The 72,089-nt window shown below is 44.1% G+C and overlaps 1 protein-coding gene across 1 annotated transcript; it reads right to left on the reverse strand.

Moving 5' to 3' along the window:
* Positions 1-1,176: 1,176 nt before the first annotated feature.
* On the reverse strand, positions 1,177-56,122 carry LOC121585173 (protein FAM189A2-like). The gene is made up of 10 exons (XM_041901564.2): positions 55,610-56,122; positions 50,264-50,320; positions 33,729-33,839; positions 18,673-18,792; positions 18,026-18,133; positions 16,092-16,364; positions 11,474-11,561; positions 8,130-8,318; positions 4,855-5,177; positions 1,177-1,842 (listed from the first exon to the last, which is right to left on the reverse strand). The coding sequence occupies exons 1-10, from the start codon at positions 55,772-55,774 to the stop codon at positions 1,468-1,470; spliced, it is 1,809 nt and encodes a 602-aa protein (XP_041757498.2). The 5' UTR covers positions 55,775-56,122; the 3' UTR covers positions 1,177-1,467.
* Positions 56,123-72,089: the final 15,967 nt, after the last annotated feature.

Genomic DNA, 72,089 nt, shown 5'->3' on the forward strand with positions numbered 1-72,089 from the left:
TGTATAAAAAACACCTGGGAGCCAGAAATCTTTCTGATCCCTCCTGAGATGTGTGCAAACCTGGTGGCCAACTACAAGAAACGTCTGACCTCTGTGATTGCCAACAAGGGTTTTGCCACCAAGTACTAAGACATGTTTTGCAGAGGGGTCAAATACTTATTTCCCTCATTAAAATGCAAATCAATTTATAACATTTTTGACATGCGTTTTTCCAGATTTGTTTGTTGTTATTCTGTCTCTCACTGTTCAAATAAACCTACCATTAAAATTATAGAATGATCATGTCTTTGTCAGTGGGCAAACGTATAAAATCAGCAGGGGATCAAATACTTTTTTCCCTCACTGTATATGGCTGGCAAGTGGCTTGTGTGGATATTTTAGTATATGGTGGTTAGCTACAGACTACAGTGTTGCTGCTGCACATATCAGCCAACCAGACCGAATATTGATGATGATGTAAATCAAGTGACAGGGCAGACTGGGAAACAGGCACAACCCGGGCGCTCGCAAGTACCGTACAAGGCAGACCAACAGACCTTTTTTGAAACCTTTCATTCTATGGCTCAGTATAAGGTGGCCCAGATCATCTCTCACAATGCAAACAACATCTGTATGGCCCCGTGTAGCTCAGTTGGTAGAGCATGGCGTTTGCAACGCCAGGGTTGTGGGTTCGTTTCCCACGGGGGGCCAGTATGAAAAATGAATGCACTCACTAACTGTAAGTCGCTCTGGATAAGAGCGTCTGCTAAATGACTAAAATGTAAAATGTACTGTACATATATCGGTAAACTTCAACAGTATTAGCACAGCACAAATAAAAAAACACACATAAATCAAATTTTACGAATACAATTGCTTACTTATAAGCCCTTAACCAACAATGCAGTTCAAGAAATAGAGTTAAGAAAATATTTACTAAATAAACTAAAGTACAAAATAAAAGGTTACACAATAAAATTACATAACAATAACGAGGCTATATACATGGGGTACCGGTACTGAGTCAATGTACGGGGGTTAGTCGAGGTAGTTTGTACATGTAGGTTAGGGTAAAGTGACTATGCATAGATAATAAACAGTGAGTAGCAGCAGTGTAAATAGTCCGGGTGGCCATTTGATTTACACTGATTCCCCCTCTTTGTTTTTACACTGCTGCTACTCGCTGTTTATTATCTATGCATAGCCACTTTACCCCAACCTACATGTACAAACATACAGACTCACTCTCATACACAACTTAGGCACACACTCACACGCAGCCTTTCCAAAGGCTAGTACTTGCAGTCTGTGGGACTCTGTTTCAGAGTTCTTTAGAATGGCTTTTCTCCACTAGCTTTAGCAGTGGCAGTCCCAAACCTCACCACTAGTAGGCGCACTTCCCTTGGAGTCAATGGGCTGATTTCCCCCAGTGGACCATACCATTTTGTCTCTGCTAGGGAGGTTTTGAGGTGGGATAACAGGGTTCCATCAGAGCACAGTTTCCCTGAACACCCCTATGAGACTGTGGGGGCGCTCGTGATGATCCAGGTGTGAGCCCGCCCGTGCCGTCGACATAGAACCCACTCTAGAACACGCTCTAGACCCAGCTTTAGACCAGGACCTGGAGCCAGAGCCACCACCCTGCCTGGCCTCTAGTTGCTGCTGTTCCACCCAGGTGAAGGTGCTGAGGTCCCCACAGCTCCTGAGGTGCAGCAGTCCGGGTCTCTTCCGGAGGGGCTGGGGCAGGGTCTGGGAGGAACAGTCCAACAGGGGGGCACATGGTCTGGAGCGGGGCCTGGGGAGGGACAGGGGCTGGGGGAGGGCTGGAGCTGGGGCTGCTGCTCTCTCTGATACTGTGATCACCTGGAGAGGAGAGGAGGATATAATGACCCAGTTTAAAGGGATAGTTCACACAAAAATTCACTCAAATGTACAGTTGAAGTCGAAAGTTTACATACACATTAGCCAAATACATTTAAAATCAGTTTTTCACAATTCCTGACATTTAATCCTAGTACAAATTCCCTGTCTTACATCAGTTAGGATCACCACTTTATTTTAAGAATGTGAAATGTCAGAATAATAGTAGAGAGAAGGATTTATTTAAGCTTTTATTTATTTCATCACATTCCCAGTGGGTCAGAAGTTTACATACACTCAATTAGAATTTGGTAGCACTGCCTTTAAATTGTTTAACTTGGGTCAAACATTTCGGGTAGCCTTCCACAAGCTTCCCACAATAAGTTGGGTGAATTTTGGCCCGTTCCTCCTGACAGAGCTGGTGTAACTGAGTCAGGTTTGTAGGCCTCCTTGCTCGCACACACCGTTTCTGTTCTGCCCACATATTTTCTATAGGATTGAGGTCAGGGCTTTGTGATGGCCACTCCAATACCTTGACTTTGTTGTCCTTAAGCCATTTTGGCTAACTTTGGAAGTATGCTTGGGGTCATTGTCCATTTGGAAGACCCATTTGCGACCAAGCTTTTACTTCCTGACTGATGTCTTGAGATGTTGCTTCAATATATCCACATAATTTTCCTTCCTCATGATGCCATTTATTTTGTGAAGTGCACCAGTCCCTCCTGCAGCAAAGTACTCCCACAACATGATGCTGCCACCCCCGTGCTTCACGGTTGGGATGGTGTTCTTTGGCTTGCAAGTTCCCCCTTTTTCCTCCAAACATAACGATGGTCACTATGGCCAAGCACTTATATTTTTGTTTCATCAGACAGAGGACATTTCTCCAAGAATCTTTGTCCCCATGTGCAGTTGCAAACTGTAGTCTGGCTTTTTTATGGCGGTTTTGGAGCAGTGGCTTCTTCCTTGCTGAGCGGCCTTTCAGGTAATGTCGATATAGGACTTGTTTTACTGTTGATATAGATACTTTTGTACCTGTTTCCTCCAGCATCTTCACAAGTTCCTTTGCTGTTGTTCTGGGATTGATTTGCACTTTTCGCACCAAAGTATGTTAATCTCTAGGAGACAGAACGCGTCTCCTTCCTGAGAGGTATGACGGCTGCGTGGTCCCATGGTGTTTATACTTGTATACTATTGTTTGTACAGATGAACGTGGTACCTTCAGGCATTTGGAAATTACTCCCAAGGATGAACCAGACTTGTGGAGGTCTACCATTTTTTTTTCTGTGGTCTTGGCTGATTTATTTTGATTTCCCATGATGTCAAGCAAAGAGGCACTGAGTTTGAAGGTAGGCCTTGAAATAGATCCACAGGTACATCTCCAATTGACTCAAATTATGTCAATTAACCTATCAGAAGCTTCTAAAGCCATGACATAATTTTCTGGAATTTTCCAAGCTGTTTAAAGGCACAGTCAACTTAGTGTATGTAAACTTCTGACCCACTTGAATTGTGATACAGTGAATTATAAGTGAAATAATCTGTCTGTAAACAATTGTTGGAAAAATTACTTGTGTCATGCAGAAAGTAGATGTCCTAACCAACTTGCCAAAACGATAGTTTGTTAACAAGAAATTTGTGGAGTGGTTGAAAAACGAGTTTTAATGACTCCAACCTAAGTGTATGTAAACTTCCGACTTCAACTGTATCTCTTCTTATCTCCTCTTTCTCACCTACTCATCCTTCTCACCCCCTCTCCCTCCATCCTCCACTCCTCTACCTGTTCTAACTGTTCTATGTACCTTCTACCTCTTCTATGTACCTTCTACCTGTTCTATGTAGCATCTACTTGTTCAATGTAGCATCTACCTGTTCTATGCAGACCTGTGCAGAAAATAGTTGTATTTTGTAGTTTATTTGAAAATACCAACTTTTCAAATACTTGAAGTAGACGAATATAGTTTATATAGAGTTTAAACTAAAAGGCAACTATTTTCTTTGATATTCATACAGGTCTCAGAAAACCAAATCATCTTTGAAAGTATTTTGAAAACCAAAAGCTACAACAGTTAGTTGAATTTGTCTAAATATATTATCATTAGCACATGGTTTGGAGGGCTCTCAGATATGAATCTTAATATAGCGTATAGCCTACAATTAAATACATGAGGGACATGGAATCACCTCACCATTAAAGTAGACCACTTTTGCAGCTTCCTTTTAAAGGTGGTATAGTGTGTGTTTGAAATAAGAACACTTGCCCTCAGATGGACAGAGGTTAGAAGTTGATTTAGCTAATAATCCAACTTGCTATTTGCAATGTTTTAAAATAGCTTTTGTATAACATATTTATACTTATCTTAGCAAAATATCATTGGTTAATTCAGAGTTTCCCAAACTCTGTCCTAGGGACCCCAAGGAATGCATGGTTTGGTTTTTGCCCTAACACTACACAGCTGATTCAAATGATCAAAGCTTGATGAATAGTTAATTATTTGAATCAGCTGTGTAGTTCTAGGGCAAAAACCAAAATGTGCACTCCTTGGGGTCCCGAGGACAGAGTTTGGGAAACTGAGTGTGGGTTGAGTGTCACAACTTATTTATACTTATCTGTACAAAATATAATTGGTTCATTGGTTTGACTTGATTATGTACACCTGGGGCAATAGACATTCAGGAGACTAGATATTTACAGAATGTTCAGATAGAAAAGTATTGTGTAGATCAAATATGACTAAGAAAGATTGGAGATTTTGTTAGCTATTCATTCTATTTATATCTTCAACATGCAGTTCCAGATACAGCCCTGTCATTAGTTGAAGGCAGCAAACCCAATAGCTTCGAAAAAGTAGTAACTTTCTGAGATCTGTATTCAATAGTTTAAAAAAGTAAAAAAGTCATTTGTAGTCTATTTGTTCCCCCATTATTTAATTTTTTTTCCACGAAGCATAGGTAAAACTATAGTTGTCCCAGGTCTGGTTCTATGTATCCTCTACCTGTTTTATTTAGCCTCTATACCTGTTCTATGTAGCTGGCACAGCGTACGGCCTCCTCCATGTGTTCCTGGTCAGAGCGCAGCACACTGCGGATGCTGTCCACCAGTTCCTGGACCTCAGGGGTCAGGCTGCAGTGGGCCGGCTGCTCCAGGAACCTACTGACCAGCTCCTGGGTGTGTATGTAGCTCTGGTAGTCCACCATGGAGGAGGGCCGGGGCCGCTGAGGGCCTTTACCTCTCCGCCGGAGGGTCACTGTCTGGGTCCGAGAGGACTGGGCGGCCAGGGCGGACTGGGAAGTCTGGGTGGAAGTCTCGGTGGTCTGCGTGGCCGCCTCACAACTTAATACTGAGGAGGAGAGGGTGATAGGGGGTTAGTGTGTCTGTACACTGGCATGCAGTTGGACATCTGTTGGAAGCGTTAGCTATGAGGGAGGTCACACGCACGCACACACACACATACATACACACACACACACACAATCACACACACAAACACGTCTTTATTGCAGTCATGCTGAGTAGATGATCAGATCTCACTTCTAAGGAATCAAACACGACATTAGCCTATGACAAAGCATTCTTCTAAGATATCACAAGTGACTAGTGAATGGTCAGTGATGACTTCACTAGTCTAGGTGTGCGTCCTCAATGACACCCTATTCCCTAGGATCCATGAGGCTGAAACAAACCTTTGAGGATCCAGCAACGTATGTCAATACGAAGACCGACACAGTAGTAAACCTACAAGTGGACCACAAATCTGGTAAGAGAGAAGATTGTATTGTACATATGTGTCTATGTTAGGTTACAATATCCTGTACATGTTGTGCTTTTAGTGAAGGACTTAATCTGTGTCTGGAATTATGAGTTTTTGATGTCAGTAACTCCACTCCAACCATGTTCAGTGATGCAGGGGCTGATCAAAAGTAGTGCACTCTATAGGGAATAGAGTGCCATTTGGGCACAGCTAGGCATCTATTTCACTAAAAAGAGAAGACATTTTTCAAATCTGAATTCTTTGTATCTCTTGTTACAAAGACATTCTGAAGAATTCAAATTAGTCAAACGTCTTTGGAGTTATGATTCCTAGTTAGGGTGCTTCCATGGTAATGTATGCGTTGTTCCTCAGGCCCTAGAGTCAGGTCCCTGGCTCTCAGCTATGGACTGCTGTGTGTTCTCTCAACATCTCCCTGCGTCTGGCCCACTGTGAGTCTAATGACTTCTATGTATAGTGTGTGCTTTTTTAACTATAGGTCTACATACTGTATAGAAAAGTAGCAAAATGAAGACAAAGAGAAATCTCTCGCACAATGAAGATAAATAACACAGGACCAGATAGCAGTTGCAACAACCTGACATAAGAGTGATCAGCTACAACTAATTCTTGGCAGGCTAGGTGAGTAGTAGAGTGTCAAGTTTGTCTGTTTATGTGTCAGGGGTGAAAGTAGACTTCATTTCTTCCCGGTACGGTAGCTCCTATGTGTGCACGCGCTTGCATGTGCAAAACAGTTTTTGGGGGGCCTAAACAAAGTTGGATGCACAGAATCATCTAGAATGTCATTGTATGCTGTAGCGTTAAGATTTCCCTTCACTGGAACTAAGGGACCTAGCACGATCCATGAAAAACAGCCCCAGACCATTATTCCTCCTATAACAGCACTTACAGTTGACCGGGGCAGCTCTAGCAGGGCAGAAATTTGACGAACTGACTTGTTGGAAAGGTGTCATCCTATGACAGTGCCAAGTTGAAAGTCACAGAGCTCTTCAGTAAGGTCATTCTACTGCCAAAGTTTGTCTATGGAGATTGCATGGCTGTGTGCTTGATTTTAAACACCTGTCGGCAACGGGTGTGGCTGAAATAGCCAAATCCACTTGAAGGGGTGTCCACATAATTTTGTATATATAGTGTAAATAGTTTAATAGCCTACATTTTCTTGGCATCTTTGTTTTAATTATTGTCATAGGCTCTTGTTCTACTGGTACGGCGTACCCCCAAAGTAAGCCGGACAGTACCGGCTTACTTTCACCTCTGGTGTGTGTGTGTGTTTGTACAGTGTACATGCGTGTGTGTGGAGGATCAGCTAACTGTGCACTCCAATGAAGGGAAAGCAATTCACTTTTTTTCTCATCTCTGTCTGAAAGGACGGAAGAAGTTTAACCCCAGCTTGTACTTCTCCAAAGAGTCTAAAACCTGGGAGGAGAGCAGAGAGGACGGTCTGAAGAGGGGAGCAGACCTGGTGATCATAAACAGCAGAGGGGAACAGGTGTGTGTATGTGTGTGTGTGTGTGTGTGTGTGAGATTGAGAGAGAGCGAGAGACTTCAGATTTTCAAGATCTTTAAAATCAGAAGTGAAACTGCAAAAAAGTCTGAATTAATTGCCTTCAGTGCAGTTGTATCATAATGCAACTTTTGCTCTTCTTTCACCCTCTGTTATCAGTCAGTTCTTCAACACATATTGATTGGTCTGACTGACAAGGATTCTGAGGGAAACCTAGAAATGGGTGAATGGAACCCTACTGATCACAGTGTAAGAAATGTTCATCTTTTTTCATTACAATGTATCTCAAAATATAAACGTAAAAAGAGAATGGACACTGTCATTCGATTGTCGGCAGAAGGTAAGTCTCTGCCAAATGGTATCATATTAAGAGAAATTAAATGTGAATATGTGCAAGGGAAACGTTTGTAAATGTAATCACAATCTTAAGAGAGTGAGGAGATTCTACAGTGCCTTGCAAATGTATTCATCCCCTTGGAGTTTTTTCTATTTTGTTGTATTACAACCTGTAATTTAAATGGATTTTTATTTGCATTTCAGGTAATAGACATACACAAAATAGTCCAAATTGGTGAAGTGGAATAAAGAAAATAACTTGTTTCAAGAAATTCCCCCCAAATAAATAACGGAGAAGTGGTGCGTGCATATGAATTCACCCCCTTTGCTATGAAGCCCCTAAATAAGATCTGGTGCAACCAATTACCTTCAGAAGTCACATAATTAGTTAAATAAAGTCCACCTGTGTGCACTCTAAGTGTCACATGATCTGTCACATCATCTCATACACTGTTGTAAGGCAACAAAATAGGAAAAATGCCAAGGGGGGTGAATACTTTCGCAAGCCACTGTAAACTCCAATTCTAAACACACACACAACGCACGCACACTGAGACTGTAGATTTACTGAGGACGGACTGTTCCAGAACTATAAAGTTGATGTAATCCTCTCTTTGACTGTCGGAGCCGCTGTGTGTGTGTGTGTGTGTGTGTGCGTGCGTGTATGTGCGACCCTGCCTTACCTTTGGCAGCCAGGTCCAATAGTACGGGGTCACTGCAGGAGCGCCTGATCCTCTGGCGCTGAGACCTCCTGACGGGGGGTACCGGGGCACCCTGGGGGGGTCTGGCCTGGCAAAGGGGGGGTGATGGGGGAGAGGGGTAAGACGGCGGAGACGTGGGCACTGGAACAACCGTCGTCTGGGGACCAACGTCTGAAACACAGGAACAATAAACACAATTAGGAGGAGAGGGGTAGGGGGGCACTAAAACAGACAGACATAATAAGCACAGAGTCAGTCAGTTAGGAGAGGGGTGGGTAGGGGGTAGGGGGAAGGGGGAAGGAGGTGGGTTGAGGGGAAAGGGGGACATGAGACGTAATAAACACAGTCAGAAGGAGAGGGAGGGGTTACAGATTCATATCTAGTGTAAATAGGGGTCATAAACTAGCCGCCGATACACCTGCAGTTTATCTATCTTTAGGAAACTCCCCCAGCTAATGTTGTTACTCTATCTTTAGGAAACTGCCTAGAGACACTATTTAATTAGAACCATGCATAAACAGCTATACCTTCTCTATGCGTCGCTCTCGCTCCTCTCTTGCCCCTCTTTAACTCTCTCTTTCTCTTTCTGTCAGTTTTTTTTTTCTCCTCTCTTTTCCTCTCCCTTAAGTGTGTGGTGTGACAAATTATACCAGGGTCACACCCAAAGCTCCATCTCTATCACAACAAACCCTGTGACCTTAGGAAGTTACAATGTGTACCTTCAAGGTGTGTTTGGTCATAATGTCTCTGTCTTGTCTGACTTTTTTCGCCACATCTTAATCATCTCAGTTGGACAAACGTGTCTCTCTACTCTAAAACAGTTCCAGACTCTCTTTTCACAGAGATGAAAGAAAGGGAAGAACCTTTCCTATACTAAGCAGTATGTATGTAGCAGACTGAGTTTGTGAGAGCTAGATGGAGGGTGGGTGGGGGGTGGTGAATGGAACATCTGAGACTGAAATAAATGTTCTTATAATACATTGATGGCATAACTGTCAGTTGGCGAATCTGTGACCTCAGGGCAAGGTTATGTCCCATTCATCTGACTGGGACAACTATAGCAGTACACTGGGATACAGTAACTATATCAGTATTTTCATTGGATAACTATAGCAGTACTTTCACTAGGATAACTATATCAGTACTTTCACTGTAAATTAGCAGTAACTATAGCTGTACTAGGATAGCTATAGACAGACATCCTACTAGCAACAGGACTCTCTCAGCAAGGATACAAGTCCGAGGATACTTTGTCAGGTCACACACGTTTGGCTTTTCCCAAGGCTCATGTATTAATGTGAATTATGATGGTGGAAAGAAGATATGAGAGATTCATACCGAGGTTTGAATATGCCCATTCACAGGATGTCATTTATAGGTAGGGACATGTTTTTTCTTCAGTTTTTAAACTGGTATTTCTAGCATTATCCACTAGGTTTGCTGCAGGTAAAACAATTCCTAGGAAATGTTATTTAATTGACAAGCTGTCTCCAATCAATAAATCAATGTCTGGTTGTGTGTGAGTGTTTGGTGAGTGTTTTGGTGGGGGCTTTAACCCGGGTCCAGCAACTGTCAAGCCAACACCTAAACCATTATGCCAAGAGGTCCGAACCTCTTGATGAGCTCGCTAGGTGTTGGCTTAAGGTCGCTACGCTACCTACCCCTTTTCTAATGGGGATAGCGTGTCTTCACAATTCACTATACTAAGTCCCTCACATGTACAAGCCTCTCCAATGGCCTCACGAGTGCCATCCCACTTCTGCTATTCAAGCTATTCTGACCTCTTGGCGTAACAGTTAACGCGTTGGCTTGACACTCGCTGAACCCGGGTTTGAGTCCCGGTCGCGGCTCTACAAACAGTATTCTCTGACAAATAATAGGCTTTGTGCAATTAAGATTCATAGAGCTACGCCTCCCTGGCTTAGGCGATCCCCCTACAAAACACTCACACACAACCAAACATTGATTGATTGGCGACAGCTTGTGTCAATTTAACAACATTTCCTAGGATTTTCTACCTGCAGCAAACCTAGTGGATAATGCTGGAAATACCGGTCAAAGAAAACCCCCACAAAACCGAACCAGAACAACTGGGCCTACTTAAAGGCCAAGCATGCAAGCGCATGTTCTTGTGTATGTTCTGTGTGAAATTCTATGGCATTGTGGTGAAGATGTGGGACAACTTGTAAAGAAAGACGACACCAAATCATGAAATAATTGCTCGCACCTGTGCCTGCTTGCAAAACTCTGCCCGGGACTCTGAGAAACTGATATAAGGTAGAGCCGATAGCGCAGGCAGCTCGTGGCGGGGGAGCTGGTGCTTTGATTAATGTTGGGCTCCGTAGCCCTTGCAAGTATTCGTGATGCACTCACTTTTACAGGAGGAGGTTGTTGTCGTTTGCTGCTGTGTAGGGCAGCCGGCGACGAAGACAGCTAGTGATAGTGGAGTGCTAGCCCTCTCCCCTACGTTTGTAAATAGAGCGTGCTGCAAGTTGAAGTGTGTTCTTTTGTATGCTAAATAATGATACATTAGAGTGTCTAGTTTGAGAAACACGCGCCTCACAGGTCCTCAACTGGCAGCTTCATTAAATAGTACCCGCAAAACACCAGTCTCAACGTCAACAGTGAAGAGGCGACTCCGGGATGCTGACCTTCTAGGCAGAGTTGCAAAGAAAAAGCCATATCTCAGACTGCCCATCTTAATCTTTGGCCATTTTTATTGGCCAGTCTGAGATATGGCTTTTTCTTTGCAACTCTGCCTAGAAGGTCAGCATCCTGGAGTCGCCTCTTCATTGGAGCACAGGCTGATGGCTGCTGATAATGGACCTCTGTACGCCTATGTAGATATTCCATAAAAAAATCAGCAGTTTCAAGCTACGATAGCCATTTACAACATTAACAATGTCTACACTGTATTTCTGATCAATTTGATGTTATTTTAATGGACCAAAAAAATGATTTTCTTTCGAAAACATGGACATTTCTAAGTGACCCCAAACTTTTGAACGGTAGTGTATGTTCATATAAGGCTGAAACACATATTTAGATATCTGTAATTTACATATAATGAAATACATGTACATACATGTTAAAATATCTGTCAATATTATTTTTCCATATGGGCCACGTTGTCCTATGAATGTTAATGTCTAATAACTTATCTTACATTGTTTTGGTGTGTTCAGACCTCTGACGCCAGACCATACCTGTTTATGCACTATACTACACTACTCTGCCCAACCCAGTACTTGTCCCACCTAATATAATAATATTCTCTCAAGCTTTATTACAGTATGTCCGTCCGTCCATCCATCCTTGTGTCCTACCTCTAATTGAAGTACCCGCCTCTGAGCTGTTATTCAACTCTTCTGTCAACTCTGTCAGGTCCGTCATGGGAATCTGAATCTCTGTCTCCTGAACAGAACATAGTCATTAGAGATTATACTGTCACTGGAGATTGGGAGACATTAATAAACCACACAGTTATGAAACAAATGATATAAGCCATTATCCAGGGTTGGGGTCAATTCTGAATTGAGTTGTGAATTGCTATTTAATTTCAATTCTTGAATTTGCCACACCCCACAGGATGCAGAATTTTAATAGAATTTGAATTAAAGGAAGTAGAATTTAATTCAATGAATTAATTCAGACTCAAATGCCTTATTTATTCTACACATCACCATAGAAATGTTTATTTTGACATCATGTATGATTACCAATACCATGTAACATAAGGTTGTAACATTTTTGGGAATGCATTCTGGGAAACATTTCTAATGCATTCTGGGAAATGTATTCTGATATTTGACAAATATTAAGGGAACTATGAATTATAATAGACAACCCACAACATGTTAGAATAATTATTTAAAATTGTTTTAGGAGAATGAGTTTTAGAAATATAAAACTCATTGTCCTAAAACAATTTGTATAGTTACAGTGGCTTGGAAATATTCTAACATGTTGTGGGTTGTCTATAATCATTCATAGTTCCCTTAATGTTTTTAAATATCAGAATATATTTCCCAGAATGCATTATATCAAACACTGCAGTATGGAAGGGAACAATCTAACATCATGACAAAGGAAAATACTGTTTGACATCAGTTATAGTGCCTTCAGAAACTATTCACACCCCTTGACATTTTCCACATTTTATTGTTACAGCCTGAATTTAAAATTGATTAAATTGATATTCAAAATACCCCAAAGTGGAATTATGTTTTTTTTTTTAAACATTTTTACAAAACAAAAAAATGAAAAGCTGAAGTGTCTTGAGTCAATAAGTATTCAACCATTTTGTTATGGCAAGCATTTCATTTACACAACATGCCTACCACTTTGAAGATGCAAAATATTTTTTCTTGTGAAACAAACAAGAATTAAAACAAAAAAACTGAAATCTTGAGCGTGCATAACTATTCTGGACTTTGACTAGGCCATTCCAAGACATTTAAAATGTTTCCCCTTAAACCACTCAAGTGTTGCTTTAGCACTATACTTAGGATCATTGTCCTGCTGGAAGGTGAACCTCCGTCCCAGTCTCAAATCTCTGGAAGACTGAAACAGGTTTGCCTCAAGAATTTCCCTGTATTTAGCAGCATCCATCGTTCCTTCAATTCTGACCAGTTTCCCAGTCCCTGCCGATGGAAAAACATCCCCACAGCATGATGCTGCCACCACCATGCTTCACTGTAGGGATGGTGTTTTCGGGGTGAAGATGGGTATTGGGTTTGTGTTTTCCTTGATGGCCAAAAAGCTCAATTTTAGTCTCATCTGACCAGAGTACCTTCTTCCATATGTTTGGGGAGTCTCCCACATGCCTTTTGGCGAACAGCAAACGTGTTTGCTTGTTGTTTTCTTTAAGCAATGGCTTTTTTCTGGCCACTCTTCCGTAAAGCCCAGCTCTGTCGAGTGTACGGCTTAAAGTGGTCCTGTGGACAGATACTCCAATCTCCGCTGTGGAGCTTTGTAGCTCCTTCAGGGTTATCTTTGGTCTCTTTGTTGCCTCTCTGATTAATGCCCTCCTTGCCTGGTCTGTGAGTTTTGGTGGGCGGCCCTCTCTTGGCAGGTTTGTTGTGGTGCCATATTCTTTCCATTTTTTAATAATGGATTTAATGGTTCTCTGTGGGATGTTCAAAGTTTCTGATATTTTTTTATAACCCAACCCTGATCTGTACTTCTCCACAACTTTGTCCCTGACCTGTTTGGAGAGATCCTTGGTCTTTATGGTGCTGCTTGCTTGGTGGTGCCGCTTGCTTAGTGGTGTTGCAGACTCTGGGGCCATTCAAAACAGGTGTATATATACTGAGATCATGTGACAGATCATGTGACACTTAGATTGCACACAGGTGGACTTTATTTAACTAATTATGTGACTTCTGAAGGTAATTGGTTGCACCAGAACTTATTTAGGGGCTTCATAGCAAAGGGGGTGAATATATATGCATGCACCACTTTTCCGTTATTTATTTATTAGAATTTTTTACATTACATAAAATCAAAATCCATTTAAATTACAGGTTGTAATGCAACAAAATAGGAAAAATGCCAAGGGGGATGAATACTTTTGCAAGGCACTGTATCTGTAAGGTCCCTCAGTCGAGCAGTGAATTTCAAACACCGATTCAACCACAAAGACCAGGGAGGTTTTCCAATGCCTCGCAAAGAAGACACCTATTGGTAGACTCAAGGGTGTGAATACTTACAGTACCAGTCAAAAGATTGGACACACCTACTCATTCAAGGGTTTTTCTTTATTTTTACTATTTTCTACATTGTAGAATAATAGTGAATACATCAAAACTATTAAACAATACATATGGAATCATGTAGTAACCAAAAAAGTGTTAAACAAATCAAAGTATATTTTATATTTCAGATTCTTCAAAGTAGCCACCCTTTGCCTTGATGACAGCTTTGCACACTCTTAGCATTCTCTCAACCAGCTTCACCTGGAATGCTTTTCCAACAGTCTTGAAGGAGTTCCCACATATGCTGAGCACTTGTTGGCTGCTTTTCCTCCACTCTGCGGTCCCTCATCCCAAACCATCTCAATTGGGTTGAGGTCAGGGGATTGTGGGGGCCAGGTTATCTGATGCAGCACCCCATCACTCTCCTTCTTGGTCAAATAGCCCTTACACAGCCTGGAGGTGTGCTGGGTCATTGTCCTGTTGAAAAACAAATGATATTCCCACTAAGCCCAAACCAGATGGGATGGCGTATCGCTGCAGAATGCTGTGGTATTAATGCTGATTAAGTGTGCCTTGAATTCTAAATAAATCACAGACAGTGTCACCAGCAAAGCACCCCCATACCATCACACCTCCTCCTCCATGTCACGGTGGGAAATACACATGCAGAGATCATCCGCTCACCCACACTGTGTCTCACAAAGACACGGGGGTTGGAACCAAAAATCTAAAATTTGGACTCCAGACCAAAGGACACATTTCCACCGGTCTAATGTCCATTGCTTGTGTTTCTTGGTCCTAGCAAGTCTCTTCGTCTTCATGGTATCCTTTAGTAGTGTTTTCTTTGCAGCAGTTCAACCATGAAGGCCTGATTCACACAGTCTCTTCTGAACAGTTGATGTTGAGATGTGTCTGTTACTTGAACTCTGTGAAGCATTTATTTAGGCTGCAATCTGAGGTGCCGTTAACTCTAATGAACTTATCCTCTGCAACAGAGGTAACTCTGGGTCTTCCATTCCTGTGGCGGTCCTCATGAGAGCCAGTTTCATCATAGTGCTTGATGGTTTTTGTGACTGCACTTGAAGATACTTTCAAAGTTCTTGAAATTTTCCGTATTGACTGACCATGTCTTAAAGTAATGATGGACTGTCGTTTCTCTTTGCTTATTTGATCTGTTCTTGCCATAATATGGACTTGGTCTTTTACCAAATAGGGCTATCTTCTGTATACCCCCCTACCTGTTCACAACACAACTGATTGGCTCAAACACATTAAGAAGGAACGAAATTCCACAAATTAACTTTTAAGAAGGCACACCTGTTAATTGAAATGCATTCCAGGTGACTACCTCATGAAGGTGGTTGAGAGAATGCCAAGAGTGTGCAAAGCTGTCATCAAGGCAATGGGTGGCTATTTGAAGAATCTCAAATATCAAATTTATTTTTATTTGTTTAACACTTTTTTGGTTACTACATGATTCCATATGTGTTATTTCATAGTTTTGAGGTCTTCACTATTATTCTACAATGTAAAAAATAGTACAAATAAAGAAAAACCCTGGAATGAGTAGGTGTGTCCAAACTTTTGACTGGTAGTGTATGTAAATTAGATATCTGTACTTCAATAAATGTGCTAACATTTCTAAAAACATGTTTTCACTTTTCATAAAAAATCTATTTAACTCATTTTGAATTAAGGCTATAACAAAATGTGGAATAAGTCAAGGGGTATGAATACTTTGAAGGCACTGTATAGTCAAACTAATATTTGAAATGGTATGTGTATTCTTTGCATTAATATGTTGCATATACTTCTGATAAAATATTTGTCAAATTAATCAAACTTTCATGCTCAGTCTTAGCATGAAAGTTTGATTGGTTTGAATTGGTTTGAATTCAATTCTAATTCCTTCAATTAAAATGATGCTTCCTGTGGGGTGTGGCCAATTCAATTTAAATGCATTGTTGGAATTGAATTCAGAAATTCAGAATTGACCCCAACCCTGCCACTAGCAATACAAAACATTTACAACTCACAAAGTTATCACATTGCTACATTACCTGATTTGAAGTTACTGAGTTTTTGTTGGAATACAACTTGGAGCATGCTGACTGGCTGGGGTCCAGCCATTCCCATTGTTTTGCACTAAACTATGCTAATGTTAAGCTGTAACTAAATGACTATCTCAATCCATAGGCTACTTTCAAGGTTTTCATAAAATTAGATACATGTAATCTGCTGTATGTACCTGTGTTGCAGTGGCCAGGGCGGAGCGTCCAATAACAGCTTCGTAGGGAGGGGGCGGGTCTAAAGGACAGAACACCTCTACTCCTTTAATCCTGGCACCATAGATATGAGGTAGCGGTATCACACTGTTCCCAAACATCCTGCGAGCCAGCCGTGGTGTGTAGGAGTAGAAAGTTGAAAAGTAGGAGGGGGGAGGGGCTGGGGGGACAAACTCATCCGGGTCAGGCATAATAGTTGGCTCCTCCCCCTCCTCTGCAATTGGCCTGGGATCATCCTATCAGAGAGGGGGAGGAAGAGAGATAAGCCACTTATTGAGATGCAACTGTAGTGTTGACAAATGAAAAAAAACATTGGTCAATATGGAGCAGAGTATGTGAGAGGAGCAGAGCTGGAGCGGAGCGAGGAGCAGTGTGCCCAATTTGACTGGAACACAGAGCGAGATTCCCAAAGGCTGGAGCGTCGGGCTTCTCGCCCGCTCGAATTTTGCTCCAGTAGCGTTCACTTCACAAGCTCAGGGCATGCCCGGCCCAGCATGCATTTGTAGTCTACCTGTGTGCTGCTATAGCCCCTTGCTTTAGCTACTGTCATGGAGTTCACTAAATATTTTCATAAAGAAACGGATAAAACACACAGGTGCTAAATCAAGGTAACTTACAAAGATGAGGACCAAGAGCAAGAGAGGGAGTGCGGTGATGTAGTGTCCACAACTAAAGAATGATTGTGAAAAGACAAGTTTCCGAAAAGCATGATGGTGTAGCCTACTTACTATGTGAACATGCTAAAAGAAAGGAACGAGGTTGGTAGGTAACTAAGTGTGTCATTGTAGCAAAGTATTTATAAACAAAAAATCTGATCTCTATTATCTATACAATAGGCCATAATTGATTTTGGCCCAATAGGCCTGGCATATTCCCACTTTCAAGGAGCTTTCCATTTTGATTCAGTTATTTTGCTTAAAAACCTTTAGGCCTACCTATAGAAAAATTAAAATAAACAACTCTGCATCTCTGCCCAGCCTGGCAAGAGTGTCCCGAAGGGTGCCTAGCATCCCCAGTGGCTCTGCAAGTGCAGAGAGGATAGATCCTCTCCGCTGCTGGCCTGCTCTCCAGGCACCATCGCATGAGCCTGAAGCCACAGACTCTGGCCAAACTCGTGTTTCTAAAAATGAATGCGAAGGCACTGTAGACTGAGCCTAAAAAGGCATTTTTCGTTTTATTTGTATTTAATTCTAAGTAAGTCATAGCCTATATGTGCAATTTATAGACTATAATGATTTAGTACAACAAAATGTTGTTTAAATGCTGAGCCCTTTATGTCCCTACCAGACTATTGTGTCTCACTCTTCACAAATACTTCACAATGTATTTCTTTGTAGGCTATAGCCTTGAATAAATTGAAATAATATAGCCTAAATAATTCATTTTCGTTCCTTCTTAGGCTCCCTGTCTGGCTCCTGACCTATTTGGAGTGTTTATATGCTGTTTAATATGACATGAAGCCTATTTGAAATGATGAGCGCTTCTTACATTCACCTTTTCATGTTTATTAAAATACTTTTCATTCAAATAATTTGGTTTGGTTTCAATACTTCAAAACCAAATGGTAGGTCCAGGTAGACACAAAAATAGATGGAAAGGGATACCCGCCAGATGGGTGTTGGTTAAATTGTGATTTTAATGAATGGAGCGAATTCGGAGCGGCAGTTTTTTTTCCTGGGAGTGCGGAGCGGTTGGAAAGGATGTGGAGCGCCGGAGCGCTGCACAAGTACCGCTCCATGAGCGGGATTTCCGACCACTCAACTCCGCTCACACACTCTTATATGGAGATTCTTCTGCTATGTGATTGGACGTGGTGCAGATTCTAACCTACATGATTGGAGCTGGGGATTCTCAGGCCCTGTGAATGGTTGTGATGGGGTACATGGGGTAGTCTTACCATGCATGGTCTTCTGGTGGTGAAGATCTGTAGGTATCGGAGGGCAGCAGCCACCAGACACACTGCAGTGGTCAGAGCATTCAGAGCACATAATGCAAACAGAACCTTCTGGAAACACAGACAGACGAGAAACAGTTATGGTTAAACCACCCCACAAACACCAATAACCATCTTAACTTGCTATATGGTTAAATATGACCATAATGAACCATAGAGTTGTATAGAGGGCTCTAGTGCCCAAAAGCCCATTTTAGCATGGGCAGCACCTTTGAGGACTTTTGCAATTTTTAAGTAGTCACCTGGGTGGGACTTCCTATGGGTTAAGGAAGGATCACATAATTCCATCAATATCATCAGGAGGGATCAGACAATGAATTATACTTGTGTGCAAACATTCCATAACTGCAGGTCGCAGTAAATCACCAACCTTGGCTTTAAACCTTTTCTAGCAACACACTCCAGGTGGCAGTATGCACCCTCTCAGTTGTTCACCAACTCATAGAAGTAGTAGAAAAATAAAAGGTACTACTTAAAAATGGAGATGGCCTCAGTGGCGCTGCCCAGATGCCATAATGGGGCAGATACAACGTTGCGATCTCTATACAACTCTATGCAATGAACATAAATTCTCGCACACACACACACACCTTGAGCAGGACCCTCATGGTACTACAAGAGTGTCCAGGGTAGAGTTTGAGTAGTTTTTCCTCAGGACACTTGGCAGTGGGGGTCTGAGGACAGCAGTTACACACATCTCCCACCTCACTCTGAAACACACAAAACACAACAGATACATGGCCATTAGACTCACACTGAAACACACAAAAGATACATGGCCTTTAGACTCACACTGAAACACACAAAAGATACATGGCCTTTAGACTCACACTGAAACACACAAAAGATACATGGCCTTTAGACTCACACTGAAACACACAAAAGATACATGGCCTTTAGACTCACACTGAAACACACAAAAGATACATGGCCTTTAGACTCACACTGAAACACACAAAAGATACATGGCCTTTAGACTCACACTGAAACACACAAAAGATACATGGCCTTTAGACTCACACTGAAACACACAAAAGATACATGGCCTTTAGACTCACACTGAAACACACAAAAGATACATGGCCTTTAGACTCACACTGAAACACACAAAAGATACATGGCCTTTAGACTCACACTGAAACACACAAAAGATACATGGCCTTTAGACTCACACTGAAACACAACAGATACATGGCCGTTAGACTCACACTGAAACACACAACAGACCAGGTCTAAGAAATGTCAAAAACACACAGACTGTGTTTGACATGTTGGCATGCTAATCTCAACCTATTCTAAGATTGTCAACACTTTCAACCAGAGGAAATGAAGGAGGGAAGGAAGGGAATGAAGGGAAGGAGAGAGAAAGAGGGAAACTGATAAGAGAGAGACATCGACCGAGTGAGAGCGAGACATATTTTACCTTCTGGCATGTACGCTTTCATCTCCCTCCCTCCCTCCAGGGCAGTGAAAGGGTCCTTGCTATCTGGGATCCTTGGGACATCCCTACCCCCCACTGAAGTTGACATTTAAAATGGTTACGGTAAGGTTAGGGTAAGCTTAGGGGTTAGGGTTTAGTGAAAGTAACACCAGATTTGAGGAGCAGATAGTCTGGACGGGAGACTCAATTACTCAAAAAACAATCACAATTTAACCAACACCCATCTTTCAATTATTTAAAGGCTATAGCCTACAAAGAAATACATTGTGAAGCATTTGCGAGTGAGACACTTTGCGGCAGGGACATAATGCACTCCGCAACATTAAACAACATTTAGTTGTATTAAATCATTATAGTCTATAAATTGTGCATATAGGCTGTATACTTAGAATACATACACACATACAATACCAGTCAAACGTTTGGACACACCTACTCATTCAAGGGTTTTTCTTTATTTTTACATTGTATAATAATAGTGAAGACATCAAAACTATGAAATAACACATATGGAATTTATATTTGAGATTCTTCAAATTGCCACCCTTTGCCTTGATGACAGCTAATCAGCCGTACCAGTGATTGTCCGGGAGGTGAGTTTATTTTCTTCACCTCGTGTTGAGATTCAAAGTTCCAACCATTTTAAACATGTAGCTGCCGCTTCACGCTTTTCTGGTCTGATGTGTTTTTTTCTTAACCCATCATTTATACACTTTGGTCGAAACGGGCGGTTCCAGCAGGCTGGCACGCTTTCTGACCTCACTTTGGGGCGGCAATTACTCACTCTGCAAAGCTCATGGAAAACAATTATCTCTTATCAGTTTCCTCTTATCAGTTTCCCTCTTTCTCTCTCCTTCCCTTCATTCCCATTCCCTATTATTAAATCACATCCCTCTCTTAACACATTTTTTTTTTTCATATTACATGCACAACGCATAGTATGGAAACTTCATACATGTCGTGGGTATACTTTCCAAGTTACAGTATTTCCTTTATAACATTTTTAATAACAAACAAAATGACCTTATAGATCACCTCTGACCATTCCCCACGCTCTATGTTAGAAATATTGTTCCAATATTCGCTTTTGAACGTGTTAGAGTTTCAGCAGGAAAAAGTCTGTTGAAACAAAGAACATTCCTTTGGTGAATCTTGAGAGGGAGAGCCTGGATCGTCTCCTTTGATTTACAACAGGATGTGAGTTGTTAATACCCCCTAGTTTATTCCTTCCCCCTCTACGGGTGAGAGGGGGTCTGAATGAAGTTATTCATTGCAAACCTGATCTGACCTATTTGGATTCTCGTGGACAGTCATGACATCCTCATCTTTGTAAGTCACCTTGATTTTGCACCTGTGTTTTATATCAGTTTCTTTATGAAAATATTTAGCGAACTCTATGACAGTAGCTAAAGCAAGGGGCTATAGCAGCACACAAGTAGACTACAAAGGCATGCTGGGCCAGGCATGCCCTGAGTTCGTGAAATGAGCGCCACTGGAGAAAAATTGGAGTGGGTGAGAAGGCCGACGCTCCAGCCTTTGGGAATTTTGCTCCGCGCTCCAGTCAAATTGGGTACACTCCGCTCATCGCTCCACTCCAGCTCTGCTCCCGCTCCGATACTCTGGCTGGGACGAACCACCGCACCACAGTGGGGGGCGCCATAAACCCACCATGCCCTGCCCTCTCATCTCAGCCTCACATTACAGGGACACCGGGTGTGTGTGTGTGTGTTATGTTCCCCAATAAGAAACCAAAAACCGCTCAACAGAAAAAGAGAACTAACAAATGAGCCACTGACAACCAAAACGGAACAGGTGGGGTTTTAACATGGGTTCTGAAAGGCCTCCATGGGGGGCCTACTGAGTACTGGCCAAGTAACTCCAGTTGGGTCTTAAAAGATCCCCACCATGGACAACCACTGGATTTGCCCGATATTAAACAAAACTAAAAGAAAAAAACCTCACTCCAACATAGGATAGGGAGTGAAAATAAAAGTGGAGCCAAACCCAAACAGGGGAAAACAAAGGTGAAGGCTCTGCTCAACAACCCTAAAGCAGAAGAGCTAAACAGAGTTAGCAGCTCTAATTTATGCTTGAGCCGAAAATGTGGTCGGAGGCGCCGTATGGATGGTGTGACGCAATAGTAGAGCCTCCGGAGGCACGCAGAGGCCAAATTGAGCTCCGTACCGCATTGCTGTGCGCCTCTCAAATGTTGTAACAATGCTCTGTATAGCTCCGCATTGACATGATTGGTTGACGGTAGGTGAGGGCGGGAGGTCCTGTATAAACACAAACTCACTTCCTTGACAACTTCCTTCAAAACAGCTCTGCGCTGCTCCACGAAGCGCAAGAAGTCTGAATGCCCTGACTTCTGCAGAGGCCGTATCACTGTAAATGCTGCACGGCCAATGCAGATTTCTGATTGACCATGCAGCGCCTTTTAAATATCAGCTGTGACAGCACAGGTGAAACACCTTCTGACTAACGAGGACAACGGGTGCAACACATCCTGACCAACGAGGATGATTCCAATCAGTGCGCCACACCCAAAGAGAAATTGAGAGAAAAACCAAAGCCTGTAACAGTGTGTATGTGTGTGCATGTGTTGTGCACCAGTGGAGGCTCCTCAGAGCAGGAAGGGGAGGACCATCCTCCTCAGTGAATTGTATCCAAATCAAAATAGTGAAACATTAAAAAAGTTATCCTTTTTAGATAAAACTATACTAAATATATTCACATATCACCAAATAATGATTAAAACACTGTTTTGCAATGAAGGTCTACAGTAGCCTCACTATGCTTTGTAGGGTAGCACCATGGTGTAGCCGGAGGACAGCTAGCTTCTGACCTCCTCTGGGTACATTGACTTCAATTCCTCCCACCACCCAAAAAAAGAAAACATCCGGATTTAAACTTACTCTTTAAAGTTGTAATAGTAGAATGCACAAGATGCAATTTCCAAATTGGGTAGTGGATCATCAGTTTCTCTTGTCACGTTAGTCTTTGCATACCTTAGAGAGCTATTTATAACTTCTCCGAAATGTCCAGATCAACTAGCTCATGTCAGCTAACGTTAATTTTTTGCCCATAGATATTGTTGTAATTTTCTAGTCACTTAAATATTACATGAATTAGCTTTAAAACTGCAACATTTTCATTGCATACCATGACAAAATGTGTAGAATTCAGTGGCGGTCGGTGCCGTTTAAGATGAGGGAGGACGATTTAGTTTTTTTAATGAGCATGGCCTTATTTCTATTACAGCATATTGGATGACTGTCATTCATATTCCATTCACCCAGCTCAATGTAACATCGATAGGTTTAGGCTACTACATTATACTCACATTTTCCCTGTACCCATCATGAGGTTGCTACAACCTAGCCTATGAATGAAAGTTTACAACGTAGGTGCACACAGGTCGAGAGAAAGATTTGAGGCGACAGACACATGGACAGACAGTGACACATTCAATACTGCCTTGTACACTCTTGCCTGCACCTAGCTGATCTAGGGTGTAATCATTAGTCCAACAATTGCAAATGAGAGTTTCTATTGGACAAATTAATGTATGTTTCTCCCTGTTTCATTCCGTTTTTCAACATAATCTGAAGAATGAATGACACGTAAACACAGTTCACTTTCATAACAGCCACGTTGTATTCCTTCTCGCATCTATGCACTCTCCTCCACTCATCTTTTCCCTTTGTTTGTGGACTTCAATGCACAACACATCAGCTGTATGTGACCAGGCAAAAAACCTTTCCAAGCCAAATCATATCATAACCGCTACACACAACCTACATCGTTGTCACCATATTAGCTAAAGTAATGTCATAGTCAACATAGCTAATAGAACCAACACGTTAGTAAACCCGCTACAATCATGCAGTAACGTTACAGTGTACAGTCAGTAAGCGGTTTAGCAGTTACACCAGCGGCCCCCGGTGGCAATACATTTGTAAAACCAAAAGCTTACCTTGACTTGGAAGAGTTCCAGTGTTGTGTTGGATAGTCATAGCCAGCTAGCTAACATAGCATCCCTGTGTTTGAGCAGTGCATTTGAGTAGGCTAAACTAGCTAGCTGCAATTGCTAGCTAAGTAAGTGAAACTGAAAAAAAATTACTCTCTCTCTCTTCCCCAATGCTGGAAGGGGGGACCCCCGAGTGAAAAAAGTTTGGGAACTCCTGCCATAGACTTACACAGTAATTATGACAATTTCCGGAGGACGTCCGCCAACCTATCAGAGCTCTTGCAGCATGAACTGACATGTTGTCCACCCAATCAAAGGATCAGATAATTAATCTAGTACTGAAAGCATAAGCTACAGATAGCTAGCACTGCAGTGCATAAAATGTAGTGAGTAGTTGACTCAAAGAGAGAGTAAGATAATAGTTTAACAATTTATTCCAAAATTAAGGAGAAGCTATATTTCGTAGTATCTTATTTTTCACTTCCTCTTTCATTACATTGACATTGTAGTCATTTAGCAGACGCTCTTATCCAGAGCGACTTACAGGAGCAATTAGGGTTAAGTGCTTTGCTCAAGGGCACGTCGACAGATTTTTCACCTAGTGGGCTAGGGGATTAGAACCAGCGACCTTTCGGTTACTGGCAAAACGCTCTTAACCACTAAACTACCTGCTGCCCATATACTTAGCTAGCATCGAATGTAGCTAACTAGTTTAGCCTACTCAAACACCTGGCTCAAACAGAGAGGGATGCTATGTTAGCTACCTGGCTAAGGCTATCTGTCAAGGCTGAGGTGAATGTGGTGTGGGAGTCAGGCGCAGGACACCGAAGCTTAGTCCAACAAAGTTTACTTGTGAGAACACAAGGCAAAGATACAATGAACGGCCTCAACAAAAACAGAGGCGAGCAATTACGCAAACAGTGCGTAAAACAATAAAACAACAAACAGAGCAAACACGCAGCACTACGGACAGGCGAATAACAACACACAACCTAACCAATACAAAACAGGCAACTTATAGAACACATAATCAGACACAAACGGACACAGGTGCAAAGACAGACAAAAGCAATCAAACATAGAAACATTAAACGGTGGCAGCTAGTACTCCGGGGACGACGAACGCCGAAGCCTGCCCGAACAAGGAGGAGGAGCAGCCTCGGCAGAATCCGTGACAGTACCCCCCCCCCTTGACGCCCGGCTCCAGCCGTGCGCCGACCCCGGCCTCGGGGACGGCCAGGAGGACGCGGACCCGGGCGCGTGGGATGCCCACGGTGGAACTCAGTCAGGAGGGATGGATCTAGGATGTCCCTCCTAGGCACCCAGCACCGTTCCTCCGGACCGTACCCCTCCCACTCCACGAGATACTGGAGACCACTCATCCGGCGCCTCGAGTCCAAGATGGTCCGGACCCTGTACGCCGGGGCCCCCTCGATGTCCAATGGGGGCGGAGGGGTCTCTCCTATCTCATCTTCTTGGAGTGGGCCAGCTACCACCGGCCTGAGAAAAGACACATGTAACGAGGGGTTAATATTCTTGTAATCAATAGGCAGTTGTAACCTGTAACACACCTCGTTCAATCTTCTCAGGACTTTAAAGTGCCCCACAAACCGCCGACCCAGCTTCCGGCAGGGCAGGCGGAGTGGCAGGTTTCGAGTCGAGAGCCAGACTCGATCTCCCGGTGCGTATACCGGTCCCTCACTGCGGTGGCGATCGGCGCTCGCCTTTTGTCGACTGATGGCCCGCTGCAGATGGACATGTGCAGCGTCCCACGTCTCCTCCGAGCGCCGAATCCACTCATCCACCGCAGGGGCCTCGATCTGGCTCTCGTGCCATGGTGCCAGGACCGGCTAATACCCTAAAACACACTGGAAAGGTGTTAAATTGGTGGAGGAGTGGCGGAGAGAGTTCTGGGCCATCTCTGCCCAGGGGATATACCTAGACCACTCCTCCGGCCGGCCCTGGCAATAGGACCTCAGAAACCTACCCACATCCTGGTTGACTCGCTCAACCTGCCCATTGCTCTCTGGGTGGTACCCCGAGGTAAGGCTCACCGAGACCCCCAAGCGTTCCATGAACGCCCCCTAGACTCTGGAGGTGAACTGGGGACCTCGGTCAGACACAATATCCTCGGGGAACCCATAGTGCCGGAACACGTGGGTAAATAGGGCCTCAGCGGTCTGTAGGGCAGTAGGGAGACCCGGCATTGGGAGGAGACGACAGGCCTTGGAAAACCGATCCACAACGACCAAAATGGTGGTATTCCCCTGGGAGGGGGGAAGGTCGGTCACAAAATCCACCGAGAGGTGGGACCATGGTCGTTGTGGAACGGGCAGGGGATGTAACTTTCCCCTGGGCAAATGTCTAGGCGCCTTACACTGGGCGCACACCGAGCAGGAGGAGACATAAACCCTCACATCCTTAGCTAACGTTGGCCACCAGTATTTCACGCTAAGGCAGTGCACTGTCCGGCCAATACCTGGATGTCCAGAGGAGGGTGATGTATGAGCCCAATAAATAAGGCGGTCACGAACCTCGAGCGGAACGTACGTCCGCCCCACCGGACACTCTGGGGGAGTAGGGTCGGTACGCAGTGCCCGCTCGATCTCCGCATCGACCTCCCACACCACCGGAGCCACCAGACAAGACTCTGGCAGTATGGGAGTAGGCTCAATGGACCTCTCCTCTGTGTCATACCGCCGGGACAGGGCGTCTGCCTTACCGTTCTGGGACCCTGGGATGTATGTGATCTTAAAAACAAACCGGGTCAGGAACATGTTCCACGTAGCCTGACGAGGGTTCAATCTCCTAGCTGCCCGGATGTACTCCAGGTTACGGTGGTCAGTCAGAATGAGGAAAGGGTGTTGAGCCCCCTCAAGCCAATGCCTCCACACCTTTAGGGCCTGGACTACAGCTAACAGCTCCCTGTCCCCAACGTCATAATTATGCTCCGCCGAGCTGAGCTTCTTAGAATAGAACGCACAGGGGCGGAGTTTAGGTGGCGTGCCGGACCGTTGCGACAGGACTGCCCCAATACCGGCCTCGGACGCGTCTACCTCAACTTGGAATGGTAAAGAGGGATCCGGATGCGCCAGCACCGGAGCCGAGGTGAACAGGTTCTTCAGTTTGACAAATGCCCTGTCCGCCTCAGCTGACCACTGCAAACGAACCGGACCCCCCTTTAGCAGGGACGTAATGGGAGCTGCAACCTGTCCAAAGCCCCGGATAAACCTCCGGTAGTAATTAGCAAAACCCAAAAACTGCTGCACCTCTTTTACAGTGGTTGGAGTTTGCCAATTACGCACGGCCGACACACGGTCAACCTCTATCTTCACACCAGACGCGGACAACCGATAACCCAAAAAGGAGACGGACTCCTGGAAGAACAAGCATTTCTCTGCCTTGACATACAAGTCATGCTCCAACAGTCTCCTCAACACTCGGCGTACCAGGGCTACATGCTCGGCTCGTGTAGAAGAGTACACTAGGATGTCGTCAATGTATACTACCACACCCTGCCCATGCATGTCCCGGAAAATCTCGTCAACAAAGGATTGGAAGACTGAAGGAGCATTCATTAACCCGTATGGCATGACGAGATACTCGTAATGACCCGAGGTGGTGCTAAATGCTGTTTTCCATTCATCCCCCTCCCTAATGCGCACCAGATTGTACGCGCTCCTGAGATCCAACTTTGTGAAGAACCGCGCTCCGCGTAATGACTCTGTCATAGTCGCAATCAGTGGAAGAGGGTAACTGTACTTAACCGTGATCTGATTGAGACTACGGTAATCAATACACGGGCGCAAACCCCCGTCCTTCTTCTTCACAAAGAAGAAACTCGAGGAAACCGGGGAAGTGGAGGACCGTATGAATCCCTGTGCCAAGGACTCGGCTATGTAAGTCTCCATAGCCGCTGTCTCCTCTTGAGACAGGGGATACACACGGCTCCGCGGAAGTGCCGCTCCTGTTTGGAGATCTATCGCACAATCCCCCTGTCTATGAGGTGGTAGCCGTGTTGCCCTCGTTTTGCTGAACACAAGTGCTAAATCCTCATATTCAGGGGGAATGCGCATTGCGGGCACTTGGTTCGGACTCTCTACCGAGGTCGCCCCTAAGGAAACACCTAGACATCTCCCTACACACTGGGCAGACCACTCCATAAGAGCCCTCTGTTGCCACGCAATGGTAGGATCATGGGCGCTTAACCAGGGAAGCCCCAGCACCACGGGATACGCAGGAGAGTCGATCAGATAAAACTGAATGATCTCCTCATGACCCCCCTGCGTCGTCATCTTAAGTGGTGCTGTGACTTCTCTGATCAACCCCGACCCCAACGGCCGGCTGTCTAGGGCATGAACAGGAAAGGGGGCTTCTACCGGCCGAAGGGGAATTCCTAACCTATAACAAAATTCACGATCAACAAAATTCCCAGCTGCGCCTGAATCTACTAGCGCCTTATGCTGGGAATGAGGTGCCACCTGTGGAAATCTCACAGGTATACACAGGTGACCAACAGAGAGCTCTGGGTAAGTGGGGCGCCTACTCACCTGAAATGACTCCCCAGTGCGTGACCTGTTGCCCCTCTCCCAGGAGACCCTCCCCAGCACCTGGCCGCAGTGTGTCCTCCACGGCCACAGTTGGTGCAGGGGATGGCCCCCTCGGGTTCTCTCTCCTCCTCTCTCTAGCGCCAGCACCTCCGAGCTCCATGGGAATCGGCTCGGAGGTGCTGGAGGGTGGAATGGACGACCCCCCACTCGGGGACGTCCGCGGGTAGCCAGCAGGGTGTCGAGACGAATGGAGATGTCCACCAACTGGTCGAAGGATAGGTTGGTGTCCCTGCAGGCCAGCTCACGACGAACGCCTCTCGTGAGGCTACACCGGTAATGGTCGATGAGGGCCCTCTCATTCCACCCCGCATCCGCCGCTAGAGTCCGAACTCCAGGGCGAACTCCTGTGCGCTCCTCTTCCCCTGTCGGAGGTGGAACAGACGCTCCCCCGCCGCCTTCCCCTCAGGTGGATGATCGAACACAGCCCTGAAGCGGCGGGAGAACTCCGCGTAGGTGATGGTAGCGGTGTCTATTCCCCTCCATTCGGCGTTGGCCCACTCCAACGCCTTGCCGGATAGACAGGAGATGAGGGCGGAGACGCTCTCGTATCCCGAGGGCGCCGGGTGTATGGTGGCCAGGTAGAGTTCCACCTGCAGGAGGAACCCCTGACACCCGGCTGCAGAACCATCATATGCCCTCGGGAGCGAGAGCCGAATGCCACTGGGTTCCGGTGCTGGGAGAGGAGGACTGGCCGTTGGTGATGGTAAGGTGTGAGAAGGCGTGGGCACCTCTCCCGTAACCAACCGGCGCAGAGTGTTGGACACCTCGTTCATGGCGGCCCCAAGTTGCCGGATCATGGTGTCTTGGTCGCTGATCCGATCCTCCAGCGACTTGGGTGCCGCCGCTGCTCCTGCTGACTCCATAAAGGTGTGTTGTTCTGTCAAGGCTGAGGTGAATGTGGTGTGGGAGTCAGGCGCAGGACACCGAAGCTTAGTCCAACAAAGTTTACTTGTGAGAACACAAGGCAAAGATACAATGAACGGCCTCAACAAAAACAGAGGCGAGCAATTACGCAAACAGTGCGTAAAACAATAAAACAACAAACAGAGCAAACACGCAGCACTACGGACAGGCGAATAACAACACACAACCTAACCAATACAAAACAGGCAACTTATAGAACACATAATCAGACACAAACGGACACAGGTGCAAAGACAGACAAAAGCAATCAAACATAGAAACATTCAATGGTGGCAGCTAGTACTCCGGGGACGACGAACGCCGAAGCCTGCCCGAACAAGGAGGAGGAGCAGCCTCGGCAGAATCCGTGACACTATCCAACACCGGAACTCTTCCAAGTCAAGGTAAGCTTTTGGTTTAGTTAATTTATTGCCACCGGGGCCCACAGGTGTAACTGCTAAACTGCTTGCTGCTGACTGTATTGCATGATTGCAGCGGGTTTACTAACGCGTTAGTTCTAGTAGCTATGATGACAATGACATGACAACAATATAGGCTGTGTGTTGGGATTAGCGGTCATTAAGTTTTGGCTTGGAAAGGTTTTTTCGCCTGGTCACAGACAGCTGCTGTGTTGTGCACTGAAGTCCACAAACGAAGGGAAAAGATGAGAGGAGGAGAGAGCGTAGATAGTTGCTGCTTTGTTTTGAGCCAGCTGCAACTTTGCTAGGTCTTTCTTTGCTGCACCTGATCATATTACCGGACAGTAATTAAGATGGGACAAGATCAGATCCTGAACAACTAGAACAATTGATCTTTATGTCAAAAATGCAGAACATCTTTTTATAACAGACATACCTCTAACCATCTTCACAACAACTTTGTCAATATGGCTTGACCATGATAACTGACTATCCAATGTTACTCCTAGGAGTTCAACTTCTTCAACTTGTGTGTTTTTGTCTGTGTGCATGCGTATGCGTGTGTTGACGCCCAGATCTCAGCTCCAGTCTGATACGCAGCTTGTGTTCAAGTTCGTTTTGGGGTGGGAGAAATTCCTGCAGGTCTAACGTGTGAGATCCTGTCTAGTTGGCACGTTTCTAGGCTAATAAAATGTACCATGGTGATATCCCTGGAACTGGAACCAGCCGTGGTTTCTGTTCCAAATGGCACCCTATTCCCTATATACAGTAGTGCACTACTTTTGACCAGGGCCCATAGGGTTCTGTTCAAAAGTAGTGCACTATGTAGGGAATAGGGTGCCATTTGGGACACAGCCCTGGTCTCTGTGTGGGGCGGGTTGGACTAATGAAATTATGGATGGTGTTAGGATGTAGAGGTCACATTGTTGATGTAGGAAAGAGACATCAGGTAACACCATACATGAATGGATAGACAGAGGAGAGGAAGAGGGTTCTGAGGCTGACCCAGAATTAATGCAATTAACAACAGGTTTATGCTGATATGATACAGTGCCTTCAGAAAGTATTCATACCCCTTGACTTATTCCACATTGAGTTGTGTTACATCCGGAATTCAAAATGGATTAAATTGATTTTTTCTCACCCATCTACACACAATACTTTCTGGGCAAGTCTCTAAGAGATTTGCACACCTGGATTGTACAATATTTACCCATTATTCAAAATTATTCAAGCTCTGTCAAATTGGTTGTTGATCATTGCTAGAAAACCATCATCAGGTCTTGCCATAGATTATCAATTAGATTTTCAAAACTGTAACTCAGCCACTCAGGAACATTCACTGTCTTCTCCAGTATAGATTTGGCCTTCTGTATTAGTTTATTGTCCTGCTGAAAGGGTAATTCATCTCCCAGTGTCTGGTGGAAAGCGGACTGAACCAGGTTTTCCTCTAGGATTTTGCAGGTGCTTAGCTCCATTCAGTTCATTTTATATATTGAAAAACTCCCAGTTTCCTTCTTTTCACTTTGTCAATTAAGTTAGTATTGTGGAGTAACTGCAATGTTGTTGATCATCCATCCTCAGTTTTCTCCTATCACAGCCATTAAACTCTAACTGTGCTAAAGTCGCCATTGGCCTCATGGTGAAATCCCTGAGCGGTTACCTTCCTCACCGGCAACTGAGTTAGGAAGGACGCCTGTATCTTTGTAGTGACTGGGTGTATTGATACAACATTCAAGTGTAATTAATAACTTCACCATGCTCAAAGGGATATTCAATGTCTGCTTTTCTTTTCTTTTTTTACCCATCTACCAATAGGTGCCCTTCTTTGCGAGGCATTGGAAAACCTCCCTGGTCTTTGTGGTTGAATCTGTGTTTGAAATTCCCCGCTCGACTGAGGGACCTTACAATTGTATGGTGGGGTAAAGAGATGAGGAAGTCATTCAAAAATCATTCACACAAATTTATAAAAAGTGAAAAGCTGAAATGTCTTGAGTCGATAAGTATTCAACCCCTTTGTTATGGCAAGCCTAAATAAGTTCAGGAGTAAAAATGTGCTTAACGAGTCACATAATAAGTTACATGGACTCATTTTGAAAAACATAACTCCACTTTAACATTATGGGGTATTGTGTGCAGGCCAGTGACAAAACATCTCAATTTAATATATTTTAAATTCAGGCTGTAACAACAAAATGTGGAAAAGGTCAAGGGATGTGAATACAGTGCCTTGCAAAAGTATTCATCCCCCTTGTTGTTTTTCCTATTTTGTTGCATTACAACCTGTAATTTAAATGGATTTTGATTTCATGTAATGGACATACGGTTAATAATCAAAATTGGGGAAGTGAAATGAAAAAAATAACTTGTTTCAAAAAATTCTAAAAAATAAATAATGGAAAAGTGGTGCATGCATATATATTCACCCCCTTTGCTATGAAGCCCCTAAATAAGTTATGGTGCAACCAATTACCTTCAGAAGTCACATAATTAGTTAAATAAAGTCCACCTGTGTGCAATCTAAGTGTCACATGATCTGTCACATGATCTCAGTATATATACACCTGTTTTGAAAGGCCCCAGAGTCTGCAACACCACTAAGCAAGGGGCACCACCAAGCAAGCAGCACCATGAAGACCAAGGAGCTCTCCAAACAGGTCAGGGACAAAGTTGTGGAGAAGTACAGATCAGGGTTGGGTTATAAAAAAATATCAGAAACTTTGAATATCCCACAGAGAACCATTAAATCCATTATTAAAAAATGGAAAGAATATGGCACCACAAACCTGCCAAGAGAGGGCCGCCCACCAAAACTCACAGACCAGGCAAGGAGGGCATTAATCAGAGAGGCAACAAAGAGACCAAAGATAACCCTGAAGGAGCTACAAAGCTCCACAGCGGAGATTAGAGTATCTGTTCACAGGACCACTTTAAGCCGTACACTCCACAGAGCTGGGCTTTACGGAAGAGTGGCCAGAAAAAACCCATTGCTTAAAGAAAACAATAAGCAAACACGTTTGCTGTTCGCCAAAAGGCATGTGGGAGACTCCCCAAACATATGGAAGAAGGTACTCTGGTCAGATGAGACTAAAATTGAGCTTTTTGGCCATCAAGGAAAACGCTATGTCTGGCACAAACCCAACACCTCTCATCACCCCGAGAACACCATCACAGTGAAACATGGTGGTGGCAGCACCATGCTGTGGGGATGTTTTTCATCGGCAGGGACTGGGAAACTGGTCAGAATTGAAGGAATGATGGATGGCGCTAAATACAGGGACATTCTTGAGGGAAACCTGTTTCAGTCTTCCAGAGATTTGAGACTGGGACGGAGGTCCACCTTCCAGCAGGACAATGACCCTAAGCATACTGCTAAAGCAACACTTGTGTGGTTTAAGGTTGAAACATTTAAATGTCTTGCAATGGCCTAGTCAAAGCCCAGACCTCAATTCAATTGAGAATCTGTGGTATGACTTAAAGGTTGCTGTACACCAGCGGAACCCATCCAACTTGAAGGAGCTGGAGCAGTTTTGCCTTGAAGAATGGGCAAAAATCCTAGTGGCTAGATGTGCCAAGCTTATAGAGACATACCCTAAGAGACTTGCAGCTGTAATTGCTGCAAGAGGTGGCTCTACAAAGTATTGACTTTGGGGGGGTGAATAGTTATGCACGCTCAAGTTCTGTTTTTTTGTCTTATTTCTTGTTCGTTTCACCCAAAAATTATTTTTAATCTTCAAAGTGATAGGCATGTTATGTAAATCAAATGATACAAACCCCCCCCAAAAATCAATTTTAATTCCAGGTTGTAAGGCAACAAAATAGGAAAAATGCCAAGGTTGGTGAATACTTTCGCAAGCCACTGTACCTTCTGAATGCAAGAAGCTGTGTGTGTGTGTGTGTGTGTGTGTGTGTGTGTGTGTGTGTGTGTGTGTGTGTGTGTGTGTGTGTGTGTGTGAGTGTGTGAGCGAGCGAGACAGCGAAAGAGAGAGAGAGAGAGAATGAATACAGGAGTACAGCCTGCCACCTAAGACATCTAAATGTCCCCTATAATAACAACACACAAACAAATGTGGAAATAGATCCCTGATAATCATGATCCACTTATCCCCAATCGTTGTCTGTCTCACACCATAATCAAACACATACACACAACATCATCACATCTGCACACACACTCAACTAATCAAACACCTACACACACATCAAATCAGAGAAAGAGTGTGTTTGCGTGTGATGCCTGCGTGTGTGTGTGTGTGTGTGTGTGTGTGTGTGTGTGTGTGTGTGTGTGTGTGTGTGTTCTCACCAGTTGGCAGTTGGTCATGGTGGAGACCAGCTGAGCCCCTTGACAGCAGAGGATGAAGCCGGCCAGGTTGAGGAGAACACACACCACTGACAACAGCACAAACAGATTCACCTGGGAGAGGGAGAAGAGGGGGATGGGGGGAGAGAAGGGAGAGAGAAATATTCATGGAGATATTTGCAAAATATATCTCACAGCCTGATAGGAAATTGCCCAAATCAGAGAGCATGTTAACACTAAATCCCCATTAGGAAAATAATACAGAACCATAATATAGGGAGAGGGAAGAAAGGGAAGTTGAAAGAAAAAAGGGATACATATGTTTATGATGAAAGAGAAAGGCCCTCACAGCTGGCCTTGACTGGAAAGATAATTTACAGTGCCTTTACACCCCAGACTTTTTCCAAATTTTGTTGTGTTACAGCCTGAATTTAAAAATGATACACTTTTTTTGTCACTGGCCTAAACACAATACCCCATACTGTGAAAGTGGAATGATGTTTTTCGATTTTTTTAACAAATTAATTAAAAATGAAAATGTCTGAAATACGTATTTAATCCCTTTCTTATGGCAAGCCTAAATAAGTGATTTTTGATTTTTTTTTTATGACTACCTCATCGCTGTACCCCAGATATACTGCACAATTATCTGTAAGGTCCCCCAGTCGAGCAGTGAATTTCTGTACAGAATAAACATATTCCAAACAAGGCACTAAAATAATACTGCAAAAAATGTGGCAAAGCAATTCACTTTTTGTCCTGAATACAAAGTGTTATGTTTGGGGCAAATCGAATACAACACATTACTGAGTACCACTCTCCATATTTTCAAGCATAGTGGTGAAGAAACATCATGTTATGGGTATGCTTGTAATTGTTACGGACTGGGGAGCTTTTCAGGATAAAAAAGAAACGGAATGGATCTAAGCACAGGCAAAATCCTAAAGGAAAACCTGGTTCAGTCTGCTTTCCACCAGACACTGGGAGAGGAATTCACCTTTCAGCAGGATAATAACCTAAAACACAAGGCCAAATCTACACTGGAGTTGCTTACCAAGAAGACAGTGAATGTCCCTGAGTGGCCGAGTTACAGTTTTGTCTTAAATCTGCTTGAAAATCTATGGCAAGACCTGAAAATGGTTGTCTAGCAATGATCAACAGCCAATTTGACAGAGCTTGAAGAATTTAGAAAAGAATAATGGAAATGTTTTGTACAATCCAGGTGTGGAATGCTCTTAGAGATTTACCCAGAAAGACTCTGTAATCGCTGCCAAATGTGATTCTAACATGTATTGACTCAGGGGGTTGAATTATGTTTTATTTTTTATAAATGTTTTACAAATGTTAGAATTTTTCTTCCACTTTGACAGAGTATTTTGTGTAGATCGTTGACAAAAAAAGACAATTCAATCAATTTTAATCCCACTTTGTAACACAACAAAATGTCAAAAAAGTCAAGGGGTGTGAATACTTTCTGAATTGAATTTATTTGGGGAAAAAATACATTTGAACAATGTATTCCCAGAGGATAGAACGTAAAAGTATTAATTAAAACACAATGGTAAAAACAAATAAAACATCTAATGATTAAAAGACAAGACAAAATTACAGATAAGAAAATAAGATATATAAACACTGTTTATATAAGGGGAGAGGGGAGAGGTCGGGAGAGGTCGTGTTTTACTCTGGCTGGAGGTAAGCAGGAGGTAAGCTACATGTAGTGTTGAGTAAAGCTTAACCATGTGTTAGATCGTAGGTAGGTAGTTAGCTGTAGTTAGGTATTGTATTTATTGTAGGTTGGTGCTGTTGTAATTGTAGGTTTCCGTGGGTAGCTGTAGGTTAGTATCGAGGCACGAGGCTAGCTAGCTAGCGGGTAGCTACTGGTAACGATTAGCAACGCTGGAGAGCTGGTTCCAACGTTTAATTTTTATTTTTATTTTTATTTTTTTTCTTGCTGAGTTGTGAAGGGAACTCGACACGGACTTGAATTGTCTGTTTGGTGTGCTGACACACTCTTGGCAGTTTGTTGTGGCCAGGTGTTGATGCTATGTTGTGTGCTAATGGATGCTAGCTTGCAGGTTGGCTACGGCGTCATAGCTAGGCTTCGTGGGTTGTTGTGGGTAGTTACTGTGTCTTGGCAGTGTCCTCGGCCGTGCCGGCTGTAGCACGAAGCTAGCTAGCTAGCCGTTCTTCAAACAGAGTCAACACAGTGGCCATTGCTAGCTACCCAACATGACCAGCTGGCTGTACTGTAGTAGCTAACCACAATATACTTGTCCTAGCTAGCCAACGTCTAATCATTGCTGCGTCATGAAAGGAACTTGACACAGACACGAATGATCTGTTTAGTGTGTTATCACATTATTGGTGGTTTGTTGTGACCAAGTGTTGGTGCTAAACGGTGTGTTATTGTTATTAGATGCTAGTCTGCTAGTTGGCTATGGTGTCATAGTTGGCTAGCTGAACAAAGTGGGTTGAGTCTATTCCTTTAAACATTGAACCGCTGTGGTTCACAACAATTCTGATTTCCAAAGGCGGAAGTTGGGAGAGTTTTTTGTTCGGGTGGTTCAGTGAAACAATTTTAGTTTCTGAGGTAGAGGTTTTTGGTGAGGGAGGCCCTGCTCTCTCCGCTCCCAGATGCTTAGTCCATTTCATTCCGATCTCCTCTGCATTTTTGTAGCCATTTGCTACAGCCTGTCAACTATGCCTCTGCCTATCCCTGTTCTCTCCTCTCTGCACAGGCTACACAAACGCACCACACCGCGTGGCTGCTGCCTCTCCAACCTGGTGGTCCCTGCACGCACCACCCACGTGGAGTTCCAGGTCGCAGGCAGCCTCTGGAACTGCCGTTCTGCTGCCAACAAAGCTGACTTCATCCCAGCCTATGCCAACCTCCAGTCCCTCGACTTCCTGGCGCTGACGGAAACATGGATCACCACTGAAAACACCGCTACTCCTACTGCTCTCTCCTCGTCTGACCATGTGTTCTCGCATACCCCGAGAGCATCTGGTCAGAGGGGTGGTGGTACAGGAATCCTCATCTCTCCCAAGTGGACATTCTCAATTTTTCCCCTAACCCATCTGTCTATCTCCTCATTTGAATTCCATGCTGTCACAGTCACTAGCCCATTTAAGCTTAATATCCTTGTCATCTATCGCCCTCCAGGTTCCCTTGGAGAGTTCATCAATGAGCTCGACGCCTTGATAAGTTCCTTCCCTGAGGATGGCTCACCCCTCACAGTTTTGGGGGATTTCAACCTCCCTATGTCCACATTTGACTCATTTCTCTCTGCCTCCTTCTTTCCACTCCTCTCCTCTTTTGACCTCACCCTCTCACCGTCCCCCCTACTCACAAGGCAGGCAATACGCTTGACCTCATCTTCACTAGATGCTGCTCCTCTACTAATCTCACTGCAACTCCCCTCCATTTCTCCGACCACTACTTTGTTTCCTTTTCTCTCTCGCTCTCCTCCCACACTACTCACTCTGCCCCTACACAGATGGTAATGCGCCGCCGCAACCTTCGCTCTCTCTCTCCCACTACTCTCTCCTCTTCCATCCTATCATCTCTCCCCTCTGCTCAATCCTTCTCCCTCCAATCTCCTGATTCTGCCTCCTCAACCCTCCTCTCCTCCCTTTCTGCATCCTTTGACTCTCTGTGTCCCCTATCCTCCCGGCCGGCTCGGTCCTCCCCTCCAGCTCCGTGGCTTGATGACTCATTGCGAGCTCACAGAACAGAGCTCCGGGCAGCGGAGCGGAAATGGAAGAAAACTAAACTCCCTGCCGACCTGGCATCTTTTCCTCCCTCCTCTCTACATTTTCTTCATCTGTTTCTGCTGCTAAGGCCACCTTCTACCACTCTAAATTCCAAGCATCTGCCTCTAACCCTAGGAAGCTCTTTGCCACATTTTCCTCCCTCCTGAATCCTCCTCCCCCCCCTCCTCTCTCTGTGGATGACTTCGTCAACCACTTTGAAAAGAAGGTTGACGACATCCGATCCTCGTTTGTTAAGTCTAATAACACTGCTGGTCCTGCTCACACTGCCCTACCCTATGCTTTGACTTCTTTCTCCCCTCTCTCTCCAGATAAAATCCTGCGACTTGTGACTGCAGGCCGCCCAACAACCTGCCCGCTTGACCCCATCCCCTCCTCCCTTCTCCAGACCATCTCCGGTGACCTTCTCCCCTACCTCACCTCGCTGATCAACTCATCCTTGACCGCTGGCCATGTCCCTTCCGTCTTCAAGAGAGCGAGAGTTGCTCCCCTTCTCAAAAAACCAACACTCGACCCCACTGATGTCAACAACTACAGACCAGTATCCCTTCTTTCTTTTCTTTCCAAAACTATTGAGCGTGCCGTCTTTAGCCAACTCTCTTGCTATCTCTCTCAGAATGACCTTCTTGATCCAAACCAATCAGGTTTCAGGACTGGTCATTCAACTGAGACTGCTCTTCTCTGTGTCACGGAGACTCTCCGCACTGCTAAAGCTAACTCTCTCTCCTCTGCTCTTGTCCTTCTAGACCTGTCTGCTGCCTTTGATACTGTGAACCATCAGATCCTCCTCTCCACCCTCTCCGAGATGGGCATCTCCGGCGCGGCTCACTCCTGGATTGCGTCCTACCTGACCGGTCGCTCCTACCAAGTGGCGTGGCGGGAAGCTGTCTCCGCACCACGTGCTCTCACCACTGGTGTCCCCAGGGATCGGTTCTGGGCCCTCTCCTTTTCTCCCTATACACCAAGTCACTTGGCTCTGTCATATCCTCACATGGTCTCTCCTATCATTGCTACGCTGACGATACACAACTAATCTTCTCCTTTCCCCCCTTCTGATAACCAGGTGGCGAATCGCATCTCTGCATGTCTGGCAGACATATCAGTATGGATGACGGATCACCACCTCAAGCTGAACCCTGGCAAGACGGAGCTGCTCTTCCTCCCGGGAAAGGACTGCCCGTTCCATGATCTCGCCATCACGGTTGACAACTCCGCTGTGTCCTCCTCCCAGAGTGCGAAGAGCCTAGGCGTGACCCTGGACAACACCCTGTCGTTCTCCGCCAACATCAAGGCGGTGACCCGCTCCTGCAGGTTCATGCTCTACAACATTCGGAGAGTGCGACCCTGCCTTACACAGGAAGCGGCGCAGGTCCTGGTCCAGGCACTTGTCATCTCCCGTCTGGACTACTGCAACTCGCTGTTGGCTGGGCTCCCTGCCTGTGCCATTAAACCCCTACAACTCATCCAGAATGCCGCAGCCCGTCTGGTGTTCAACCTTCCCAAGTTCTCTCACGTCACCCCCCTCCTCCGCACACTCCACTGGCTTCCAGTTGAAGCTCGCATCCGCTACAAGACCATGGTGCTTGCCTATGGAGCAGTGAGGGGAACGGCACCTCTGTACCTTCAGGCTCTGATCAGTCCCTACACCCAAACGAGGACATTGCGTTCATCCACCTCTGGCCTGCTGGCTCCCTTCCTCTGCGGAAGCATAGCTCCCGCTCAGCCCAGTCAAAACTGTTCGCTGCTCTGGCACCCCAATGGTGGAACAAGCTCCCTCACGACGCCAGGACAGCGGAGTCACTCACCACCTTCCGGAGACATTTGAAACCCCACCTCTTTAAGGAATACCTGGGATAGGATAAAGTATTCCTTCTAACCCCCCAAATTGTAAAGTGGTTATCCCACTGGCTATAGGGTGAACGCACCAATTTGTGAGTCGCTCTGGCTAAGAGCGTCTGCTAAATGACGTTAATGTGCCCCTGAGCAAGGCACTTAACCCTAATTGCTCCTGTAAGTCGCTCTGGTTAAGAGCGTCTGCTAAATGACTAAAATGTAAAATGTAAAATGTTTGAGAAAAAGACCGAAAGAAGGAGAGGGAGAGGAGGGAAGACTAATACCAGCTTGTTGATAGCTGACATCATGGAATATACAGTGGCTCATTTAACTACACTGCTATTAGACTGACTTGATGTGAGTGTTGGTTTATAGTGGATGTAATTCAGAACATCCAAGGATATGTCAATCAATATGAAAATGGACCCCTTTACACAAATAGGGGGGCTCTGAAAAGATCAGACTATTTTAAGCGTGCCTCAAGCAGCAAAACAAGTCAAACCACTTCTCAAAAGGAGAACATTAAAAGAACAGTCTTTGACTCTCTATGACTCTGTGGGTCTCATGATCAGGAAGAGAAAGGGGGAGTCATGTGACAGTTGACCTCTGACCTCAGTTGAGAAAGAGTGGGGGGGATCGGTGTCGGTCACCTGGCGGTCGCGGGCATAAGGGAGGGGGTGGGTCGTATGCAGCCCACCCACCCCCTCTCACAGTGAGGCTGAGGGGTATTTATACTGGGGCTGAGACTGGGACGCATGGTGACCTGTGTCTCTGTCTCTCTTTAGGTCTGTCGCTGTCTGTCTGTCTGCCTGTCTGTCTCTCCGTGTCTCTATAGTGGGGCTGAGACTGGGACGCATGGTGACCTGTGTCTCGGTCTCTCTTTAGGTCTGTCGCTGTCTGTCTGTCTGCCTGTCTGTCTCTCCGTGTCTCTATAGTGGGGCTGAGTTGAAGCTGGGGCCGAGACTGGGATGCATGGTGACCTGTCTGTCTCTCTGTGTCTGTCCCTATCTGTCTGGCGACAGCGGCCATGGAAATCACTCAGGTCAGAGGTGGGGCTCTGTGGTCTCTTTGTGACTGGGAGGATACAGTCACTCATTTGTCCTAACTCAGTCAGTGTGTGTCCGCTCTCGCTCTCTTGCTTTCTCTCTCACACAGGACAGACACACACAAACACACAGCCTGCAGGACAGACAGCTCGACTCCCGATTTCACCCTCAGGCAAGCGCCAACTCCCCAGTTCCAACTGAACACTCACTCTTCCAGTTTCCTGAAGTCATGAACTAAACCGGATCCTGATAGGCAATTGAGGGGATTAAGACTACGACCCTCTTTACACTAATAAGAGTATTTCCCCAAGGAGTAGGCTATCTCTGAAAATACATTATTGATGTTAATCTGTTGCATTAAAGGTGCACTATGCAGAAAAATAGCTCCGCCATTTCCTGGTTGCTAAAATTCGAATAGTTAGCCTAATTTCAGTTTATGTAATAAAACAAGCAAAAACAGTATAGTGTAGAGAATCATTGTAGCATCTAAACCCCTGTGGAATTATATTTTCAATAACCAAAAATATTGTATTTTTCAGCTGCTTGAAGCTGGTGTACAAAACTGAAAGTAAAAGACGCAAAAACTAAACTTAAGCATAGAAATAGTGCACATAGAACATACAGTATCTAACGCTTCTTAGACTTGCTTTCAATGAGAATGGCAGATCTATAACTCAGATTTCTATGTGAATTTGGTTGGGTACCCCAAAAAGATACATATTAAAGCTTTAACAGAACTATTGCTAAAAATATACTGTATTGTGTGACACCTCCATTTGTAACATGCTACTATACACACTGGTAACATTCTGGGGTAATAAAAAAGGCCCACCTAGTGGAATCTACATTTTGACAAATATAGTATAGGAGTAAAGGAGTTTGAGAAAAGCATTTTAAAATATTGCTGTGAGCAGCAATGAATGGGGTTCACAGGATGACAGAAAGGACACAAGATCAGTTGAATAACAAAGCTAGCACTCTATCATGTAGGAACTATCTTCCTTTATGTGCAATCAGTGAAAGCTGATTGGTTTGTACACTCCACATTTACGTTCCAAAATACTTAAATACACTCTCAGAGCTGTAATACGCTGACTGCGCAAACGGCAGGACTTCCAGTTACTAATTTTACTGAATACAATATACAATTTTCACTATGTTCAGACCACATAATATGGCAATAATATATGATTATACAGATCACGATATTTGATGTTGTTCGTCTGCATAATTTAAATCTAACATTCATTTGCATGAGGCAAAGTCCACTTGATCAATAGTTATTGCTCTAGTATCCCATTGTGCCATCTAACATGTTCAGGGAATGCATGATCTTTTGTAGGATCCAGAATGATCCGATTTTATTTTTGCTCTTAACACTAGAACAGCTGGGTCTCGATAGACCCCCTTTCAAGCTAATGACTGCAACATTCTAACTGTGTATTTCATACATGCTATCACAAAAATTATAATTTGGCTGTGTTTATGAAGGACTTGGGTAACATTAGAATGAGATTTTTTATTTTATTTCAAAAAAACATTAGCATTTTCATTAGTTTAAGTTACTGTAGGCTATATGTAAAAACAAAACAAAATTATGGCGAAAATTCAAGTGTTCAATCAATTTTATTTGTGGAGTGCCTTTGTTACAATTATAAAACATAAAGCATGTGTTGGAGCACGCTAACAGCTTCTTTTTATAACGACAAAATAAAAATAAAAATACCCCAACCACCAAGATGCACAGTCAAGAGACGCGAGGTCAAATGATGAAAACATCAGTAGCCTAAACATCATTATAAGTGCCAATTGGCCTTAATAGATCGTGAAACTTGGCACAAAAACAATAAAAGTCAATTATTGTCAGCTTGTGCTTATATTGTGAGCATCTTCACGCAATGGCATCAGTTGGATTTCATTTAGCTGTTATCCCTTGTCCTCAGTTTCACTTGCTTGACACACTTTGTTTGGCTGTAGTGTGCAATAGTCCCTGTTTTTCTCTTTATTGTGAACCATTGTCATTCTTCAGCACCGTTGCAACGGCTGTGCAGGTGCCTTATTTTGCGCAGAGGGAGCTCCCGTCGTACTTTTTTCATGGTGCTGGACAGATGTTTTTTCTTTGCATGCAAATTGTTCGCCAATGACAGTGAAGTTAAGAAATTGCTCATGGTGACATTTCTCCCCTTGCCAACGTAAGGTTCCACAAGCCCCATCACCACATTTTCCGACACTAGCTCACCTGCTGCCCGATGTGGATAAAAGTTACCAATCTATGCTTGAGTTATTTGATCATGTCAAGGATGATTTTTTTAAAAGAATAACGATAGGTTTAGCTGTGAAAATAGAAAATAGAAATCATAATCAGTCATGTCCATGTAAAGACTCAAAATACTCAGTCAAGACAGAGTAGAGCAGGGTTTCCCATCTGAACTCTTATCCCATCTGAACTCTTATCTCTGACCTGTATGAGCAGTCAGGGGTCAGCTAGATTTTGTTCAGGTGTCTAGTGCAACTAGGGGTAGGATTTGAGAAAACTGGTAAAAACAGTTTGTGTTTCTAAGAGGCTTTAATACCGCCTCTACAGAGAAATCAAACACACCAGATTACAGGGTCTTAAGGATTTGGGAGGACAGGGAATGTGACTACATGATAAATCCATTTGAATTCAATCACTTTTTGACAGCATCCCTTTTGATTTAAACAAAACTTTCTATACATGTTTGCCCATGGAAGAAGTGGTCAGAAAGTGACTTTTTGGACCTGAATGCCAAAATATTCTAGAGATAAAGGTGCTCAAAGTTTACCCATTTTGTATTCCCCGCCATACCATGAAACATCCATGTCTTCATCACTGGAAAATATAAACGGTTGAGTTTGATATCATTTAAAAGCTTACAAACAATGTTGTCAAACTATTGAATTATTTCTTGAAAAAAATATTTTCAATACAAATGTCATTTTTAAACCTTTAACGTCAATGATCTAAAAACGTGTAAACTCCGGTCTTTTTTCATATTTGCATATGTTGCAGCTTTGACCCCATTTCACATCATCTGAGGTATTTGTGTTGTGCTCGCCATCGGTTGACAAAACATGCTCTTGAATACAGGTTGGCTGTCATTTCAATCATAGAAATATAATTAATAGAATGGACCTATCCCTTCATATCACTGCAATTTAGCTGGTAAAATATTCAAATGTAAATTGAATTAAAATGTTAACTTCTAATTACTACCACAAAGATGACCGCCGGTCCACCCACCGTCGAATGTCAACTTAAATGGTTACGTCTATTCTAATATCTATATTTCTATGATTTAAATAGGTTTCCTATGGAGTATTGAAAGTATAATTTTAAACTACTGATATTTCCATTCAAGTCAGAATTCTCTGGTGTGTGGACCTCCAACCATCTTTGTGGAACCATCTTTGTGGAAGCACAATGTTTCCCAAAAAAGAGCACCAGATGAGTCTGAATCTGCATATTGTGTTGGGGTAAATTGGGGATGAACCATGGTGTTGGGGTAAATTGGGAATTAATCATGGTGTTGGGGTAAATTGGGAATTAATCATGGTGTTGGGGTAAATTGGGGATGAATCATGGTGTTGTGGTAAATTGGGGACCAGATTGGGTTTTTGATACTCAAAGCCATCTGGTGTTTGTGAAGCATGTGTAAAAAAGACAATGAGCACTGCAACAAGATACTGAAAACGGAGATTTACAAAGTAATCTAACTAGTACTGGTGAACAATTATAAACATGATTAACCTGCTTGTGAAATGGGGCTAATGAATAGTTAAAATAAGCAAACGGACAGTGTGGCTTCAAGATCAAACAGATGAGCATATCGACACTCAACATTTTTGTTGCTGATTTGGTGCTTTCTAGCATGGCCATCCAGCTCAGAGTCTGAGATTACCTCTCTAGCGTGGTCATCTGGAGATAACCTCTGAACCCTTACATCCTAACAGACATGGCTGACTTAACACTATAATTGCTGTGCTTATAGTGGATTTGTCCTGGATGCTTTTCCTGGCACTACAGAATAGACCAAACCACACCTCTATGGCTGCCTAAGGATGTGACGACAAGTAGAGTATAATCTGAAAACGCGTCAAAATGATTCTATTCTGATTCCATTCATTTCACTACAGAATCATTATGGTCTAATCCAATGACAGGGTCGATGCTGGCAAATCCCTGTCATATTCTTTCTGCAGGCTTGTGGAAACATTCGCACTGTTCCCTTCATAAAGACGTTGAATCCTTTGTTGCCGTAATTATGTAACGTAAACAAACATACAGTATTAGCTCATTTCAAACTGCCCATTGGTAAAAGGAGTACTAGTAAAATAGGTCCAGGTAAGAAATGATATCGTCCTCATATATAGCCTACATCAGGGATTTGGGCTATATGTAGGCAACCTTTTCTTGCACAGGAACCCCGCCCAGGCAAACCAGTGACCCAGACCTCCATCATATGTTAGCAAAAATATACATTTAAAACAAATAGATTTGTTCATAAGTATTCAGACCCTTTACTCAGTACTTTGTTGAAGCACCTTGGGCAGAGATTACAGCCTCGAGTCTTCTTGGGTATGATGCTACAAGCTTGGCACACCTGTATTTGGGGAGTTTCTCCCATTCTTCTCTGCAGATCCTCTGTCAGGTTGGATGAGGAGCGTCGCTGCACAGCTATTTTCAGGTCTCTCCAGAGATGTTCGATCAGGTTCAAGTCCGGGCTCTGGCTGGGCCACTCAAGGACATTCAGAGACTTGTCCCGAAGCCACTCCTGCATTGTGTTGGCTGTGTGCTTAGGGTTGTTGTCCTGTGGGAAGGTGAACCATCGCCCCAGTCTGAGGTCCAGAGCGCTCTGGAGCAGGATTTCATCAAGGATCTCTCTGTACTTTGCTCCGTTCATCTTTCCCTCGATCCTGACTAGTCTCCCAGTCCCTGCCGTTAAAAAACATCCCCACAGCATGGTGCTGCCACCACTATGCTTCACTGTACGGATGGTGCCAGGTTTCCACCAGACGTGACGCTTGGCATTCAGGCCAAAGAGTTCAATCTTGGTTTCATCAGACCAGATAATCTTGTTTCACATGCTCTAAGTCCTTTAGGTGCCTTTTGGCAAACTCCAAGCGGGCTGTCATGTGCCTTTTACTGAGGAGTGGCTTCCGTCTGGCCACTCTACCATAAAGGCCTGATTGGTGGAGTGCTGCAGGGATGGTTGTCCTTCTGGAAGGTTCTCCCATCTCCACAGAGGAACTCTGGAGCTCTGTCAGAGTGACCATCAGGTTCTTGATCATCTCCCTGACCAAGGCCCTTCTCCCCCGATTGCTCAGTTTCTAGGAAGCGTCTTGGTGGTTCCAAACTTCTTCCATTTAAGAATGATGGAGGCCACTGTGTTCTTGGGGACCGTCACTGCTGCAGAATTTTTTTGCTACAATTCCCCAGATCTGTGCCTCGACACAATCCTCTCTCGGAGCACTACGGACAATTTATTCGACCTCATGGCTTGGTTTTTGCTCTGACATACACTGTCAACTGTGGGACCTTATATAGACAGGTGTGTGCCTTTCCAAATCATGTCCAATCAATTGAATTTACCACAGGTGGACTCCAATCAAGTTGTAGAAACATATCAAGAATGATCAATGGAAACAGGATGCACCTGAGCTCAATTTCGAGTCTCATAGCAAAGGGTCTGAATACTTATGTAAATAAGGTATTTCTGTTTTTTATTTGTAATACATTTGCAAAAATGTCTAAAAACCTGTTTTCGCTTTGTCATTATGGTATTGTAGATAAATGAGTTTTATTTTTATATATGCCATTTTAGAATACGGCTGTAACGTAACAAAATGTGGAAAAAGGGAAGGGGTCTGAATACTTTCCGAATGTACTGTATGTCAAAGTCTAGAAAGCTTACCAGCAGGCAGAGGCATTTGCCGTGACTGGTACTTGCGGGTGCTTTTTCACTGTATGTCAGATACTCCAGTGAGTGTTATAAGCTCCAATTACTATAATTAGCTCAATAATAGGAGTTGATACATAAAGTTGACATCATAAAAAATAAGATATTCTGCTCTATTCTACTGTAGGTATCAATGGCGGCCCGCCAATTAGGGCGTTAGGGGCGGCACCTATTAACTCAACATGTAAAGTGTTGGCCCCATTTTTCATGAGCTGAAATAAAATATCACAGACATTTTCCATACGCACAAAAAAACGTATTTCTTTAAATTTTTGGGCACAAATTTGTTTACATCCCTGTTAATTACCATTTCTCCTTTGCCAAGATAATCCATCTACCTGACAGGTGTGGCGTATCAAGAAGCTGGTTAAAAAGCATGATCATTACACAGGTGCACCTTGTGCTGGGGACAATAAAAGGCCACTCTAAAATGCGCAGTTTTGTCACACAACACAATGCCGCAGATGTCTGCAGTTTTGAGGGAGCGTGCAATTTAGAGAATTTGGCAGTACGTCCAACCGGCTTCTCAACTGCAGACCACGTGTAACCACGCCAGCCCAAGACCTCCACATCCGGCTTCTTCACCTGCGGGTTGGTCTGAGACCAGCTACCCGGACAGCTGATGAACCTCAGGGAAGCTAATCTGCATGCTCGTCGTCCTCACAAGGGTCTTGACCTGACTGCAGTTCGGCATCGTAACCGACTTCAGTGGGCAAATGCTAACCTTAGATGGCTACTGGAACGCTGGAGAAGTGTGCTATTCATGGATGAATCCCGGTTTGCTGATGTCAACGTTGTGAACAAAGAGCCCCATGGTGGCGGTGGGGTTATGGTATTGGCAGGCATAAGCTAAGGAACACAGTAGCATTTTATCGATGGCAATTTGAATGCACAGAGACACCGTGATGACATCCTGAGGCCAATTGTTATGCCATTCATCCGCCTCAATCACCTCATGTTTCAGCATGATAATGCATGGCCCCATTTCACAAGGATCTGTACACAATTCCTGGAAGCTGAAAATGTTCCAGTTCTTCCATGGCCTGCATACTCACCAGACATGTCACCCATTGAGCATGTTTGGGATGCTCTGGATCAACGTGTACAACAGTGTGTTCCAGTTCCCGCCAATATCCAGCAACTTCGCACAGCCATTGAAGAGGAGTCGGACAACATTCCACAGGCCACAATCAACAGTGCTGCATGAGGCAAATGGTGGTCACACCAGATACTGACTGGTTATCTGATCCACGCCCCTACCTTTTTTTAAGGTACAGTATCTGCGACCAACAGATGCATATCTGTATTCCCAGTCATGTGAAATCCATAGATTAGGGCCTAATGAATTTATTTCAATTGACTGATTTTCTTATATGAACAGTAACTCAGTAAAACCTTTGAAATTGATGCTGGATGCGTTTATATTTTTGTTCAGCGTAATTCATGGATTACGTTTAAAATGCTCATAAACATGTGGAAATGTGTGTACATTTTCCTGTTATAAAATATAGTGTTCAAAACAAGCTGTTCAGTTACTTACAGTGCTTGGATTATTTTGCCAGCAATTTGCTATAAGGGAGATTAAAGTATTTTATCACATGAATTTTAACAAAGTAAATGGACCGTCCTGTGGCGCTGAAATGAGCGCTCAGATCTCCTGGATCTCCTGGTAGTCAACAGATGGCGCTAAACAGCAAATTGTACTTGACTTGTAATAAACTAATCATAACAGTGTCATCATGGTGGCTGCGACAGTGACACCAGCTCTGTCACTTAACACTGTAGAATCACTTCTAAAAACACAATTTGAAAGCTTGACCATTCCAAATAATTGCAAATAAAGCAGCTGGGACCTGATAAACCAGACATCTTCATCCAGCAATTGTCGAAAGACAGAGGGAGGCAATATGCTCAATCAAACCTTCTCGCGGACCTGGTATGAAGAAAAGCATGCCTTCTATTCTGTTCAACAGATGCTAGTGGACAGGGCGACATGTCGTGGACTCAAACAGGAATGAGTGACCTGAAGCACTTTGCCTAGCGAGTTAAAACATGACACAAGCAGAGTGCACTGGCTCTGTTCAAGCCTCTGAGACTTTGAAGCTGCTCCACATTCTCATTACCATGCCTAAGACAACTGCAGAGCTGTGTTTCTCCCACCCTCAAAAGAATAAAGACCTTTCTGAGGAACACCATGTCACAGGACAGACCGAATGCCCTGAACATGCCGTCTATCGTAAAGAAACTCACTCGAGAAGTATCAGAATTTAACAAAAAAGCAAGAGAAGTTTACACTCCTCAAAAACCAAAGAGAAAACGTTCTGTACAGCTAGAAGCAGATCCTTGTACAGTAGGAGGTGTAGCCTACTTTATATTTGTTTATTTAGACTATTTATCATTATTATTTGTAGTTATTATTTTTGGTTATTGTGTGGTTATTATTATTATATACGGTTTGGAGTTTTGTTGTTCCAATCCATAGCTAAATAGTGGCCAAAGGTATGTGGACACCTGCTCGTTTAATATCTCATTCCAAAATCATGTGAATTAACATGGAGTTGGTCCCCCCTTTGCTGCTATAACAGCCTCCACTCTTCTGGGAAGGCTTTCCAATAGATGTTGGAACATTGCTGCGGGGACTTGCTCCATTCAGCCACAAGAGCATTAGTGAGGTCGGGCACTGATGTTGGGCGATTAGGCCTGGCTCGCAGTCGGCGTTCCAATTCATCCCAAAGGGTATTCAATTTTGTTGAGGTCAGGGCTCTGTGCAGGCCAGTCAAGTTCTTCCACACCGATCTCGACAAACCATTTCTGTATGGACCTCGCTTTGTGCACGGGGGTATTGTCATGCTGAAACAGGAAAGGGCCTTTCCCAAAATGTTGCCACAAAGTTGGAAGCACAGAATTTTCTAGAATGTCATTGTATGCTGTAGTGTTACGATTTCCCTTCACTGGAACTAAGGGGCCTAGCCCGAACCATAAAAAACAGCCCCAGACCATTATTCCTCCTCCACCAAACTTTACAGTTGGCACAAATGCATTCGGGCAGGTAGCGTTCTCCTGGCATCCGCCAAACCCAGATGGTGAAGCGTGTTTCAACACTACAGAGAAAGCGTTTCCACTGCTCCAGAGTCCAATGGCGGTGAGCTTTGCACCACTCCAGCCAACGCTTGGCATTGCGCATGGTGATCTTAGGCTTGTGTGCGGCTGCTTGGCCATGGAAACCCATTTCATGAAGCTCCCGACGAACAGTTATTGTGCTGACGTTGCTTCCAGAGGCAATTTGGAACTCGGTAATGAGTGTTGCAATCGAGGACAGACAATTTGTACGCGCTACACGCTTCAGCACTCGGCAGTCCCGTTCTGTGAGCTTCTGTGGCCTACCACTTTGCGGCTGAGCTGTTGTTGCTCCTAGACGTTTCCACTTGACAATAACAGCACTTACAGTTGACCGGGGCAGCTCTAGCAGGGCAAATATTTGACGAACTGACTTGTTGGAAAGGTGGCATCCTATGACGGTGCCACCTTAAAAGTCACTGAGCTCTTCAGTACGGGCCATTCTACTGCCAATGTTCGTCTATGGAGATTGCATGGCTGTATGCTCGATTTTATACTCCTGTCAGCAATGTGCGTGGCCTGTTGAAATTTGAAAAAATCTGCCTGCACTGTGCTCCGCCCCTCCTACTCAGCCAACCAGGAGCCGCTACTGGCAGGTACTTAATTCAAAATGTGTTTCTTCTGTTGTTGTTAGCGATATTCAAACAAAAATTGGGAAAGAATGCCGACCCCAGGTTGAATACCCCTGGCCTTCATACAGTACAGTACTAAGGTCGGTTCCCTCACACAGTAAGCAAGTACAGATCCCTCTCATATATAAAAAATAACAGTTCTGTGATATATGACCTACCAGCAGCAGCATGGGTCTCCTCCATGTTGTGAGGCCAACGATCCCTAACAGGATCACCTGGAGAAGAAGAAGAAACACAGATACAGCAATCCGCAATGTTGCATACTGTATACCATGTGCATACACAGACAGTAACCCCCCACACACATGATTGTCTCCATTTAAGTATTTCGTATTTATTAGGACCCCTAATTAGCTGCTGCCAAGGCAGGGGCTACTCTTCCTGGGGTCCAAACAGGAAACAACACAACAAATACAATTCATAATATACATAAATATACATACATAGAAATACATTTACATTACAATTTAGCCAATCAGCAAACGCTCCCATCCAGAGCGACCCACAGCTAGTGCATTCATCTCAAGATAGCCAGGCGAGACAACCACATATGACAGTCGTATCCCAACCACGTATCACATACATAATACAATACATAATACAATGCAAAATACAATACAAAATGCATAAACATTTGTGTGTCTTCACAGTCCCGGTCGTGCCGTAAGGTGTTTTTTATCAGGTTTTTGAAATCGGGTTTTATTGCTAGCTTGAGTTACCTGGGGTGGCAGAGAGTTCCATTTAGTAATGGCTCTATTTAATACTGTGTGTACTGAATACTGAAGAGACCTCTGGTTGCATGTCTTGTGTTATACAGAACTGTGTGTCAACCGCTTGAACAGACAAGTTCGGTACCTTCAACACCTCGCAACAAAGATCAATAGTGATGCAGTCAATCGCTCCTCAACTTTGGTATCAGTGCTTCCTGTTTGCCCCAGCTCCTCCATTGTGCATATGATATGGACTCACGTAGTTCAGATAACTCTGGTTCTATCTGACAGCACTGGCACTGGAACACACACCCACAAAACCACACCCACAATTCCTGTCTGCTTTACATTTACATTTTAGTCATTTAGCAGACGCTCTTATCCAGAGCGACTTACAGGAGCAATTAGGGTTAAGTGCCTTGCTCAAGGGCACATCAACAGATTTTTCACCTAGTCGGCTCGGGGATTAGAACCAGCGACCTTTCGGTTACTGGCACAACGCTCTTAACCACTAAGCTACCTGCCGCCCAGGCACTGGAACACACACCCACAAAACCACACAAACAATTCCTGTTTGCTTTCTTTGGGATTCATTACTACCATTCTATTCATCTATTCATTACTAAGTGTAGTGTGATATTGTATTGAATTATTTTCAAATAAGTACAAAAAAGTAGCCTACTATTTGATCCAATAGTTTCTGTGTAAATACCAAGTAAATACTGGCAGAAACAGGCCAGTAAATTAAAGTACTGCCAAAATCTGTCTCTCAAGAGAAGACCAACTGAGAAACATGTCTTCCCTCACAAAAATCTGGCAGATTCGTATCTAACCAAATCAACCCACGTGTTTAAATTCACTGGTAATACATTTGCATCTGAGAGTGACGGCACCCTGAGGTGACTGACGGAGCCGCCGAAGGGGGATTTAGGGATGGAATGTTGCCTCTCCAGATGTGTCGATTGTGGCTGCGCCCCAAATAGCACCCTATAGCACCCTCTGCCTTGTTTCCTTGTCTCCCCTCTCCCACTGTCCACCCCGATCACCCCTATCTCTCCATCCTGATTATAGTAGCTAGCACTGAGCGGACAATTGACTCAATATGTGGCTGTTGCATATAGGATGTCTGGAGTCTCATAACGAACTAGGCCTGTATGGACTGACCTGACCTCCATACCATTGGATTGTTATGGATATCCATTTCAGAGTCTTGTCCTATATAATAGAGTCTTGAAGTCCATGTGAAGTCTGTTTTCAATTAGGGTTGTTTAGGGTCAGCTGAGGTGAATGTTGACTCAAGGTTGTGGGAATATTGTTTAAAGGCCCAGTGCAGTCAAAAACGTGATTTTCCTGTGTTTTGTACACTGAGTGTACAAAACATTAGCAACACCTGCTCTTTTCATGACATAGACTGACCAGGTGCATCCAGGTGAAAGCTATGATCCCTTATTGATGTCACCTGTTAAATACACTTCAATTAGTGTAGATGAAGGGGAGGAGACAGGTTAAAGAAGGATTTTTATGCCTTGAGACAACTGAGACATAGATTGTGTATGGGTGCCATTCAGAGGTTGAATGCGCAAGCCAAAATATTTAAGTGCCTTTGAACAGGGTATGGTAGTAGGTGCCAGGTGCACCGGTTTGTGAGTGTCAAGAACTGCAACGCTGCTGGGTTTTTCACACTCAACAGCTTCCCGTGTTTATCAAGAATTGTCCACCATCCAAAGGACATCCAGCCAACTTGACACAACTGTGGGAAGCATTGGAGTAAACATGGGCCAGCATCCCTGTGGAATGCTTTAGACACCTTGTAGAGTCCATGCCCCAAAAAGGGGGTGCAACTCAATATTAGGAAGTTCCTAATGTTTTGTACACTCAGTGTATATATTTCCACACTATGGGGTTGGAATAATGCTGTGAAATTGTGAAAATTATGATAATACCTTTTTAGTGTAGGAGCTAGACCGCCTGAAATTTCAGCCTGTTTTGGTGGGATGGAGTTTTGGCCTTCCTGGTGACATAACCAGGCGGTAAATTAGTTAATAGACCAATAAGGAAGAGAGTTCCAAACCCCTCTGCCAATAAGAGCTCTTTTTCAGTTCCCCCCTCCCGACTCATACCACTCCCAGACAGTCCTAGCAAAATCCTTGCTTGAGAAATTGCTAAGAAGCTATTTTTGTTTTCAATCAAAATTGTAAAAAATTAACAATCACAGTAAGGTACTTAATTGTTACCCAGAAATTATTTAATATTGAGATAACAAAACGGCTGCATTGGACATTTAAGGTTGTCGGAAGGTTTTGGAAATGTCTAAATGGTGTGTGGATGTTGTTTAAGGTTGTGTGAATGTTGTCTAAGGTTATGTGAATGTTGTCTGACTAACTCTGACATAATGAACTAAAGCAGTGAGTGGTGGGTTCCTTCAGCTTCCTGTGTAGGCTGTTGCGTCACACTTCCTAATGATAACTAAACAGTTAGTTAATCAACAGGCCTTATCTCCCTTTTACACACCCATGTTCCAGGAAAGCTATGTATGCCAAGTGAGTTGCTGTGTTTGGGTGAGGAGTGATTTGCCAGTGGACAAAAACAGACTTCTACAAAGGCCAACAGAAGCCTACAACACACCAGCCCTTATAGACCAGTGTGAAACCCCTATAATATCCCAGAATACTCTTTAGTCATTTCACATTCTTGGTAAGTGTCGAAGAGGAAAATGTAATTTGTTATCTTATATGGCTTGAAGAAGGGATGTTCCTCTTAGTTTATGTAAGATTGTTTCAAGTTGCCCTTTACGTTTTTGTAGTCTGTTTTATAACTATTTCTAACATCCTGTGTTGTCATGGTTCCTGTTATCCCAGGATGTGTGGGAGAGTGGGCATGTGCTTGATATGATGTGTCTCTGTCTGGGCCTAATATCTGTGGTGATAAGCAGAAGCACTGGACTCATTCCAAGGGCATGTGCAACCCCACCCATCCTCGGTCTGTATAAGATGTCTGTGAAAACAAAGAGCGAGTTTAATTGCTTTTCCAATGCATGTTCAAATAAAGCTTTTGTATATTGAGATTGGACTGCCTCATGAGGGGTTTTTCCACCACATAAGAACACAAAAACAAATCGTACTGTGTGGTAACATTAGTGTGTGGTAACACTAGTGTCCGTAAAAGGTTGGTTTCTCTCCAGAAGTAGTTTCTGATTAAGCTGAAAAGGCCCAATAGTCTACTGAAACACTTTTAGACTAATATTCTAACTGATTTGGGCAGTCACAGTGGCTGAACTGATTAAGACTAAACAGAGCCATTATTTTGAGGTTTGACAGCCCTGGCAACCTCCACAGTATTTAGTCTGAGCAGCAGCTGTAGTAGCTTGACAAGCATGTAACACCTGTGTAAGACACTTAGAGATGGTCTGCCAAACACAAAAATTAATTGTACAATGCAGAGTCCCACTTTAAAAGAACAACAACTTTAAAGGCTTAATGAAGGCATTATTTACATTTACATTTTAGTCATTTAGCAGACGCTCTTATCCAGAGCGACTTACAGTTAGTGAGTGAATACATTTTTCATACTGGCCCCCCGTGGGAAACGAACCCACAACCCTGGCGTTGCAAGCGCCATGCTCTACCAACTGAGCTACAGGGAGTGGTGAGGAGTGGTGAGCGATAAGGTTTCTCCATAAACCAGGTTAGAATCGATGGAGATTAGTCTCAGGCAGCAGGGAGGGATCCTCAACATCCATTATAGCCTTTTATTACTCTCTGCACATCTGAGTTATGTTGTTGCAGGGGCATGGGAATAATGTGATAACTAAATAAAAGTGAAACCTGCACTTTCCATTGAAAAAACCAAGATGGAGAAAGACCAGAGCTGCACCCCACAATGGCACCCTGTTCCCAATTTAGTGCACTACTTTTGACCAGGGCCCATAGGGCTTGCACTTTGTAAGGAATAGGCCCTATTCCCTACATAGTCCAAGCTCTATGGGCCCTGGTCAAAAGTAGTGCACTAAATTAGAAATAGGGTGCCATTTATTCAATAGGGTGCCATTTAGGACTCGACCCAAGATGGACACCCTGGAGAAAGAAATAGTCAATCTCAAATTCTGGTTCAGAAGAAGTGTAACAAGACAGTGCTTTCCAACAAGAAACCACCTGTTTTATAAGAACTTTAGTGTCAATGTTTTCTGAGAAAATGTGGTGATTTTAGATGTGCTTCCTGGGGTAAAGTCAGTCACAGACCAGGAAATGGGTTGTTTTGTGTTTTATAAGGCTCTTCCATACTGGTGAGTAATGACTAGACTATTCCCCCTATTAACTACAGTTCATTTTGCCAAATGACTGTATACTCCCTTATTTGGTGTGATTGATTTATAAAGACACAGATTTGGATTTCAACTTGATTTCTACCCAGTCCTTTCAGATATACAATATGTGCTCCAATCCAGTTCACTCATAAATGGCCTAGTATCCAACTGTAGGGGCTACCAACATAAGTCACCCCATAATAGTAATGTACTTGTCAACACACAAGTCGCCTAATACCAGTGGACTCTTAAACAGCATCTAGATATGACACCAGGACATGACAGCTGATAAATAGTCCAGCGCTCTGCCATGTCGTCTGGTTCTGGTGGATATTATCTAATCCCCTAACCAGTGTGATTTGCGTAATAGTTGCACAACTGATAAGCACTACACCACCTGTTGATATAGTAGGCTAGCTATCATAGCTCAAGAATATGGAGTCAATAAATTATTATGTGTGAGATGTTAATAAACCTATGACGCTACTCACTGAAGATCCGACCCAGAAAGGGCATGAGTTTCGGATGGGTGGCGAGCTGCTGATGGAGAGAGCTGAGAAGGAGAGCGCGACCATGGAGCAGCCGAGAACCAGCTGCAGTAATCCGAGAGAGAGCAGTGGGCGGCCGGGGAGCAGCCGCGACTGAGAACCAGGCATGCGAGAGGTAGATATACAGCGGGGCGGCCGGCTCCTGAACGACGGGTCTACGAACTGAGAGCCCAACGAAACCCCGGTTACAGGGTAACACGATCCGGGAAGACCTACCGGAGAGACATTGGAGACGCGCAACCGGAGAAAGAACACCAAACAGCTGAACCTGGATGACACTCGGCGCGAGGAGGCGGTTGATCGTTTTAGTTTTATTCCTAAATTAAAGGTGAGATCCGTCAGTTGGGTTCGTCGATCTTAGCGTAGTTTCTCCTGCCATGATCGTCTGGAGGTGGCGGAGTTTGAAGTTTTAAAATAACTGATGTCTGTGACAAGGGGCTAGGATTGCGTTTCACATTTTTGTCAGAGGTACAAGAAGGGCGCATGAAGGGGCGAGTGTGCAGGGCCGGCCCTGGGTATAAGCGACAGGACCCCAAGCCACTTTGGGGGCCCCAACCCCCAGTTTTTAGAAACTTAGTTGGGGTCTCAACTTACTGTTGATAGTTAGAATGGTAGAATACACAAGATGCAATTTTGAAATTGGCAGTGCATCAGCAGTTTCTCTCTTGTAATGTCAGCCACTGACAGTCACTCAATTAGCCCATGTCAGCGAAATTTTTAAATTTGGTAAGTTAGTCTAGCCAGCTATCTACACTTTACTGACCATGCATGGCATGTGCCAAGGGGCCCTGACCTCCAGGGGCCCCCCATAGATTTAGTTAGTCACTCTCACTCAGATATCATATGAACATGGCATAAGTAAATTGCATGGCTACCCAGGCTCCTTGCTCCAGCCACGCCCAGGGACATGAGTACCTCCCCGACCCTTCACAAAATGCGATCACCGTCTGATTGGTCCAGAAACAGAACACACATGGGTAAAGTGGTGGTTAGTCATTGGCTTTGATACTGATTGGTTAGAGATGATCCAACCGGTGATGACTTTGTTTTGTACAGCAACCCTTGTGCGCCTCGTCACCACAAATGACTTCAATGATGAGTCTCAGACTAAAGTATGAGGCGAACGACAGAGCAGCGGAATAATTTAGTGTGAGTTGTCAGGCTAATAAGTCATGGCAAAATGTGTAGAATTGCAGGAAATGATCTTTAAAACTGCAAAATGTTCTATCCATGCCATCGCATAATTTTGGGAATTGCAGGAAATTAGCTTTAAAATTACAAAATGTTCTCTACGCCCCATGGCAAAATGTGTACAATTGCAGGAAATTAACTTCAAAACGTTTTTAATTCTCTCTGATGTCAAGAGTGGGACCACTAAAATGTTTTACCCACAACGTGGTGGGGGGGGGGGCCCAAAACCAAATCTCGATTAGGGCCACCAAAAAGCTAGGGCCAGCCCTGTGGGTGAGAATAGGCCACACATCCCTGACTGTCATTTGCAATTGTTGAAGGGGGAGAGAGGATATTTGGGTGTGAAAGTAAATCAAGGATTTCTTAACTCTTCAGGTAGATTTTATTTTGAGTCAGGCCGCCATCATTATTTGAACATAAATAAATTGATAAAAGGTAATTCATTAGCCTATACATTTCTTGTTTATATGTGTTTGATGACAGCTGACTGTATAGTAGGCTATGTGAATTTATATCCTCTAAAAAAAACTACAATCTACTGTATCTGCATTGTGTTTTGATCAGCTTACATATGACCAAAGGATCAGGGTTGGTGTTGATCTTTTATTCTCTGATAATGACAGGAAAAACTCCCATAAACGAATGCTGTGCTACCCTTATACGCCAAAGTACTCTCTTCCACATGGGTACAGTACACAGGGCAATATAACAATAATCTAGTTTCACATAACAGTACAACTTAAGGTAAATGCAATGTACAGTATGAAATAGAAATGTACAGTATAGTCTATGAACCTAGGCTAGCCAACTTTCTCAATGACAGCCAGGTGTTATGTACAGTACGTGACGTGCACTTGCAAACTACTAACAGTAAAATATCGTCAACGTATCTTAACAATAACACGACATACCTAATGACAGGAAAAACTTTCATAAACAAATGCTGTGCTCCCCTTTTAACAACAAAAGGGGACATGAATAGCCATGCTATCCCAATGACGACATGTAGACTACAGTAGAAAGTACAGTAGCTAGCTAGCATGTACAACATTCACAAATCAACAGATAAAAAGTTCATAAATGACTGAAATACATGATACAGTGGGGAGAACAAGTATTTGATACACTGCCGATTTTGCAGGTTTTCCTACTTACAAAGCATGTAGAGGTCTGTAATTTTTATCATAGGTACACTTCAACTGTGTCCAGAAAATCACATTGTATGATTTTTAAGTAATTAATTTGCAATTTATTGCATGACATAAGTATTTGATCACCTACCAACCAGTAAGAATTCCGGGTCTCACAGACCTATTAGTTTTTCTTTAAGAAGCCCTCCTGTTCTCTACTCATTACCTGTATTAACTGCACCTGTTTGAACTCGTTACCTGTATAAAAGACACCTGTCCACACACTCAATCAAACAGACTCCAACCTCTCCACAATGGCCAAGACCAGAGAGCTATGTAAGGACATCAGGGATAAAATTGTAGACCTACACAAGGCTGGGATGGGCTACAGGACAATAGGCAAGTAGCTTGGTGAGAAGGCAACAACTGTTGGCGCAATTATTAGAAAATGGAAGAAGTTCAAGATGACGGTCAATCACCCTCGGTCTGGGGCTCCATGCAAGATCTCACTTCGTGGGGCATCAATTATCATGAGGAAGGTGAGGGATCAGCCCAGAACTACATGGCAGGACCTGATCAATGACCTGAAGAGAGCTGGGACCACAGTCTCAAAGAAAACCATTAGTAACACACTACGCCATCATGGATTAAAATCCTGCAGCTCATGCAAGTCCCCCTGCTCAAGCCAGCGCATGTCCAGGCCCATCTGAAGTTTGCCAATGACCATCTGGATGATCCAGAGGAGGAATGCGAGAAGGTCATGTGGTCTGATGAGACAAAAATAGAGCTTTTTGGTCTAAACTCCACTCGCCGTGTTTGGAGGAAGAAGAAGGATGAGTACAACCCCAAGAACACCATCCCAACCGTGAAGCATGGAGGTGGAAACATCATTCTTTGGGGATGCTTTTCTGCAAAGGGGACAGGACGACTGCACCGTATTGAGGGGAGGATGGATGGGGCCATGTATCGCGAGATCTTGGCCAACAAACCTCCTTCCCTCAGTAAGAGCATTGAAGATGGGTCGTGGCTGGGTCTTCCAGCATGACAACGACCCAAAACACACAGCCAGGGCAACTAAGGAGTGGCTCCGTAAGAAGCATCTCAAGGTCCTGGAGTGGCCTAGCCAGTCTCCAGACCTGAACCCAATAGAAAATATTTGGAGGGAGCTGAAAGTCCGTATTGCCCAGCGACAGCCCTGAAACCTGAAGGATCTGGAGGTCTGTATGGAGGAGTGGGCCAAAATCCCTGCTGCAGTGTGTGCAAACCTGGTCAAGACCTACAGGAAATGTATGATCTCTGTAATTGCAAACAAAGGTTTCTGTACCAAATATTAAGTTCTGCTTTTCTGATGTATCAAATACTTATGTCATGCAATAAAATGCAAATTAATTACTTAAAAATCATACAATGTGATTTTCTGGATTTTTGTTTTAGATTCCGTCTCTCACAGTTGAAGTGCACCTATGATAAAAATGACAGACCTCTACATGCTTTGTAAGTAGGAAAACCTACAAAATCGGCAGTGTATCAAATACTTGTTCTCCCCACTGTATATCCCAATATATTAGTGGGAGACCATTATAATACACTGTCAGTGACCATATAAATTCATTGTACATGTTTTAACATATAGGACTGATTATGATGTTCATGGGACAATTTTCAGTACCCTACCTCCTCCACATGGGTACAGTAGTAGACAGGGAAGAGCTAAGGGGGGCAAGGGATGTTTGAGGGGGAATGCAGAAGGAGAAGGGAGTGTGCAACATTAAAAAGGGCACTTACAACAACAAAAGGAATGTACAGTAATATTAAGCATGGAACAACATATTATTACAACTTCTTGAATTACGCAAACATCTGGAGAGTATGAAAATAAAATTAAAATACTTGTTATGACTTCGTATATACTGGCCCTAAGTGTTACCAAACCACATACTGGAATATATCAGCTAAATAGCTACCTAATAAAAGTTTGGGAGGATAGAGATTGTGCAGGTCTAAAAGCTCTCTATAGAAAAATGAGGTGCCTTTTACACCGCAAGGACTTAGGCCTTACCTCTACTATTGTCGTGAACTAAAACTTCTCAACATCTAAGTTGATTCCCTTATTTTCCTATCAATGTCCTTTAGTGTCTCATTTCCAGTATGACCCCATATCTTGTAGATGTGGAGTCCAGGCTTTGAAGCCACAACAGTGTAGACATCTGGTGCCCACTTGTCAGCGAGCTTGCATTTTCCTCTGCATCCCTTGTTAGCCATGAGAACTTGGTCGCCAATGGAGAGAGGCTGGCCCTTGACTTTCTTGTTGTACTGGTCAGACTGGTGTCTCTGTTCCACTGCAGAGTTCTTCTGAGCTTGGAGCATGACAGACTGGAGGTCACTCACCAGGGTCTTCACATAGACATCGTAGCCACAGACAGTCTCGTCCTGAAAGATGTTCATGAACATCCGGTCAACAGGCAGCCTGGGTACTCTACCAAACATCCAGTAGAAGGGTGCAAAGCAAGTGGTCTCATGAGCAGTACAATTGTACACAAAGGTCATGTTCTGGATCATCTGGGGCCACTTCTGCTTTGACTTTGGGGGCAAGAATCTCAGCATGTTGCCTAGTGTCCTGTTGAACCTCTCCGTGCCATCGCTCCCCATAGGATGGTAAGGGGAGGTCTGAGACTTCTTGATGAGTTCACTTTGGAAATTTGCTCTCTGGTCTGAGTGGAGACGGGTAGGGAATCCATAGACACAGAAGAAGTTGTCCCAAAGCTTCTTTGCCACTTTCTTTGCTGTCTGGTCCTGGCAGGGGAATGCATGTGCCATCTTGGTGAAGTGATCAGTAATCAATAGGACATCCACAGACTTGTTCTGGTTGTCTTCAGCAGACCAGAAGTGGATGGTCCTCTGTAGCTCAATTAGTAGAGCATGGCGCTTTTAACGCCAGGGTAGTGGGTTCGATCCCCAGGACCACCCATACGTAAAAATGTATGCGCACATGACTGTAAGTCGCTTTGGATAAAAGCGTCTGCTAAATGGCATATTATTATTATTATTCAAGTTCCAGTGGGGCAGTGGTGTTGATGCTCTCTGGTGGGGCTCTTGCTGAAGGCTCTGGGGTCTTGCTGAGGACACACCTTTGACAGGTCTTGACATAGTAGCGGACTTCTTTCTTCATGTCGTGCCAGAAGAACCTCTGACGGGCGAGGGAGAGGGTGCGTGGCTGACCCTGGTGGCCAGCCAGGTCATGAACTCCAAGCAAGCCCTCCTTCCTCAGAGTCTCAGGCAGGACGTATGGAATCTCTCTCTTGTTAAGTGGATCTTTGGAAACTCTGTACAAGATATCATTCACCAGTGTGAGCTTTTCCCATTGTTTCAGAATCTTATGAGCGAGCTGGTTCTCATTGTGACGCTCATGTTTGGATGGTCTGTGCTTCCTCTTAACATAGTGGATCACTGTGGAGATGGTAGCATCATGTTGTTGGTGGGGCTTGAGCTCTTCTACGGACAAGGAGGGGAGTGTGTCTTCACCAGCTGGGGCTAACATGCTCATGTGGTCCACTAACGAAGCAGCTCTCTGCCGAGACGCAGACTCCCAGTCTTCATGAGAGGAGAGTAAGGCTGACACGCCATCCTCAGAGAAGGACACATCTGCAGACACACACAGGGAGGAGTAATCCTAGGACTTGCGGCTGACATGTCAGGCGGAATGCATCCTGCACACATCCATCTTCCACATCACACACTTTCCTAAGCAGCTACAAATATGGCTCAGACAAGAGTCGATGCCTCGGTGGCTTCACAAACGGGTCCCTGCTCAGCGCGTTGGCCACAACAACGTTTCCCTGGAACGTGTTTGATTTCGAAGAAGTATGGTGAAAGCTTGGAGACTCAGAGCAGCTCACCTGCATCAAGCTTGGGCGTGGTCATGATGTAGGACAGGGATGGCCAATGTAAATTTTTTGTGGCCCCCACTCCCATCAAAGTTGCCCATTCCTGATGTAGGGTAAGTATACCCACTAAACCCACTTCAATCTTCAGATTTAAAAAAATATATAAAAAAATAAAAAAAGATGTTCTGCTATTTAATGTTTCAACCAGTTCATGTGGTTGTTGTATCCATAGCAGTTTTTATTCATAGCCAATCAAATTATTTATTATTAAGTTATTGACAGTTACAATGCCTTCAGAAAGTATTCATACCCCTTGACTTATTCCACATTTTGTTGTTACAGCCTGAATTAAAAATTTATAAAAAAATATATATATTCTCACCCATCTACACACAATACCCTATAACGACAAAGTGAAAACATATTTTTAGAAATGTTTGCACATTTCTTGAAAATCTAATACAGAAAAATGCCATTTACATAAGTGTTCACACCCCTGAGTCAACACTTTGTAGAAGCACCTTTGGCAGCAATTACAGCTGTGAGTCTTTCTGGGTAATTCTCTAAGAACTTTCCACACCTGGATTGTGCAACATTTGCCCATTATTATTTTCAAAATGTAGATTTGGCCTTGTGTTTTAGGTTATTGTCCTGCTGAATTAATCTCCCAGTGTCTGGTGGAAAGCAGACTAAACCAGGTTTTCCTCTAGGTTTTTGTGCCTGTGCTTAGCTCATCACTTCCCAAACTTGGTCCCAAACTACAGTAGAGACCTCCTAGTAACCATCTGCTCTAATTACCTTGTTGACCTATCGGATACAGTTACACAAATCAAGGATATCATTTAATGCTGATCTCTCTCTTCTTTCTTTCATCTTCAATCAGAAGCCATGGGTCAAACAGAATTTGTAATGAAGTAACGACCTCCTACTTTGCTAAGTAGGCCTAGCTCTTGGCATCAGTAGGCAATATTTCTTGTGTATTTTTAGCAACCGCTAAACAGATTATTTCACTTATAATTCACTGTATCACAATTCCAGTGGGTCAGAAGTTTACATACACTAAGTTGCCTGTGCTATTAAACAGCTTGGAAAATTCCAGAAAATGATGTCATGGCTTTAGATGCTTCTAATAGGCTAATTGACATAATTTGAGTCAATTGGAGGTGTACCTGTGGATGTATTTCAGGCCTACTTTCAAACTCAGTGCCTCTTTGCTTGACACCATGGGAAAATCAAAAGAAATCAGCCAAGACCTCAGAAAAAAAAGTCTGGTTCATCCTTGGGAGCAATTTCCAAACGGCTGAAGGTACCACGTTCATCTGTAGAAACAATAGTATGCAAGTATAAACACCATGGGACCACGCAGCCGTCACACTGCTCAGGAAGGAGACGCGTTCTGTCTCCTAGAGATGAACGTAATTTGGTGCGAAAAGTGCAAATAAATCCCAGAACAACAGCAAAGGACCCTGTGAAGATGCTGGAGGAAACAGCTACAAAAGTATCTATATCCACAGTGAAATGAGTCATATATCGACATAACCTGAAAGGCCGCTCAGCAAGGAAGAAGCCACTGCTCCAAAACCGCCATAAAAAAGCCAGACTACGGTTTTCAACTCCACATGGGGACAAAGATCGTACTTTGTGGAGAAATGTCCTCTGGTCTGATGAAACAAAAATAGAACTGTTTGGCCATAATGACCATCGTTATGTTTGGAGGAAAAAGGGGCAGGCTTGCAAGCCGAAGAACACCATCCCAACCGTGAAGCACGGCATCATGCTGTGGGGGTGCTTTGCTGCAGGAGGGACTGGTGCACTTCACAAAATAGATGGCATCATGAGGAAGGAAAATTATGTGAATATATTTAAGCAACATCTCAAGACATCAGTCAGGAAGTTAAAGCTTGGTCGCAAATGGGTCTTCCAAATGGACAATGACCCCAAGCATACTTCCAAAGTTGTGGCAAAATGGCTTAAGGACAACGAAGTCAAGGTATTGGAGTGGCCATCACAAAGCCCTGACCTCAATCCTATAGAACATTTGTGGACAGAACTGAAAAAGCGTGTGCGAGCAAGGAGGCCTACAAACCTGACTCAGTTACACCAGCTCTGTCAGGAGGAACAACTTATTGTGGGAAGCTTGTGGATGGCTACCCAAAACGTTTGACCCAAGTTAAACAATTTAAAGGCAATGCTACCAAATACTAATTGAGTGTATGTAAACTTCTGACCCACTGGGAATGCGATGAAATAAATAAAAGCTGAAATAAATCCTTCTCTGTACTATTATTTTGACATACAGTATCACATTCTTAAAATAAAGTGGTGATCCTAACTGACCTAACACAGGGAATTTTTGCTAGGATTCAATGTCAGGAATTGTGAAAAACTGAGTTTAAATGCATTTGGCTAAGGTGTACGTAAACTTCTGACTTCAACTGTATATATATATATATATATATTTATATTTATATTTATAAACTGGGTGGTTCAAGCTCTGAATGTATATACACTGCTCAAAAAAATAAAGGGAACACTAAAATAACACATCCTAGATCTGAATGAATGAAATAATCTTATTAAATACTTTTTTCTTTACATAGTTGAATGTGCTGACAACAAAATCACACAAAAATTATCAATGGAAATCAAATTTATCAACCCATGGAGATCTGGATTTGGAGTCACCCTCAAAATTAAAGTGGAAAACCACACTACAGGCTGATCCAACTTTGATGTAATGTCCTTAAAACAAGTCAAAATGAGGCTCAGTAGTGTGTGTGGCCTCCACGTGCCTGTATGACCTCCCTACAACGCCTGGGCATGCTCCTGATGAGGTGGCGGATGGTCTCCTGAGGGATCTCCTCCCAGACCTGGACTAAAGCATCCGCCAACTCCTGGACAGTCTGTGGTGCAACGTGGCGTTGGTGGATGGAGCGAGACATGATGTCCCAGATGTGCTCAATTGGATTCAGGTCTGGGGAACGGGTCGGGCCAGTCCATAGCATCAATGCCTTCCTCTTGCAGGAACTGCTGACACACTCCAGCCACATGAGGTCTAGCATTGTCTTGCATTAGGAGGAACCCAGGGCCAACCGCACCAGCATATGGTCTCACAAGGGGTCTGAGGATCTCATCTCGGTACCTAATGGCAGTCAGGCTACCTCTGGCGAGCACATGGAGGGCTGTGCAGCCCCCCAAAGAAATGCCACCCCACACCATGACTGACCCACCGCCAAACCGGTCATGCTGGAGGATGTTGCAGGCAGCAGAGCGTTCTCCACGGCGTCTCCAGACTCTGTCACGTCTGTCACGTGCTCAGTGTGAACCTGCTTTCATCTGTGAAGAGCACAGGGCGCCAGTGGCGAATTTGCCAATCTTGGTGTTCTCTGGCAAATGCCAAACGTCCTGCACGGTGTTGGGCTGTAAGCACAACCCCCACCTGTGGACGTCAGGCCCTCATAAAACCCTCATGGAGTCTGTTTCTGACCGTTTGAGCAGACACATGCACATTTGTGGCCTGCTGGAGTTCATTTTGCAGGGCTCTCGCAGTGCTCCTCCTGCTCCTCCTTGCACAAAGGCAGAGGTAGCAGTCCTGCTTCTGGATTGTTGCCCTCCTATGGCCTCCTCCACGTCTCCTGATGTACTGGCCTGTCTCCTGGTAACGCCTCCATGCTCTGGACACTACGCTGACAGACACAGCAAACCTTCTTGCCACAGCTCGCATTGATGTGCCATCCTGGATGAGCTGCACTACCTGAGCCACTTGTGTGGGTTGTAGACTCCGTCTCATGCTACCACTAGAGTGAAAGCACCACCAGCATTCAAAAGTGACCAAAACATCAGCAAGGAAGCATAGGAACTGAGAAGTGGTCTGTGGTCACCACCTGCAAAACCAGTCCTTTATTGGGGGTGTCTTGCTAATTGCCTATAATTTCCACCTGTTGTCTATTCTATTTGCACAACAGCATGTAAAATGTATTGTCAATCAGTGTTGCTTCCTAAGTGGACAGTTTGATTTCACAGAAGTGTGATTGACTTGGAGTTACATTGTGTTGTTTAAGTGTAAAAGTGCAAAATTATCAGTTTCTCTGGTTTTACTATTTATAGGTATGTGTTTGGGTAAAAATAATTGTTTTGTTTTATTCTATAAACTACTGACAACATTTCTCCCAAATTCCAAATAAAAATATTGTCATTTAGAGCATTTATTTGCAGAAAATGACAACTGGTCAAAATAACAAAAAATATGTAGTGTTGTCAGACCTCGAAAAATGCAAAGAAAATCAGTTAATGTTAATTTCTTTACATCACAATACTAATGTTTTAACTTAGGAAGAGTTCAGAAATCAATATTTGGTGGAATAACCCTGATTTTCAATCACAGCTTTCATGCGTCTTGGCATGCTCTCCACCAGTCTTTCACATTGATGTTGGGTGACTTTATGCCACTCCTGGCGCAAAAATTCAAGCAGCTCGGCTTTGTTTGATGGCTTGTGACCATCCATCTTCCTCTTGATGACATTCCAGAAGTTTTCAATGGGGTTCAGGTCTGGAGATTGGGCTGGCCATGACAGGGTCTTGATCTGGTGGTCCTCCATCCACACCTTGATTGACCTGGCTGTGTGGCATGGCGCATTGTCCTGCTGGACAAAACCAATCCTCAGAGTTGGGGAACAATGTCAGAGCAAAAGGAAGCAAGTTTTCTTCCAGGACAACCTTGTACGTGGCTTGATTCATGCGTCCTTCACAAAGACAAATCTGCCTGATTCCAGCCTTGCTGAAGCACCCCCAGATCATCACCAATCCTCCACCAAATTTCACAGTGGGTGCGAGACACTGTGGCTTGTAGGCCTCTCCAGGTCTCCGTCTATCCCTTAGACGACCAGATGTTGGGCAAAGCTGAAAATTGGACTCATCAGAGAAGATTACCTTACTCCAGTCCTCTACGGTCCAATCCTTATGGTCTTTTGCAAACCTCAGCCTGGCTATTCTTTGCTTCTCATTGATGAAGGGCTTTTTCTAGCTTTGCACGACTTCAGCCCTTCCCCTAGGAGCCTGTTTCGAACCGTCCTCGCCGTGCACTTCACCCCAGCTGCCGTTTGCCATTATTTTTGTAGGTCACTTGATGTCATCCTATGGTTGTTGAGTGACATTCGAATGAGTTGGCGGTCATCCTGGTCAGTAGAGAGTCGTTTTCGCCCTCTGCCGGTCTGTAGCTTTGTTGTCCCCAATGTCTGCTGCTTGACCTTGTTCTTATGAACCGCCGTCTTTGACATTTTAAGGATGGAAGCAACCTGATGCTCACTGTATCCCTCTGCCAGTAAAGCCAGAATTGAACCCTTCTTTTCCTCACTCAAAACCTTCCTTTTCAACTCTTTTGGCATGGTCAATAGTTATTTTTTGATTAATATTACTTTTGAGGTACTATTAGCACAGTTTTTGCCATCCAGCTGGTCCTATTGCAAGAGGATAGTGATGACCACAGCAGTGGTTTTTATACTTTTCCTCGTTAAATAAGATTTGGTTCATGTGAGCACCTAATAAGTACCTAATTCAGTAGAATGAGGTGTGTCTGTGTTGGAATTCAACAGACACTGGAATGGAATGGCTGTCATACATGTAGAGATGCTGATTTAAGAAAGATTTGCAGTGGTCTCTTAATTTTTTCCACAGCTGTGTGTATATATATATATATATATATATATATATATATATATATATATATATATCATATATATATACACACAGGACCCTGTCCTTCAAAGATAATTTGTAAAAATCCAAATAACTTCACAGATCTTCATTGTAAAGGGTATAAACACTGTTTCCCATGCTTGTTCAATGAACCATAAACAATGAATGAACATGCACCTGTGGAACGGTCGTTAAGACACTAACAGCTTACAGACGGTAGGCAATTAAGGTCACTGTTATGAAAACTTAGGAGACTAAAGAGGCCTTTCTACTGACTCTGAAAAACACCAAAAGAAAGATGCCCAGGGTCCCTGCTCATCTGCGTGAACGTGCCTTAGGCATGCTGCAAGGAGGCATGAGGACTGCAGATGTGGCCAGGGCAATAAATTGCAATGTCCGTACTGTGAAACACCTAAGACAGCGCTACAGGGAGACAGGACGGACAGCTGATCGTCCTCACAGTGGCAGACCACGTGTAACAACACCTGCACAGGATCGGTACATCCGAACATCACACCTGCGGGACAGGTACAGGATGGCAACAACAACTGCCCGAATTACACCAGGAACGCACAATCCCTTCATCAGTGCTCAGACTGTCCGCAATAGGCTGAGAGAGGTCCTCACCAGACATCACCGGCAACAACGTCGCCTATGGGCACAAACCCACCGTCGCTGGACCAGACAGGACTGGCAAAAAGTGCTCTTCACTGACGAGTCGCGGTTTTGTCTCACCAAGGGTGATGGTCGGATTCGCGTTTATCGTCGAAGGAATGAGCGTTACACCGAGGCCTGTACTCTGGAGCGGGATCGATTTGGAGGTGGAGGGTCCGTCATGGTCTGGGGCGGTGTGTCACAGCATCATCGGAATGAGCTTGTTGTCATTGCAGGCAATCTCAACGCTGTGCGTTACAGGGAAGACATCCTCCTCTCTCATGTGGTACCCTTCCTGTAGGCTCATCCTGACATGACCCTCCAGCATGACAATGCCACCAGCCATACTGCTCATTCTGTGCGTGATTTCCTGCAAGACAGGAATGTCAGTGTTCTGCCATGGCCAGCGAAGAGCCCGGATCTCAATCCCATTGAGCACATCTGGGACCTGTTGGATCGGAGGGTGAGGGCTAGGGCCATTTCCCCCAGAAATGTCCGGGAACTTGAAGGTGCCTTGGTGGAAGAGTGGGGTAAAATCTCTCAGCAAGAACTGGCAAATCTGGTGCAGTCCATGAGGAGGAGATGCACTGCAGTACTTATTGCAGCTGGTGATCACACCAGATACTGTTACTTTTGACCCCCCCTTTGTTCAGGGACACATTATTCAATTTCTGTTATTCACAGTTCTGTGGAACTTGTTCAGTTTATGTCTCAGATATATACAAATATTTACACGTTAAGTTTGCTGAAAATGAACGCAGTTGACGGTGAGAGGACGTTTCTTTTTTTGCTGAGTTTATACACACACCCACCCACCCACACACACACACCACACATATATACAGGTAACTGCCAAAATAAAGGAGGGGTACAAAGTATGTTGGAAGCAGGTGCTTCCACACAGGTGTGGTTCCTGAGTTAATTAAGGAATTAACATCCAATCATGCTTAGGGTCGTGTACGTATAAAAATGCTGTTGCCCATTATTTTGGCTACCTAGAACTTAGTGACTTTGAAAGAGGGGTCTCAAAGGATCATAGGGGGTTTAATGTGTGTTTGTGTGTGTGTCTGTCACCAGATCTCAACCCATCAGATCTCAACCCACTTATGGGAGATTCTGGAGCGCTCGCCTGAGAGCATTTTCCACCACGATTAACAAAACGCTGTTCTGGCGGCCTGTTCTGGCGGCCTGTTAAGTCACTTTATTTTGGATACCTGTATTTTAGCCATATTTAATATATATTTATTATATAATACATGGCCAAAAGTACGTTGACACCTGCTCGTCGAACATCTCATTCCAAAATCATGGGCATTAATATGGAGTTGGTCCCCCCTTTGCTGCTCTAACAGCCTCCACTCTTCTGGGAAGGCTTTCCACTAGATGTTGGAATATTGCTGCGGGGACTTGCTTCCAGTCAGCCACAAGAGCATTAGTGAGGTCAGGCACTGATGTTGGACGATTCGGCCTGGCTCGCAGTCGGCGTTTCAATTCCTCCCAAAGGAATCCTCCCAGGGCTCTGAGCAGGCCAGTCAAGTTCTTCCACACCGATCTCGACAAACCATTTCTGTGTGGACCTCGCTTTGTGCACGGGGGCATTGTCATGCTGAAACAGGAAAGGGCCTTCCCCAAACTGTTGCCACGAAGTTGGAAGCACAGAATTGTCTACAATGTCATTGCATGCTGTAGCGTTAAGACTTCCCTTCACTGGAACTAAGGGGCCTAGCCAGAACTATAAAAAACAGCCCCAGACCATTATTCCTCCTCCACCAAATGTACAGTTGGCACTATGCATTGGGGCAGGTAGTGTTCTTCTGGCATCCGCCAAACCCAGATTAGTCCGTCGGACTGCCAGATGGTGATTCATCACTCCAGAGAACGCATTTCCACTGCTTCAGATTCCAATGGGGGCGAGCTTTACACCACTCCAGGCGACGCTTGGCATTGCGCATGGTGATCTTAGGCTTGTGTGAGGCTGCTCGGCCATGGAAACCCATTTAATCAACCTCCCGACGAACAGTTATTCTGCTGACGTTGCCAGAGGCAGTTTGGAACTCGGTAGTTAGTGTTGCAACCGAGGACAGACGATTTTTACGCACTATGCACTTCAGCACTCGGTGGTCCCGTTCTGTGAGCTTGTGTGGCCTATCACTTCTCGGTTGAGCTGTTATTGCTCATAGACATTTCCATTTCACAATAACAGCACTTTCAGTTGACCAGGGCAGCTCTAGCAGGGCAGAAATGTGATTAACTGACTGGTTGGCAAGGTGGCATCCTATGACGGTACCACGTTGAAAGTCACTGAGCTCTTCAGTAAGACCATTCTACTGCAAATGTTTGTCTATGGTGATTGCATGGCTGTGTGCTCGACTGTATACACCTCTCAGCAACGGGTGAGGCAGAAATAGCCAAATCCACTCATTTGAAGGGGTGTCCACATACACAAACACACACACACACACACACACACACACAGTATATACACACACTGAACGACAATATAAATGCAACATGCAACAATTTCAAGTTACAGTTTATAAAAGGAAATCAGTCAATTGAAATAAATTCAGTAGGGCCTAATCTATGGATTTCACAACAGATATGCATGCATCTGTTGGTCACAGATACCTTTAAAAAAAAAAAAAGTAGGACTGTGGATCAACAAACTAGTCAGTATCTGATGTGACCACCATTTGCCTCATGCAGCGTGACATCTCCTTCGCATTGAGTTGATCAGGCTGTTGATTGTGGCCTGTGGAATGTTATCCCGCTCCTTTTCAACCGTTTTGCGATGTTACTTGATATTGGCGGGAACTGGAACACGCTGTTGTACACGTTGATCCAGAGCATCCCAAACATGCTCAATGGGTGAGATGTCTGATGAGTATGCAGGCCATGGAAGAACTGGGACATTTTCAGCTTCCAGGAATTGTGTACAGATCCTTGCGACATGGGGCCGTGCATTATTCATGCTGAAACATGATGTGATGGCGGCGTATGAATGGTACGACAATGATCATCAGGATCTCGTCACGGTATCTCTGTGCATTCAAATTGCTATCGATAAATTGCAATTGTGTTCTTTGTCCGTAGCTTATGCTTGCCCATACCATAATCCCACCGCCACAACACTGTTCACAGTGTTGATATCAGCAAACCGCTCGCCCACATGCCATCTGCCCGGTACAGTTGAAACCGGGAATCATCCTTGAAGACCACACTTCTTCAGTGTGCCAGTGGTCATCGAAGGTGAGCATTTTCCCACTGAAATCGAACTGACGCCAAACTGCAGTCAGGTCAAGACCCTGGTGAGTATGACAAGCATGCAGATGAGCTTCCCGTTTGTGCAGAAATTATTTGGTTGTGCAAACCCAGTTTCATCAGCTGTCCGGGTGGCTGGTCTCAGACCATCCCTCAGGTGAAGAAGCCGGATGTGTAAATCCTGGGCTGGCGTGGTTACACATGGTTTGCAGTTGTGAGGCCGGTTGGACGTACTGCCAAATTATCTAAAACGACATTGGAGGCGGTTTACGGTAGAGAAACTAACATTAAATTATCTGGCAACAGCTCTGGTGGACATTCCTGCAGTCAGCATGCCAATAGCACGCTCCCTCAAAACTTGAGACATCGGTGGCATTGTGTTGTGTGACAAAAATGCACATTTTAGTGGCCTTTTATTGTCCCCAGCACAAGGTGCACCTGTGTAATGATCATGCTGTTTAATCAGCTTCTTGATCTTGGCATAGGAGCAATGCTCACTAACAAGGATGTAAACTAATTTGTGCACAAAATCTAAGAGAAATAAGCTTGTTGTGCGTATGGAAAATTTCTGGGGTCTTATTTCAGCTCATGAAACATGGGACCAACACT

The sequence above is a fragment of the Coregonus clupeaformis genome, chromosome 16, assembly GCF_020615455.1.
Source record: "Coregonus clupeaformis isolate EN_2021a chromosome 16, ASM2061545v1, whole genome shotgun sequence".
Classification (NCBI taxonomy): domain Eukaryota; kingdom Metazoa; phylum Chordata; class Actinopteri; order Salmoniformes; family Salmonidae; genus Coregonus; species Coregonus clupeaformis.

Coding starts and splice junctions, on each gene's coding strand:
- LOC121585173 (XM_041901564.2), bottom strand. CDS start 55,774: ATGCCTGGTTCTCAGTCGCGGCTGCTCCCCGGCCGCCCACTGCTCTCT. Junction 8,319..11,473: donor GGCGGGTACTTCAATTAGAG/GTAGGACACAAG, acceptor CCTGTGTTTCAG/ACGTTGGTCCCCAGACGACG. Junction 5,178..8,129: donor ATTGGACCTGGCTGCCAAAG/GTAAGGCAGGGT, acceptor TCTCCTCCTCAG/TATTAAGTTGTGAGGCGGCC.